At 37.0% G+C, this 72,089-nt stretch overlaps 2 protein-coding genes across 4 annotated transcripts; one reads left to right on the forward strand and one right to left on the reverse strand.

Annotated features, from left to right (window-relative positions):
• Nucleotides 1-27,679: 27,679 nt before the first annotated feature.
• Nucleotides 27,680-31,083, reverse strand: LOC117327181. 2 transcript variants are annotated; one of them, XM_033884033.1, is made up of 6 exons: nucleotides 30,825-31,072; nucleotides 30,287-30,422; nucleotides 29,732-29,982; nucleotides 29,279-29,501; nucleotides 28,516-28,846; nucleotides 27,680-28,254 (listed from the first exon to the last, which is right to left on the reverse strand). In XM_033884033.1, the coding sequence occupies exons 1-6, from the start codon at nucleotides 30,947-30,949 to the stop codon at nucleotides 28,013-28,015; spliced, it is 1,308 nt and encodes a 435-aa protein (XP_033739924.1). In that variant the 5' UTR covers nucleotides 30,950-31,072; the 3' UTR covers nucleotides 27,680-28,012. The 2 variants fall into 2 exon arrangements, with proteins under 2 accessions (XP_033739924.1, XP_033739923.1); XM_033884032.1 differs by having other exon boundaries at nucleotides 27,681-28,254; nucleotides 30,817-31,083.
• Nucleotides 31,084-38,087: 7,004 nt separating this feature from the next.
• Nucleotides 38,088-53,812, forward strand: LOC117327182. Of its 2 annotated transcripts, XM_033884034.1 has the most exons (11): nucleotides 38,088-40,253; nucleotides 42,661-42,706; nucleotides 43,094-43,146; nucleotides 45,306-45,351; nucleotides 45,739-45,791; nucleotides 47,815-47,860; nucleotides 48,248-48,300; nucleotides 50,381-50,426; nucleotides 50,813-50,865; nucleotides 51,099-51,150; nucleotides 51,378-53,812. In XM_033884034.1, the coding sequence occupies exons 1-11, from the start codon at nucleotides 39,528-39,530 to the stop codon at nucleotides 51,518-51,520; spliced, it is 1,317 nt and encodes a 438-aa protein (XP_033739925.1). In that variant the 5' UTR covers nucleotides 38,088-39,527; the 3' UTR covers nucleotides 51,521-53,812. The 2 variants fall into 2 exon arrangements, with proteins under 2 accessions (XP_033739925.1, XP_033739926.1); XM_033884035.1 differs by lacking the exons at nucleotides 48,248-48,300; nucleotides 50,381-50,426.
• The last annotated feature ends 18,277 nt before the right edge of the window (nucleotides 53,813-72,089 follow it).

Here is a 72,089-nt window from a genome sequence, read left to right on the forward strand (position 1 = left end):
CTGGGATGAAGGGCTCCCAAGTTTGTTCAAATGGATGACCTTGACTTTCATTCAAGGTCACAGGGGTTTAATATGCTAAAATCTCAAAAAGACTTCAAGAAACAAGAGGTCCAGAGACCTGATATTGACCCTGTTGCATACTGGGATGAAGAGGTACAAAGTTTTTATAGATGGATGACTTTGGCCTTCATTCAAGGTAACGGTGGTTTAATATGCTAAAATCAGGGACCTCAGGTGAACGTTAAGGCTCATGGGCCTTTGTTCCTTTCAACAACTTCTTCTCAATAACCATGATGCACAGAGACCTGATATAGGTCTTGCGACATACTGGTGTAAACGGCTGGCAATTTCGCTCAAATGAATGACCTTGACCTACATTCTAGCTGAAATCTTCGCAATAAACAAGAGCAAAGGTTAAGGGAGTTGATATTAGGTCTTTGGCATGCTGGGGTATAGAGCTACCAAGTTTGTTCAAACTTACATTCAAGCTCATATGGGTCAAATAGGCTAAACTTCTCAATTACCAAGAGGCACAGGGCCTTGATATTGGGCTGTAGCTTGCTGGGATGAATGACCTTGGCAAACATTACAGGTCGCATAGGTAAAAAAGACTTAAACCTTTAAACATCTTTTTCAATAATCAGGGTCCAGGGAGTTGAAATTTGGTCTTTAGCACGTGTGGGTGAAGGGCACCGAACTGCATCCGATCTAGTATGAAGATGTTTTCGCTTAAAACTAAAAGTTGATTTCGGCATTTGGTGTTCGAATTGCTGAACTCCTGAGCAATCTAAACATCAGCTTTCCTAACTTCCCACCAAGCGAAATATCTGCCATACGATGTAATCCGATGGAAAATCATAACTCCAAACATTATTTTCACTCTGCATAATCAGGAAGAGACCTCTACTCTTCCTGAAGAATACAAAATATTTACTTTCGGAACTCCTAATGCACTTCGCCACACACTCCATTCTGTTCACTGACGGATTGAAGGATGGTAAACGAGTCGGACCAGCCTGATTATCTCCCACCTCAACCACCTCCATTCGACTCCAGGACGGTGCTTCAATTTTCTCTAAGAGGCGTCTATAGTTCATTTAGCTCTTAACCAACTTGACAAGAAGAACAGCTCTATGCTTAGCCCGAGTTTCCTCTGGCCCCGACACCATGTCTGGTGAAGGCTAGAGGAAACTCGGGCTACCATATACCCTGATTGAATGTCTCTTCTTCAAAGTCTGAAATCCCTTGATGTCAAAAATGTATTTATCCTAAACCTTATCCTCTTGATCTACAAAATGTCAAACAAATGTCAATTACTTGCTCTCCTCTTGATTCCAGGGACATGACGATATACGAAAATGAGAGCTGACACTGCAGCCAAGAATGGTTTAACCAAGCATCTCACAACAATGCCATTGTCACATACAGACATCAATTCAATCTGCCATATATATTCAAACAGGACCATCGACAGCAGAGATGACCTCTTGAAACAAACAATAAACTATTCGAAATCAAATCAAATAATGGTGCACGCCCTCTAAAGCGAAAATATCGCAAGGAAGAAGTGGTCATCACTCGACTTCCCACTGGACACCCTTATCGTTCTCATTCATACATTTTAAAACGAGAAGACCCACTGTTATGCTATAAATGTTATGATAAACTTTATTATGTTTTAAGTATATGATAAATCTTTGACTATGATAAACTATATATGGCAAGTACGTGATGAATATTTGATTATGATAAACTTCATATCATCGATCAGTATATAAGGAGATGATATAATAGATAAAACAATACAGAGTTATGAATGTAGTATAGTTGTTTCGTCCTTCTAATCTCGCCAGTGATATCAAGGATATGGAAATCCTCGAGGAAACGAAAAATGATTATCCGACCCAAAATTTATTCAATATAAGTAATCTTATTAATTCTAACGAAAAGGAAGCCGAAAACGAAGTACATAAACCTAATCTAATTTATTGAATTTAATGATACCCAAGTCCAAGTTGACAAAATAAAAAGTAATGCATTTTTTTTTTTAATTTAGTTTTAAAACTAAAATGTATGATACGCCTGATTGTTTCAATCATTCACTTGTTTATTTTCCCTTTCTAGATACTGTAAACGTGGAAATTTACGCGAGGGAGGAATTTTATGCTATTTACGCGGAGTCCTTTTGATCGCGAAAATTTACCCACGCGTATTATTTCGATATCAATTTACCTAATCTCGAAATACAAATGGGTGGATCGATCGCGAAAATTACCCTCACGACTACAGTTTACATATCGAAATCGGGAACTTAACCCCCGGGTAATTTAACCAAGTTTACAGTAGCCAACATTCCTGCTTGTATGTCACAGTTGATCCAGTATGTAAGAACTTGTTCACATTATAACGGGTTTCTTGACAGATTTGACTAACTACGAAAGATGCAGGTTGAAGAAGACAATTGAATAACATTTTGGTCGACATTGTGATCTCATTCAGACTTATTTCTAATTCCTTGTACGATATTACGTACGACGTGTTATATACTTGTTGATACACCAAATTATGCCATTGTCACCACACTAGCCCGGATTTGGCCTCGATTCGCAAGGTTGGTGTCGTCAAAGAAGCAGAAGACGGTGTTTTTTTTCTTCTTTCCAGAGCACCTACTGTTATTCGACCTCCTTATGTTCTAATTCACCAGTTCAAACGAACATAACTTATTTATCAAATAAAACTCAACACTCTGTGTTCAGAATACCGCTTACTGCAGCTGACGCTATTTACTGGGCACTCATTTTCACAACAAAAACCAGAACAATGTCCGGAAAGCACACACGATACCTTCATAATAGTCCTTGATAATCCCGACCTCATTACCGCATCCTTGTCCGGCTTACAGACCTGTAACACAGAAAACAAAACAAGAACAACTTCTCTTTTCAACATAAATTTAGTGGGTGGGGAGGGGGTATCACTATAGCGTCTGTCGAGGTGCGCTGCAAAAGCTCCAATGACCCACGTAACTAGTACACCTGTAGAACTCACCTGGATCACAGGTAAAGCACGTGCACCTCGCGCCACGTTACCCGATACACTTGATGCCCTAGAGTCATCCCAAGGGTGCCCCTCACTGTAAACATAGAGTAGAACGTAACATTGATAAAATCAATTATAATCTTTTAAAGGTCTCCGTACAAATCTATATGATTTAGAGTTACCACCTGTTACTATGTCGGTATTCTCCGATTTGTTTCTCACCAGTTTACATTCAATCATCTATCTAGTATAACAGGAATTTGATATTTGATTTCAAAACACATGCACAAAGCCATATCAGTCTTCTTAGCTAAAGATGTTTTTAAAAGCATGAATCCGGAAAATGAACTACTTTATATAATCTAGATTTATGTATTGGAAATGAAAATACATAGTTCTTTTTTCATAATAATATAATTTATTAGTTGTTAAAAGCAATGTGACCAATGGAATAGAATAACTTATTTTAAACTTACGACATTTCCTCACACAACTATATAACGTGATATGAAAAAAAGGCGTACGAGACTTTCTTTTACCAGGAACATTGAGAGGAATGCTAGTTGTGTATGTTGATAATCGATAGGTAAATACTATCTGAACGATAATAATGAGTTGGTGGAAATAAATCCCTAATATCTCCTAAATTACGATTATAAGAGTGAAAATAAAACAATGCATAATATCCTAATTTACTCAATATAAGAATTGTTTCTCTAAAAATTGGCATGTATTTTTTCACGAGATTGTCGTAGATCTATATTATGACTTTAAAGTATTTATATTTACGAGTATCATGCTGGATATGGCACCGTTGGAATAACAAAATGCTGGAAGCCGGGATCCATCCATTAGTGGCTTGGGTATCCCTACTGAAACACACAGTGGAGGATGTTGTGATTCGGAGTTGTCACCTGATGGCGAAGGAACCGGCAATCGAACACCGAGGGCAGAAGCAACCAGGCATACATAGAGGATACCGGGAGAATAGGTAGGATTAGATCGGCTGTAAGTTAACATTGGACGTTTCATCTGAAAGTGTGATTAGCATCCTCTCAAAAACATTAATATAATTTGTAAATTGAATTTCTAATTGATTTACAAACAGCAGGGAAAACTGGCCAAGCTAAATAAATGACCCTTAGTTGCAATAATATTTCACGCGTCTAACGCAGATATAACTGATCACAAAGGCTATATAGCGCCCAATCATATCCTCCTAAATTATAGTAAAATATTAGAAACAGCATATCAAAATTGTTGGTGAAATTGAAATACGGAGTTTTTGGTTTTTGGTCACTGGTTTGGGATGGGGCCTTTTTGGGAAGAAATATGGTGAATTGGGAAATATTATTTCATGTGTAAGCTTGTAATTTGGCTTAGTTATGATTAATGAGCAAATACACTAATACACAGAAAACATTAGATACAAATTTCTTTATTTCAATTATATGGGCTGAGGGATTATAAACAACTGTGGCACTTGACTAGACTTCAGTTAGACCAGGTTAAATTGGTATTTACATAAATAAATAAGCTTGGCAGTTGAAGATGTTGGCCAAGTCCATGAGACTGAAGGGAACGCTTGATAACATAAATCTTATGAGACTTACAAATTATGTAAAGCAGTAAGATGTTCAAATTGAAACCGAACTACAGCTGAAATACCCCAAGAATGTATAGTACTAATTCAGTAGAAGTTCACGTGTCTCAGCAGTAACCTGTGAATGATCATTAAGATTGGTAACTGTAAACCTAGCCATATCAGTTTTGATGGCAATAGCAATGACTCAATCTGTTAAAATGTGCTGAATGGTAACAACGGTTATATATCTGTGTTTGATTAGTGATGTACTGGTAACAGCGAGTAATCTGTGCTTGTTGAGTGATGTAACGGATAATTATCTACCAGTCTGTCTCCCATATCTCGACTGTATATGACATTTTGTCATACAAGCGTAAGGACAAAGAAATTTCGTTTTTCTGAATACTTAAAAAAAACAGTGCACGTAGTCTCTAACATAAGGTCTAGGAATTCTTCGAAGAAACATTTTCTCCAGAAGGCTACCAAGAATTTCAACTGTGAATGGAAGTCCAGTTTCGTCGTACTGTCTTGTAGTCTTTTAACACCATTTAATACAGATTTTAACCAGGAAAAACAACACTTGAATTACACACCGGTCGCTCACTGTACAGTAAACACATATCTTTGATTCCATAGATATATAACTTGATTGTAGACAGGCTATGTTTTAAGTTCTGAAAACAATTGGTTACAAACAAAACAAGCAATTCCACAGTTACTGGAGAAGCCTGGAGAGACAGAACTATATATAGACAGAAACTCCTGCATGAGCAGAAAGTGATTATGTTCTGAGGTCACTTTCATATGTAGTTTTTGTTCTCTATGTTACTGATCAATCCCAGAGGCCATGAGCTACTTCCTCGAGTTTTAAGATACTTCTTCCACTGGTGGGGCCGCATGTGGATCCAAGTCAGCTTTGGAAGCCAGCTTCCAAAAGTTTGATAACTTTTACAGACATGAAGTCTGTGTATTTAGGCCGTTTAGCATTAATCATCCGCTTGGTAAGCATTCACCCATCCTCTTCAAAGTTTGGCACACTGATAGTCTGGTTACAGCACAGGGATTAACATCAGCAAAGATCACAGGGCTGTGTATGACTTGCCATTTTCTTCCTTGGGAGCACGTCTTTCAAACCCAGAGCAAACACGTTGCTATGTTAGTTGGTGCACACTATGTGGGTTACACGGTAGGCTTGATCTACCTGTCCTCCATGCTGGCCAATCACATTCTCCCAACTGTCAATCTGATCTAGTCCCATCATCTCTAGTAGTCTGTTATGTAGAAAATTCATCCCAGCAAGCACATGTCAGCAGCCACATTTTCAGCAAGGTTAGTCTGATGTGTAGAAAATACATCCTAGCAAGCACATGTTGGCAGGCACATTGTCGGTAGGGTTATGACCCCAATAGGTAGGCGTCTGTGGGGACTGTGATGTGTGTTGACCCTTCTATGACCATGTGGCAGATCCGTATCGTTGAGCAGGATGGTGATGGGGCACATTCAAGTTCAAGTCAGGAATCTGATGAATCTTGTTTGTGTTTGGGCGTGGTCGAGAAGAGTTAGTTTCTTAATGTCCGCTCAGGTTGATTCCCTAGTTGTTTTAAAGCAATTTACATTGGGAATTGGGCCTATTAACCGTCCAAATGACATCAGAAAAAGTCCTGAAGTAGATATATTTTTAACCGATATATCAAATTATACACCACGTTCCAATAAAATGGCATATTCTGAAAATGTTGTAACGACGATCACAAAGTGTGCAACCAAGAAATCATTTTATTTAGTGATGAAGACAAAGTTAACTGTAGAGCAATTTGTTGACCTCAACAATGTATACACTTATAAACTTCTTTATATATTCTACATTGGTATTATATCGAACCAATATGAGATTAAGAGACAGAACAAGACGAATCCACCCGTGGTTAGTTATATTATTTTTTTATGAATTTGCACACTTAATAAAAATAAGTATTTGCTACTTACCACAGAAATCGTTTTATTTATTACTGAACACTTAAACGTATTGAACAGAAGTATAAACCCAATTTCGCCAATAACAAAACTTTACAGACTCAAGATATCAAATTTCCGTTCTCTACATATAAACTGAAAGCGTTTACATGCTATTGCACAATAACATGTCCTCTGTATGCGGGACTGTTTTATTTGGCAAATATTTCCAGACATTTAAGAATTATTTACAAAATTACAGTAAAAATACTTACCGTAATTATATGAGTTGAGTATGTAAACAATTAAGATTGATTTTGATGCCATGATTAAATGTACAGTAAACTTCACATTTCACGAAGTCGGATTTAACGATATACCGCATTTCACGAAGTCTTTAAAAATCCCCTACTGAGCCTCTATATAAACCTTTGTAAATTAATCCTGTATTCACGAAGTCGCTATGTACGAACTATCGCTTTGTGCGATATGGTCTGGGGGTCCCCACGGGATAATTTACCTGTATGTACGAACTGTGAAAACAACTCATTAACCCTACCCGATATAAATCGCTGTAAAAACAAGTCACTGTTCATTTGTTTGTCACTTTCTACACGAAGGAAGGTGTCAAAATAGCTACTCCGAAAAAGAGAAAGATATTGGATCTTCAAACGAAACACCAAATTTTGATTGATGTCGACAAAGGAATTCAATAAAAAAAAACATAGCGGAGGCTTATGGCATACCGCAAAACTCGTTGAGTACGTTGTTGAAAAATCGGGCACAAATATAGCTGGGCCCAATGACGTCATTATCTAAAATTCGGACTACTTCCTTCATTCATTCGAAATTTGGTTGACAGTGAAAATATATAGTGCTGTAGGAATACATGTCACCACTTCTCCAGTTATTTCCACATATTCAGGAAGTTGAAACTATGATTACAGGTAAAGAAATATTACATTCATATTTCATTTAAATGTAACAGAGGAGTTTAACATGTCATATATCGTACGGGATTTTAACGAGATTGAAAACAAAATGTCAGTAATGCCTGGGAGAATTAACTTTGTTTGATGTCATTCATACACCGACGGATGAAATTGTAATCATATTGCAAGAAATGTTTTCCTGATAAAACAATGTCAAGTATCTTCTTTGTAAACACAGCTTTCTGTCCCAATGTTATGACGGGCTTCCTAAAATAGAATCGGAAGCACTTCCAGGAAAAGTGCAACGAGTGTAAACATTATTTAGCAAGTACATACATCAGCAAGTATTTAGGTCAGTGCACGTATGTATTCAAGTTACTCTAGATTAGTGTATTGGCTGACAATTACTATACAAGTAATAGACAGTACCGGTAGCTACCCGTTGGTTTTTGTATCTGCCTTACCTGTGTATTACCTGCCAGTACAATTTGTATCGACTGTATACTGTTGTCACCTCAAAGGAATAAGATGGATACGTAAAGCTTTAACAAACCTTTTGGTAGATTTGTTTAAAAAGGATGGTATACATTACAAAATATTCTATAAAATAGAATATGCTTTGATTCTACAATATTCAAAGTCTTGGTTATGTTCCATGTAAAACACAACTTTTTGATTTTAGATGTTTTGTTCAAATTTGTGCATGTATTGTCTAGTTGCTCAGTTGTATCTAGTTATGAGTATTACATTGTGGGGTCATAGTGTATTTGATATCTTAAACACACTCGTATTTTATTTAGATCAAGCCACAAGCAAATACACATAAGGCAACCCACAAAAATGTGCGGTTGCTCATGATAACATCTTGATTTTACACATGTGTACACTTAAAAAGAGTTGTTTCGCTCTAGTTAATAGACAGGTGCAATATCATATTATTTTCATATCCTGCCTATTTTGTTAAGGATACAATTGTAGCAGCAACTGATATTTAAAGTTTAATCAAACTTGTTTGTTAATGAAGAGACTGTAATTTAATAAAATTGATATCTTCAATTAAATCGTTAAATTTAATTGATATTAAGCGATATAAATTCAATAAAGAAACTGTTGGGGTAGAAGACAGTGTAGAATCTGAATAATATAAACTGCTAATTATTGAGAATGTCAGTGTGAAAACACTGTATTGATAACAAATCTGACACATTTTTCTTCAACAAGTGTCTTCCTTTACAGCCCTGTTTATATCAACCCTTCAACCAGCACTAATAATCAATAACAACTTTATTCCAATTTCGTTTTTGCCAAAATGATTAGTTAGGTAAAAATACATTAAAAGAAATTAGAGAACACCGAAAATGTAAACAGTCCTCAATTCTCTTGTGTATGTTCCTTAGTAAGAAGCCGTCATGTAGGGCGTAATCATTGTACCTGCTTCCCCCATTGCATGATTCGTCAGAGACGACTTAATTTTGAATTTGATTTTTTCATCTAAACAACATTTGGTTTTCCTATTTTATGATTTGACACTGTTTCCCTGTTGGCCTTAAGTGAACGTTCGCCCTTATGAAGACATGTTTGGTTCTGTCCAGTGGCCGAGGCATTCATTTTAAAGTCAATGGATAGGTACATGCTGCTGTCTTCTCCACGTCCTTGAATGTATTTCGTTCTAGTTAAAAGAAAGATAATGTTGGCGACTTTGTCAGTATACCGAAATGTCAGTATTCGAACACTTTTATATATGATGCTTTGCTCAATTGATGCCAGTGTAGCCTGTGTAACACTTTCAGAGTATTTTTTGAGTTGTAAAGTATTGATGGTTTGGAAAAGGTGTTGACCTTTTTTTTTTTTTTTTTTTTTTTATTAGTTCCAGACAAACATATACATCAATACTCTCTTAATTATGTACATGTAATCAATTTTTATGAATACTCCTACATTTTTGGTGTATTTTAAATCTATTATAATCTACTACAGTGGAACCTCTATAAACCGAACATGCATGGGACATGACTATTTGTTCGGTTTATAGAGGGTTCGGTTTGGAGAAGTTGATCGAAAAATGACCGGTCAAATTCCGGATATAATTGGTTGGACGATGTTTTATTAGAATGCACCCGATTACAAAACGGCACGTACATACTTAGACAATTTGGATTGTCTGAATAATATGCATATTGTGAAAGTTAATCAATGTATATATTGCAGAATATATAAGAAAGGCAAATGACTATAACAATAGTTTTAAACAGTATTTTCACATGTACAACTACACTTTACGATCAGCCTACATTTTGTTACATCCGGTGAATCGTCATGTGGATGGGGCCAATAGTCCGATACAGATTATTTTACACATCAAATAATATTAAAGGGTGTGAAGATGTTTTGTGTCAATATCAATTACAATTGATCAGATGATTCTGGCCGTATTTCCGACATCGCTTTGTCTAAAAAAAACATCACGGGCTTCTTTACGAAAACAACCCCTTTTGGGCCTCATTTACATTAAATGCGAAACTCAGGCTTCTAGCTCTACTTGCATTGAGAAGATAAACGAACCGACGCGCTTCATTGAAGTGTGGCATTGTTTCATAATTGTCGTGTTGATTATACACTAGGCCTTCCGTCATAATGCCCCCTTGGGGTATATATTGGATACCTGTACAAATCACCTACGTAGGTCCCGAGACAATAAGGCTTCACACAATACCCGTCACAGTTGTTGTTTCACGGTTGACTGGCCTGACCTCGTGTCATAATCGCCCAGGTAAGGCCGGTTTTCAGAAGTAATTTTTGGTATATTTTAACAGGAACCGGACACAAAATCAGTCCGGTGTTCGGAATTCAGAGGGATCGGTATTTGGAAGTATTTTAATACTATAATAAAGAAGGACCAATTCTGTACAATGACAATTCGTTCGGTATTCAGAGGTGTTCGGTTTTTAGAAGGTTCGGTTTTCGGAAGTTGCACTGTATTACATTCTTAATTATTGGGCAGTATAGTGTATGTAGAATTGAAAACAATCAACCAATGAATATATTGCCTGGAGCTAATTGAAAAATGGGATTGGGGGATAGTTTGGATAAAAAGTAGAAGCTGATTTTGAAAAGGAAATACAAAGATAAGAGAGAAAGGAAACATAAAAGGAAGAAGAGAAGAGGGAACGAGATTTCCGACGAAAGCAAAGGCAATTTCTGAAAGGGTGACAAAAAAATAACTGACTATTGCTAATAAAAACATTTAATGGAAAAGAAACTAGTCCAACAAAAACACAAGCAAATTGAAAAAATATAAAAATTAATTACGTTGGTAAATTGAAATCTATTTCATAATGAAAGACACTACCTTAATGTAATGGTTATATTTATTTTCTAAAAGCTGAATGGTAAGCACTGAAATCCTCAATAAAAGTAGCTTCCTTGTCACATTTTTTTGCTAAGTATCTCTCGATGTTATATGAAGTTTTAAGGTTACTAATTAGAGTGGGTAAGTACAGAGCTTTACCTAAACACTTTTGACAATAAATATAGTGCTTCATATTTAGTATTATAATATTTTCTGCTCTGTTATTTTGGTGTGGGTTTTGTGCTATTTTACCAACAAGGGCCCAATGGGCCCAAATCGCTCACCTGCAATGCAGTGATCTTTTCATATATGGATCCTGCAGTTATTTGAAAGCATGCTACAGGACCAATATAATAATGTCTCTCTGCACTTTGGCTTTTCACTAAAAGTCATTTAAAGATTTAAGCATACTTGATCGACGTGACCTTGAATGCGAGTCAGGGTCATTCATTTGAACAAACTTGGTAGCCCTTTACCCCAGCATGCTACAGACCCAATATTAATTCCATGGGACTCTTGGTTATTGAGAAGAAGTCATTTCAAGATTTTAGCCTTTTTGACTCCTGTGACCTTGAATGAAGGTCAAGGTCATTCATTTCAACAAACTTGGTAGCCCTTTACCCAAGCATGCTACAGACCTAATATCAACTCCCTGGGACTCTTGGTTATTGAGAAGAAGTCGTTTAAAGATTTTAGCCTTTTTGATTCCTGTGACCTTGAATGAAGATCAAGGTCATTCATTTGAACAAACTTGCGAGCCCTTCACCCCAGCATGCTACAGGCCAAATATTAGGTCTCTGGGACTGTTGGTAATTGAGAAGAAGTTGTTAAAATGTTTAGCCTTTTTGACCGCTGTGACCTTGAATGAAGGTCAAGGTCATTCAATTGAACAAACTTGGTAACCCTTTACCGCAGCATGCTACAGACCCAATATCAACTCCCTGGGACTCTTGGTTATTGAGAAGAAGTCGTTTTAAAATGTTAGCCTTTTTGACTCCAGTGACCTTGAATGAAGGTCAAGGTCATTCATTTGAACAAACTTGGTAGCCCTTTACCCCAGCATGCTACAGGCCAAATATTAGGTCTCTGGGACTGTTGGTTATTGAGAAGAAGTCGTTTAAAGATTTTAGCCTTTTTGACTCCTGTGACCTTGAATGAAGGTCAAGGTCATTTATTTGAACAAATTTGGTAGCCCTTTACCGCAGCATGCTACAAACCCAATATCAACTCCCTGGGACTCTTGGTTATTGAGAAGAAGTCGTTTAAAGATTTTAGCCTGTTTGGTCCCTGTGACATTGAATGAAGGGCAAGGTCATTCATTTGAACAAACTAGGTAGCCCTTCACCCCAGCATGCTACAGGCCAAATATTAGGTCTCTGGGACTCTTGGTTATTGAGAAGAAGTTGTTTAAAGATTTTAGCCTTTTTGACTCCTGTGACCTTGAATGAAGGTCAAGGTCATTTATTTCAACAAACTTGGTAGCCCTTTACCCCAGCATGCTACAGACCTAATATCAACTCCCTGGGCCTCTTGGTTATTGAGAAGAAGTCATTTAAAGATTTTAGCCTTTTTGACTCCTGTGACCTTGAATGAAGGTCAAGGTCATTCATTTGAACAAACTTGGGAGCCCTTCACCCTAGCATGCTGCAGGCCAAATATTAGGTCTCTGGATCTGTTGGTTATTGAGAAGAAGTCGTTTAAAGATTTTAGCCTTTTTGACTCCTGTGACCTTGAATGAAGGTCAAGGTCATTCATTTGAACAAACTTGGTAGCCCTTCACCCCAGCATGCTACAGACCCAATATCAACTCCCTGGGCCTCTTGGTTATTGAGAAGAAGTCGTTTAAAGATTTTAGCCTTTTTGACTCCTGTGACCTTGAATGAAGGTCAAGGTCATTCATTTGAACAAACTTGGTAGCCCTTCACCCCAGCATGCTACAGACCCAATATCAAGTCCCTGGGTCTTTTGGCTATTTAGAAGAAGTCGTTTAATTTTTTTTTAGCATATTTGACCCCTGTGACCTTGAATGAAAGTCAAGGTCATTCATTTGAACAAACTTGGTAGCCCTTCACCCCAGCATGCTACAGACCTAATATCAACTCCCTGGGACTCTTGGTTATTGAGAAGAAGTCGTTTAAAGATTTTAGCCTTTTTGACCCCTGTGACCTTGAATGAAGGTCAACGTTATTCATTTGAACAAACTTGGTAGCCCTTCACCCCAGCATGCTACAGGCCCAATATTAGGTCTCTGGGCCTTTTGGTTATTGAGAAGAAGTTGCTTGAATGGAAAAGTTGACGCCGGACGGACGGCCGGACGGCCGGACGGACGGACGACGGACGCCGCGCCACGGCATAAGCTCACTTGCCCTTCGGGCAGGTGAGCTAAAAATGAAATCTTTTTTACATACATTAAATGTCTCATTACAAGTAGCTTGCAACCAAATTTGGAAAGCCATAATTAAATTTTGGACTTTATTACATTCCCAAAGTACATGCTGTATTGTTTCTTTTTCTATGAAGCAGAAATTACACAAATCAGACTGAACAAAATGAATCTTTTTCAAATAAGTGTTTGTAGCTAAGACATGATGATTAATTCTAAATTGCATCCATTGTAGTTTTGAATTTTTATTTGTGTCAAAAGGCAATCTGTATATTTTTTTCCATTCTTCAATAGGTATATTTCCAAATATGGTGTCCCACTTTGCTTGGCCTGTAGGCAATACATTATTTTTATTCAATACATTATACATATCTCTTGTACCTTTTTTACTTTTAATAACAATATCAATATACAGTGGTATCAATGGTAATGTAAGTTTTTTTTCAAAATTCCATCCTAATCGTTTGACTGCCAATATAATACCATTATAATCAAGGAAGTTAGTATTTAAATTAAAAGCTTCATTAAATTCATTCTGTTGAAGATAGCTGCCATCTTCTTTAAGTAAATCATTTATAAAAATCACACCTTTATCAAACCATTGCTTATAATATACAGTATTATTACCTATTTTTATTAAATCATTATACCAAATTGGTAGAGATAATATTTGTTCTGGCATAAATATTTCAATTTTCCCTCTTAATATATTCCACGCATTAAAAACATCAATCCAAAATTTGTTATGAAGTACATTTTTGATATTATATTCAATATATCTATTTCCTAACGTTAAAAACTTATTTCTATTAATTTTTGTAAAAAGAAGTGTCTGCCAATTTGAACTTTTAAGACAAATATTTCTAATCCATGTTGATTTTAAGGCCATTTCAAAATGTTGGATATTAACCATTTTCAAGCCACCTTCTTCATAACATTTCACAATAATATCTCCTTTGACCTTTGCTATTGGACTTCCCCAAAGGTATTCATTGAACATATTTTGAATCTCTTTCATAGTAGATTGGTTAGGTGATGGTAATCCTATAAATAAGTGTGTAAGTATTGGTAGTAGCAGTGTTTTTATTACGGTTACTCTACCTATCGGAGTTATATATCGTCTATTCCACTGTTTAATTAGTGCCTTTAATTTAGCAATTTTTTCTTTGAAGTTAGACTGAACTATTTTACTGAGGTCAACATTGAAGTTAATTCCTAAAAGATTAAAATGTGTTAAACCCCATGATAGAGCAAGATTATTGACTAATTTCTCTGAACTGTATTTTTTACTTCCTATCCATATAACTTGTGTTTTTGTGTAGTTTAATTTGAGTCCCGATATTTCCCAGAAGTAATTAAGTTCTTTTAAAGCATACCTAAGTGATGTTTCAGTACCATCTAGAATAAGAGAAGTGTCATCAGCGAATTGTGATATAAGATGTTCTGTTGTGTCAATTTTTATGCCTTTTATGTGTGTATTTGCTCTTAATTTAATTGCTAATATTTCTGCACAGAGAAGAAAAATATAGGGTGATAATGGATCTCCTTGTCTACAGCCTCTTTCTAGTTTAATGGGTTTAGATAAATTTCCACCTTGGTTTACAAAAGAAGAAATATTATTTGTAAAAGTTTTTATCCAATGTTTAATTGAGTCCCCAAAGTTAAAAAATTCTAAAACTTGATTTATAAATGTCCATGAAACAGAATCAAAAGCTTTTTCGAAGTCTATTAAAAGAAGCATGCCTGGTATATGTTGTTCTTCTGTATAATCCATTACATCATAAATTAATCTAGTATTATCAGCTATATATCTGCCCGGAATGAAACCTGTTTGATCACTATGTATAAGTTTATCTAGAACTGATTTAAGTCTGTTTGCGATGCATCCTGAAGCTATTTTATATATAACATTTAAAAGAGAAATGGGTCTCCAATTATTTAAAAACTGACGGGGTTTATCTCCCTTTGGTATACAAATAATGATTCCCTGTTTTTGAGTTACAGATAATTCACCTGTTTCATATCCCCGATTTACTGATCGAATAATAAATGAATTAAGATTTTTCCAAAAAAATTTAAAAAATTGAACAGTGAAACCATCTGACCCAGGACTTTTATCATTTTTCATACTTTTTAATACATCTGTTGCTTCCTTATAATTAATATTACCTTCTAAATTATTTTTTTCATCGACTGTTAATTTAGGGATATCAGTAAGTGAGAGATCATTAATCCATGAGTAATTAGAGGGTTTATCATTATTTCTATAGAGTCTATCATAGTACTTTCTGGTTTCTTCTAAAATTTCCTCCTGCTTTGTAATAATTCCCATCTCTGTTTCTATCCTTGGTATTATTTTTTCTGTGAAATTTCTTTTTTCCAAACTACAAAAATATTTTGATGGTTTTTCCCCTTCTTCTATCCATTTTACCTTTGATCTAAACATATTTCCCTTCAATTTTTTATCTCTAATCTCTTCTAACTCTTTTTTACATTGATAAATATCATCATTATTTGTAATTCCCTCCCTTTCTTCTAAGTTCTGAATTTTGGTAATCAACTCTGTTTCTATTTTCGAAGATTGTTTTTTTTTAAAAGAGGCATAAGAAATTGTTTTTCCCCTGATTTCCATCAATAAAGTTTCCAAAAATAACTGGTCATCAATAATAAATTGTATTTCATTTTCATTTATGTTATCCAAGTTATTTATATCATAGATTGGCACTGCATACTGTTTCTTTACATCTTTTATTACTTTCTTGACTGTTTGTACATACTCAATATCGTTTAATAAAGTATTGTTGAAATTCCATAGACTTTTACCCCTTTTGAATTCTTGAAATTTTATTTTTAATGTAATCATGGAGTGGTCGGACTTATAACTTGATTCAACAGTACAATTTAATATATTTGATAGGACATTCCTTGAGGTTAGAAAAAACTCTAGTCTAGCTTGTTTTGTAGGATTTTTTCGTCTCCATGTAAATCTTTTTGTATCTGGGTGAAATTCTCTATACGAATCAACTAAATCACATTCATTTATAATATCAAGTAATTTATCTCTTGCATTTGGATTATTAATATGTTTGTAATTATAAGTGTCTATTAATGGATTTAAAACCAAATTAAAGTCTCCACAAAGAATATTCTTTTCATTGTTATAATTTAATAATATTTCATCTATTTCTGAATAAAAACTTGGATTATCAGTATTTGGACCATAACAAGTTATTAAAGTAAGTCTGTTCTCTTGTATCGTTAAGTCCAAAACAATAAAATTACCATTTGGATCACATGTAGTATGATGAATAGTGTAAGAAAAATTGTTATTAAATAATATTGCTACCCCTCTGGAGTTTGAGTTATTGTTACTAAATTTACATTCATATCCCCATTCAGTTCTAATCCTATTTTCTAGTTTTGATGTAAAGTGTGTATCCTGCAGACAATATATATTATATTTTTTCTCTCTAATATACATAAAAACATCCTTTCTTTTTTTAAAGTCTCCAAGGCCCTGGCAATTAACTGAAGCAATTGTTAAGTGTTCAGACATTTAAAGATTATTCTGCTATTCTTTATATATATTAAGATATCTACCTAAGTATTGTCAAATAATTTCAAGATTTTACCAGGGTAGCTTGTTAATTGTATTAATACCGATCGCGATACTTTGTCTGAAGAGAAATCTCGAGAGAAATGACGAAGGAATAGAGTACAGATCAAGGAGAAAGGTAAAAAGAGATAGAAAGAAAAGCAGAGAGAGAAGGAAATGTTTTCCATACTGACTGAAAAAAAAGGGAAAAAAGTGAAAGGAAACTAAACAAAATATGAAATATGCCATTGTTCAGCATTCTATGGGATTTGGCTATTAAACAGTGAACACTGAAACAATTAAATTTATTATGCTTGAAAAAAAAAAAAAAATTTAAAAATTCCTGAATTCTGTTTATGTATAAACCAAAGAATATCTAACAGTATATATATATATACTAAGCCTTACAGTAAAGCTATACATGCTACAGTATTTATATTATTTAAGTATATGTGCAATCCTTATACTCTTGTGTTATGCACTGTATGTTAGGCTTATATTAATTCAACTGTATACTCGGAAAAAAATTGATGTAAACAAATTAAAAAATCTGAACTAATAGTCATATCTATATATATACAGAAAAGACAAATGAAAAGTCATAAGGGACTTTTACAAAATAGTATATACAATCCAGTTTTTATAGGTATATCATGTTTGAAAACAAATATCCTTAGCTACGTTTGTTACTTTGAAGTGGAAGTGTCTTCTTTTAGTTTTTATTATCAAAAATGAATTTAAATGTAGAATATAATAACATAGAGGAAGTACCCTTTTATACCACTATTCAAATTCACATCTTATAAGGTATGTTAAGAATTGGTGATAACAAAGTGTTTTTCCAGAGTTGTGGACCTACGACTGTTTTCTAAATAATGTATAAATTAATGTAGCATCCACAAATTTATGAAAGGAAGGAAAAAAGGATGAAGAGAGTTAACTCAGTCTTATTTATTTGAACGATATTAATACATGCCATACAAAAAAGTATGGTAAAGAAAAAAAAAGCAATATACCTGCATATATACCAGTAGTTACATGGTATGCAGAGTTGAAGACATACAATAAGTTTAGAGGAGAATTTTTATGCTTTCAATGAAACTACCTTATGCAGTAATTAAAGGGATTTGTCTTTATAACAAGCTATACTATCATACATGTATGATTACAATGTAAAATTAATAGTTACCAGTTTCTATCACTCATGATCAAGAAGAGTTAGAATAAGCTGTTAAGTATAAAACCTGTACCTATATATATGTATTAATACTTAAAGTCGACAAATCAATGATACAATTTCAACATCTTTCTTGTGTTGTTATTCAGACATGTATAGAAATGAATGTATATATATATATACATGTAAATTTATGTACCTTTACATATTTTAAAACTAATACTGCCCGTTTTTTTCTCAGGAATGTACACTAATTATAAGCTGATTTACTTAAAGACTGGAATATGTATTTAGTATATGTTTCTGTTAGTGCAGAATGTATTTCATTGTGAATTATAAAAGAAGATAGCTATGTACATTATGTACATGTGTACAGGGGCACCATATGAGAAAGGCTATATACTAAAACAACTCCAACATCTCTAGATCTCTAAAAGCTGTTTAAGTGATGCTTACATGAATACATGCAGTCAAATATGGGAATTGATCTGTGTCACTAAAAGTCCCAAATCATGACTTTTTCACAATTATTACGTATATACTTCTACATGAGTTTATGGCTCCTACACATACAATGTATATAAGGTTTATAATTTCACATAAAAACGTGGAAAGCTACAAAAGATGGAGAAAGTACACCATTTTAAATGCATATATATACAGTCAAACCTCGATGATTCGAACTTCGATGATTCGAATTTCTCGCTGTATCGAACTTTTTGTTTGGTCCCGAATTTTCTCACTATATAACACTACTAACGAAACTATGTATGATTCGAATTTTTATGAATCGAAGTTTTCGATGTATCGAACTTTTTGCATGACCCGTTAGCTATGATATTATAGGTAATTGACCTCTCATGATTCGAACAAAAAATTTACCTGTACTGACCACTGGACAGGTGTTTGTCGTGACCCCTGCGGCAAGATTTCACACCTCTCCCCCAAATGCCCTGACTGACAATAGGGATAACGATATCGTGTGTTGTCACTCCCGGTCATGGGGTTTATTAATAATCAGACCAAATTGATAGATAAAAAGTGTATTTAGAAGCCATGACATTTAATCGCTCCGGTAAAACATTTCGGTAGTCGTCTCTGATAATCTCCGCCGCCATTGAAATCAGCGGTCGGTGAGTAAATTTTACGGAACTATAAAACAACCGGACCAATTTTAAACACAAACAATTAGCGATGGCTTCACTCATATTCAAAGTGTCACGTTTCAAACTTATACATAAATATCCAAGTAAATCGATTATTTGTCATTCAATCATGCATTCTCCAACCGATCGGCATTCCGTATTTTATATGCACATAACGTAAACGCACGTGTCTTTAGCAGAAAAGCCTAACGACTTACGTAAGTGTGCATTGTACTTTTGTTTTATCTGTTAAACGCGATATAAGTGTTTTGTAACCGATACATATTTTGTTTAATTAATAAAATGCTTAGGTATAATTAATGAAAAGAATTTTTATTTTGTTGTGTTTGAGGTATAAATTAACTAAACTTTTCGATGTGAGCCTGACAGGCGACGATCAACACGAAGACACTGAGGACATGTAACGTTAACAGATATGGTCATTATCAAGAAAACATCGATCTATTGTCAACCATGAATAATTCGAAGTCCCGCTGTATCGAAGTTTTTCTGTTAGTCCCTTGAACTTCGAAACATCGAAGTTTGACTGTACATGTATATATATATACATGCATTGGTTTTTTTTTCATTATGTTACTTGTATTTATATATATGGTGAATTTCAACAGTAAGAATGATAGCTGGGAGACACTTTTTTTTTGTATTGTCAATTTGTCATGCATATAAACAATTGAACATCGACAGAAAATGGGAGGAAAAAAAACATGGAAAAGGAATATATACAGATATATACATGTATACAGTTATTTACACAATCAGGGGTACATTTTCAACATCCACAGTTATGTTCAAGAAGGATGAAATTAGAAATATTTACTTTAAATGTATCGCAAAACACTTAGCGATACCGTTCTTATTTATTTGTGCTGCGTGCGTTCTAGTACTAGGCCTATATAACATGTCTTTTTTTTTTTTAAACACCGTCATTTACCAGTCAAGCTTAAACCATATAACGTTAAACGTTACCTGAATATATATATAGACTCTAATGTCCGATTCTGTCTTAAAGAAATGGGGATAAAAATAATTCCCCTAGATATATAATTTGAGACTGGTCATTGCTACAACTTGTATTATCTGAGTGGAATTTTGACCTACTTTGAGTGTCTAATCTTTCAAGTTACAAGATTGGGCCTAACAGGGGAGATAATAGCAATTAATATTGATAGGGGAGATAACTTGTACATGTCAGTACGTCTACATTGCAATTCACAAGTACCATGCTATTTCGATTGCAGTTTAACAATTTGTATGTACTACAAACACTATTTCAAGAAAAATTAAACCCATACCAGCATCGCATTCCTTTTACACTCTGTCCATGCGAGAAAAAGCTTTGCGAAACATACAGCCACAAGGTCCAGTGAAACATACCGGAAGTACATTAGCCTTGTATAATAAACAGACTCAGAGACTGATAAAAATAGAAGTTCCGGACTGCAAAATTTCCAGGGCTTCCGCTTTATGATTTTTTTTTTTTTTTTATAAATCAGTTTGATTTTTTTCAGTTAAGTAATGGAAATTTCTCTTAATATTAGTATGACAATAAGATATTCATATAACGAAACTTACAGAAAATGGGTCGACATCATCTAAATAATCTTAGTTCATTTAACATTTATGATAAAAATAGTTGCCGGTGATAAGCTGAATTTCCGGATTGTATTAATATGATTTCATTGATGAAGGTTCCACAACTTTTCAGAAAAAGATAAAATATTCCTCTAACAATATTATCACTTTACACAAAAAACATCAATAAAGTCATGACCATGTAAAAGCCATGAATAGGACCACACATGCGTCACTGAATAGTTTCATAGTCACTGTGAACACAGAATTCGATCTAAGTCCGTGCTGTGAACTGTGAATTTTTATGCCGATTTCTTGTATTTTTTCTTGCTTTCATTTGTCAGATTTTCGAAGACAGTATAGTGGTCGATTCGCACAATTTTGTCATTTGAAAGCATCGCGAAAAGTTTACCGTCCGAACACCATGTATTTTTGACTCCTTCGACCTGTTTCACTTCATTCAACAATGTACGGTTCATTTGGGTCATGTCCTCAACAATCACGATACCACTTCCTTTCAGAGCACGTCGTTTTGTGACAACTTCGGACTTTTTCCTCCTTTGCACAAATTTGCAAATCACACTACGAGTTTTCCCTGAAATATGTTTACCGAGTCTGTGGGCTACATCTATTTCAGCCTCGTTAAAAGTGGGGAGTTTAAGTTTGTCTTTTATCAGACTGACAACTTTGTCTGTACATTCTTGTGTGGTTTCCTTGGTCCTATCGTCTTGAAGTCCGTAAATTCGTATGCTATTTTTTCTGCCTTGCTGCTCGAGGTCATTATATTTTATTTCTAAGTCTCTATTGGTTTCAGGCTCTGTTTCCGGACTTTGCTCGATTTCATCGACTTTCTCCTCTAGTTCTCCAACTCTGTTTTTCAATATGCGATTTTCACGTTCTAGGGAATTTATCCTGTTTTCTAGTTCATGAAAAATTTCTTTGTTCTGACACATGATTTCTTCTTTGATGATATCAAGTTTATTGTCCAACATCTCAGCTGTAACGATATCTTTCAAAAAAGCGCACACACGGTCTAGCTTTTCACCCAACTCTTGTGTAGGTCCCGACAAGGATGATCTTTTACTTGTTTGTGAAAAGTCAATTACTGGTTGTTTTGATTTTCTTGTGCTTGGAGCTCTAGTTGTCCCTGAAGCCTTTTTGTTTTTCGGGTTAACCTCCTGAAAGCCATCGTCAAGACTAGCACTGTTTTCGGCACTCATATTTACTTCGTAAATTATACAAAGTCTATACGTAAGAGTCTATACCAAGTACGCCGTACAATTAGTCTTTCAATATGTAGAAGATATACGCGAATAAGTAAGACGTATATATCTGTATGCAATACATGTAATGTCACTGGGTGAAAAGTACTCACGGTTTTGAACAATGGCACATTCCTTAGCGTTTACATGTCGTATTTCCGTAAAAGACACATTTTCCTTTCAAGTGAGGTTTCCTTTACAAATCTGAAAATCTTGGTCTTGCAGAATAAGAAGCCCGATATATATATAAAAGTATATCGATGAGCCTAACCGGAGCGGTGGAAAACACGTCCGCTCACCTGTACATCCGGGTCCTTCCTCCTATGTGTGTTGACATTTTAAGTACGATACTATATAATAGGCGATAATTACCAACTGATGTTAAGTATTTTATTTAAGCAAGTTTATGGTATATTTTAAACAAACTGAGAAATTTTAGATTGAAAAATTACCTAGAACAACTGTAATCTTTGCTATTTTAGAAAATGTACAAACGGAGAAGCTTAATCTCGTTAAAAATCACGCATCAGTTTGCTGCATTTCCTGCTAGGCATCTAATTAGCATTATTATGATTTTGTATATAAAAGGTAAACAAATTATGTCTGCTTTTTTCAAGAAAGGTTTTTGCACGACCATCTTCAAATATTGATGTTTAATCGGTAGGATCCAGAAAGCTTTTATCAAGATTCTGTAATCTGATAACAGGTTTCAAGAAAGCTATGATATCTATCCAAACGTCAAAAGAAAAAGTGCAGCTAAGATTTCATTAACTAATGTAACAGTCGCACAGTCATTTATGATTGCGGGATAAGCTCTTCAGGTGATTTTAAACTCCCAGTAGGTTGAGATTTTCCTGAAAGTTTGACTTATGGCAGAATGCATTCATAACACATTTTGGTTTTACATTCTGATTCTTATTAGTATTTCAGGTTTCTGTCACAAGGATATGAGCTCCCCTTCTGTTTGTGGTTTTAAACATCATCGTTTCTGTTGTTATGGTAATAATTTTGTCCAGTTTTCAACAATATTTTGGTTCTTATTTGTCTCGTTCTTTTCTTGGTGATTGTTAAACTTTATCTATTTAACAACAATTGTCCCAGATTGAAGCGCACGAGATGTCTTACCGTGGGACGAAACAGTCCAGGTGAAAGGCAATTGTGTTACTACAGTGCCATCCAACCAAACCTTAGTAATTTAGTTGCTTCATTTGGGGTTTTCATTTGACACCATAGGTAGTGGAGTTATACAATACAAATTTAACAGACAGCTGGTTCTATGTATATTAATTGTTTCTACAGTGTTCTGGTTTACCTTTTTAGAAGCCTGGTTATAAGCCTCTAACAAAATCATGCGTGTTTCTGCTTCATTTACGCAAAGGGCCTTAACAATAATAGCCTAGTATTCTAATTAGATATATATGGTGTCAACAAAATACCACGGGTTCATGTCCCCGGGTTACGTAAGCTCGTTTGGCAAGTTCCTGTGCTAATTCAGTGGTACATTTATGATCTTTCGACAAAACCTAAGGCTCATTCAGTGGTTTCACTAATGCGTCAAACTCGTTGTTTGAATGAAAAATTGGTCGTGCTGTTAATAAAAAATTCAGATTCCTTTCCAATGTTATTTTCCCTAATTTATGATTCTAATCTGCGTTCCTTTTCAAACCCATAGTTGTAAAGTAAAACATCAAAATCTCTGACTCGGTTAACAAGCCGGTGTGTTTACATTTGGTTCAAATTTGGTTAAAAATAAAGACGAGCTTGTCATATTCAACCGAGGCTATGTCATTGCTATTATGTTGTGCTAAATGGGTATGGGTTCGTCTAGTACATTCTGATACACCTCACTTCCCGTAGTTGTGGTGAAATCTTTGGAGGTCTTCGTAGCTGGGTACCTGTAAGAGCGTTTAAGGTATGTTCGCTTCAAACAATATGATAGGAATATTGATGATACTATGGGGTGGCATTTTCATCGCGTGTTTAGCAATCTTACTGTAGCTTTTTACGTATATTTGTACGTGTAAACAAAAGGGGCATATACTTCCTGGTCTTGACTTGCTGTAAGTAAGCTTTAAATATACTATGGTATATAGTGTGTATACAAAGATATTGATATTGATATATTGTTGGTTAATATTTCGTCCGATTTTGCTGCTCATTAGTGTATTTATGTAAAATATACATTGTTGTACATTGTTGCAACTTGCACATTCCGATGACGTCACATTGTTTACAGATCCCGCGTTGTGTCTGCACTGTGATTTATTTTTAGTTTTTTTGTTAGTCGTCTTATATTTAAATTGATCAATTATGGTAAAACAACCTTAATCAGTCTGGGGTGTGAATATAGTTTTACGAGAAAAAAACGGCATGTTGCGCATTTGACTTCAACTTTCACTTTGTCAGTGCATTCGTGATCGCAGGTTTGGATCGACTGTCCTGGCAACGACGAGGACGGTGGTTTTACCACAGTGTTGAATCTAAAAAAAAATGCATCTGTAAATAATTAATTAAATTAATAACGATCCATTGCATTCGTCTATTGATGCTTGTTCGTTTCGTTATGCCGATTTCGATACTGAAAACAATGAAGAGTTCCAATATATATATATTGAAGCATAACATTAACACTTGCTCTATAAATCGTCCTAGAGCACCCTACTACCCAAAATAAATACTTATAAAACAGATAAGAGCGTGCAGGTATTTGTACGAAAACAACGAAAAGTGCTGTGCATTCTTAAGAAAATGACAAACATCTTCAAAAATTATTTAAAAAGTAGTTAGTTATTGGCACTTCTTCAATTAATATCAGTTTATAACACCGTTATATAAGTGTACGTGAATAAATAGAAGAATGTACAAGGGGCGTAGAGTCCATTAGAAAAAAAAAGCCCGGGCGTGTACATAAAAAATCCTGCCTTTATGTTATGGTCCAACATTTCAAGGAACCTCCGAAAAAAGTAATGATTACGACTTTAAAGTTTTGATTTAAAATAATAGCCAAATTATTGATAATACCAGAAAATGTATCACTGCGTGTTGTATATTATAAAATATATATGTCTAGTGCATTTCGGAATAGCTATCACACCATATTTGTCTATTACTGTCATGTCCCCGGTTGTATAATGTTGATAAGTGTATCTAATCAAAATGAAGAAGGCTTCAAAATGTGCCCAGGATCAATGCATTCTTCAAGGAAGAAGAACCAGTGACTAAAAAGTTAAACCAGTCTGCTGATAGCGCATGTCCTGGCCCAAGTAACGCACCACATACACATGGCAAAGTCTTGTATTCTTTTATCTAAACTATAGAAACAAATGAAAATTAATTTTATGTTTGTACCGTAAAGCTTGTAGTTCAGTATGATTTAGAATTATACATATTTTGAAATTACTATCTCGGAAATCAATTTCAAACCCTCATAAAATCTTTAAATTCATTTTTCGGACAGACCCCTCGCCTGGGCTTACACATTTTTGTTTGTCTAGCTACGCCCCTGTGTAACACTTTTCTTGGTAGAAATGAACAAGTGTATCACGTTTATTGTACGAAATATTACGTGAATCGGGTGCTCTAGCCATATTTACCGATGAAGTGTTAATGTAGTCCTTCGTGCCGGTCACGCGATCACGCGAGAATACAAGACAGACGAAAACATCCTGATAAGGACATTTGACACATAACAGTAAATTCTGGTCGAGAAAACAATCTGATCTGACGGTAAAATTATCAAATAATTAATTTATTTAAAAACATAATGATTTTTGTTTTGTTTGATTATAAATGCAACAGTAACCCACATGCGTGAGACTCGATATTATATAATGTAGGTACGTTCGTGAAACCATACCGATATATATTATGTACCAATTGATCTACATAGCTGAATGATTTTTGATACAAAAAGAATTGGCGCTATACATATTTGTGATTTTATTCATCATATGATTAAAAAAATTAAAAATATGCATGTACAACAATGTTATTATCATTTTAATGTATATTTTACACACCGAAATAATGTACAGTCGACAACTCATTCGGTTTGTCGGTAAGCATTGCATTCATGGGGCATTTCAATATTTTCTGTTTAAAAAAACAATCAAGGATTTTTACTTGTTTACACTGCACTTCGATTTCAATGCCCAAGATTCAGCAATAACCCGTCAGCGCAAGATACTAGGGACTGCCCGATGTAGTAGTTCCTCGATTGATTTCATGAACGCGATACTTTTATCGGCATAGCCGTATAATTTTATATTTTTTTTTTGGCCCGGGATATGACGCGACAGGTGGCGTTACTGGTCAAGATGAAGTATGTGATTGATCAATGTAGCGGTAAATGCAAAATGCAGATATGCAGTTAAAAACGAAACAAAATTAGGATTGACTGCAAGCTGAATAAGTAGATTATCTTTTTAAATGACGCATTAATAAAATCATATTCCTGTTTTAAATGCAGTCTTGTTATTTTCAAAAATGATTCAAACTGATATAATTTTGTTATTCGTACTAAAACGCATTAGTTCGTTAATTTATTTCACCATCAGTTTTACATTATAACCACCAGCATTAAAACTTTTACATACATTATAACCATCAGCATTAAAACTTTTAGATTATAACCACCAGCATTAAAACTATGCAGTTTATCTTTTTTTAAAGATATTTCTTCTTTTGGAAACAGATGGATTCGTCTAGAAATATACTTATGTGTAGATTCATCAAAATGATAAGGTGTTGTGGTATTATTAGGGTTGGATCTAAGTTCTGAACCTAGCCCTAACCCTTTTCTATTTTATTGTTTCATTTGTTTGATTCTTTTTAATTTCAGCTCAACAGTAATGCCGACGAGAGGTCTTATAAAGTAACCAAAGGCTCATCACTTTCAAAAAGACATGGCGCTGGCAAACGTTGAATGGGTATTCGATTCAGTTTTGATATTAGTGCTTATAGTCCTTTCTACATTGTTTGAATTAATTCAATTATATATGAGCCGCCGGCTGGCATTTAGGTCCTTAAGGCATAAAAAATCAAAATTGAGTTTTTGGTATTTTCATAATCTAGAGATTATGGCGGTTAAATTGGTGTAAAAATAGCTTTGGTGTGTCAATAACTGACGATTTGACGCTACATTGAATATATGTCGCATTTGGTATGCTAGATGACGTTGGCGTTAATAACGACGTCATTTTACCAGTGCCATTTTTGACGTCATTTTTTGCAACATCATTTATCACAGACAGTTGCATAATGCTTTGCTGTTACAGGTCTTGAATTGAAGACTGTTATTTTGTAATTGTTATTATATCTATAGTCATTTAAAAAGAAAAAAGTCCTTTTCAGTTGTCATGATTCATTTATTTACAAGGATAAAATTTGTGATTCACATATCAACTTGAACACAAACATGTATCTTGCAATAAACAGGTAACATCCCTTGTAATTACACACAAAAACAATCAGTCACATCCCTTACACACAAAAACAATCAGTCACATCCCTTACACACAAAAACAATCAGTCACATCCCTTACATACAAAAACAATCAGTCACATCCCTTACATACAAAAACAATCAGTCACATCCCTTACATACAAAAACAATCAGTCACATCCCTTACATACAAAAACAATCAGTCACATCCCTTACCTAATACAAAAACAATCAGTCACATCCCTTACCTAATACAAAAACAATCAGTCACATCCCTTACCTAATACAAAAACAATCAGTCACATCCCTTACCTAATACAAATAACAATCATTTTATATTTTATTTGGTAGAAACAGATTGCAAAGTGAACTCCAGGACTCCATCAGGATTATATTGTTACAATTAATTACATGTAGTGTAAGAAGATAAAACATTTATTTTGAAATTGTATTTAACTGTATCCTAACAAGCAATGCTCATTTCATAATATAAAATAAAAGCATGAGTACAGTTTTTAAGTTTTCATCAATAACAATTTCGATCTCAACTTTCAGTTCATTCTTCTGTGTGGGTGGGTCTAGAGGTGGGCTGTGGGACAGTGGGCAGGGGACATAGAAGGTCCTTAGAGGGATCCTTTACAAAAGGCCTGATATTTTTGTACAGGTACCATGCACGTTCTGCGGAAAAACCTTTTGCCTCCAGTCTCACTGGCAAACCCTGTGGAATAATCTTTCCCCTCTTCACAAGCCTCACTGGCGTTGTCTCCCCGTCAACACCTTTTTTAACAGTAACCATTCCTGAAAGAAAGAAACAGGAATGGCATGTTGTAATTGAACTAAGTTTTGAAAGGGATACACATAAAAATCAAAAAGAACCTGTACAAAACCATTTTATTTTTAAATCGGATAAAAATTCTGCATGCCCCACATACCAAATACATCATTAGAATCAGACTCATAAATCTAGCGGAATTACCCATGGAGGTAATTGATAATGAAAGCGCAGTACATTATATAAATTAAATGGATTGAAATATGTAAATATAGCAGTACATGTACCTGAAGTGGTGGAAGCAAAGTGAAAGTGATGGTATTTCCCAATACCAGGAACCGCTCTAAATACAGGCTTGAAGAATTGTTTCCAGTCTCTCCAGATCCACGAATTTGGTGACATCTCACTGTATAAATCTGCCTGGTTATGTGTGGATGAAGCATGAATTGTCATCTTCAGGTCAGACAAACTATCCACATCATTGCGTCTGATTTTCCTTCGGGCAATACCAAACATCCCATCCACAAGACAACGGGCATGATATGGCTTCATGAAATGTAGATGGATGTCATCATGATATCCATTTGCCACTCTCCAAGCCAGATAGCTTGTGACAACCTGAATCATAAAAAAATAAAATTAGGTTCATTGTATAAAGCAGTGTAAGAACCTGTATTATTAAGTTTATTATATTACTGGCCTGCTTTCTACTAGCATGTCAAAAATAAGACACCTGTATAATAACACTATTGTGACTTCACAATTACAAAATTTTGGAGAAATCGGAGATGAGTGGGTATCAACATTCAACAGCTTCAAAAATATGTAACTTATAATGTCATAATGATTATGTAATGCTGAATAATTGTTTCAGTACAAAGAAACATACAGCCTGCTCCTTATATTTGCATAACTACCAGTTTTGTGATAAACAGAAACTTACACTGCTGACTTTTTTGAATGAATTCAGTTCAACTTGGCAAATGATCTTAACTGATGTGCCACACTCCTTTAAGGTGTTTTCTTAACTCAACAACAAATATTCCATACCTGATTCTTATTTTGGCCACCACAATTGTCTGCATTCAAGTACACAGTTTTTTCTCCTTCCCCATGGTATTCGAAGAAGTGGTGCAACATAGATACAACAGCATTGGCCGAGTGGCTCTGGGCACCATCCAGACCAATGGACTGATCCTCGCCAAACAAATAATTTGTTTGCAGGGACCGACCATCATTGCAAATACCAAATAGATTAGCTTTATATGGTGACCTGAAAGAAAAAGCTGTACAATATCAGAGAAGCATAGTGTTCAAGATCATTTCTTTTAATTTCAATCTGATATTTTTTTATTCTGATATTCAAGATTGAAACTTTACATCTTTAATACATGAATTACATTTTATGAAATATGATCCAATACTACAGAGATTTAATGGTTTTAAATGTAACCTGTTTTACCTACTGCTTCTCCCTTTTAACAGACTTAAATTGTTTTTTACCTGAAGTACAAAGCTCCTTCCTGTCTGCAATGACTGGGCAGAAGTACACTTTGAGCATAATCAAATGTGTAGTGGACATCATTTAGGTCCATGGAAGTTGGAGGAACAGGAACAGTAGACTTTGGATGACCCTGAAGACCTGCAATAGCAGCATGACATTTTTGTCGATAATGGTCTCTCTCCTTTTGGGCTGATGAAATGTGTTCTGCAAAGTCTGTGCTAGCCTCCATTTTATCTGCCTCAGTGATGGCCTAGATACAATATATGTACAAAAATCTTATCTTAACATGTCATCAAAATGTTCTATATACACTGTACATACAAAATGTATATAATGAACCTATAAAAATGTATAACAAGATGTTTAAAGCAATAAAAGTTTTCTTTGTAATTTTACTAATAAATTCATACCATTATTGTTATGAATGAATATGAATGTAGAATTATTACAATATCACTATCTGTTTATCTAAAATTAGAACTCAAATATATTAAGATATTTTGGTTTTAATGTCCATGGATATTAAATTAGACTTGTTTTGATTAGGTTCTTACCTTCTGTATCCGATTCCTAAAGGATTCACATTTGTGACATACATCTGTCTTGCAGGACATGAACTGGATGTGTGGGAGACACTGGTGCCATATTCTTCTGAAAGTGGTCTCAGATAGGCATCGGTTTTCTGTTTCACTGTTGAAAATAGATATGTCACTAGATCATAAAATTGGAGGGTGACGATTATAAACAATACTAAAACCAAATAATTCAATGTCATTTCCAAAGTTTGAAATATATTATTTTCATTTTAACAAATAATTTGGACAAATTCTAAGATATCTAGTGATGGAAGATAATTTATTAGCAGCTTGTTTGTGTTTATAATTAAAGCATACATAGTTAAAAAAAATATTCTTATAGCTAAACCAATTTATAAAGGCATTATTTCAAATGTTTTATGATTATAAATTAAATGTATCTGTAGACAATATTTAATTCATAACAGTGAAAATTGACACTGGTTTATCATGGATTGCTGTATGAATTGATTACCAAGTACTTTTTTCATTATGAGGATAATACTTACATACATACTTGGCTGTATTTCTTATGGACAGATAGATAGGTTTCACTTCCAGGTAAATATATTGGTGGAAAGCTGTCCCGTCCACGTGGTGCAGCAGGTTGGGGCAATCCCATCTCATCTGCATACCTAACATATAAATGTAACTGCATTAAAAAATAATTAACATCAAAATTCATTTCCAAATATCTCATTGTGCTGATAGTAAAATATGTATAATGGAAATTTCGAAACAGACAAGGTCTGTATCAAACTGTGACCTATTACAATTGAATGTATGTTTCGTCTTTTTGGAAGGATAAGAACTTATATACTTCCAAAAAGACGAAACTTGATAATTGCGATTTTGAGTTTGAGCACGACTCCCAACTAATTATGAACACCAAAGACCATTGTGAATATTTGAACAAAACTGGCGTGTCAAAAACATCGATCTGCGAGGTACAGAATCAGAAATCAGAAAGTACTTTCTTGAGACAAGTGCTGCTAAACCGCAGAGAAATCAGTAAATCAATTTCGCCAGTCAGCCATCTCATACCTCAAGTGTATCCAGTGCATGGTAGTACAACCGAAGGCAAAGACGAAAAATGTCACCAGGACTCCGAAACGAAATCGACGCCATCATCAGAGATGAACACATCAACTGAAGATTCAATGGGAGAGAACCAATATCGTAAGGTAGATACAGACAAAGGATACGGACAAAACGAGGTGACGGGTCAGACCAGAGACCAGCCGACAAGTGAGACAAGAGACGATAATGAGGGAAAGACTGAAAGTACTACAACAATAGCTGAGGAGTCGCTTATCGCTGCGGATGCTACCAAAGAGGGTTCTGAAGGACTGCTACACGAAGGCGTTAAGCCTACAATAGTACGAACTGGACTTCCAGCTCGGACACGCTATTCTCTACCAACATGTGCAGCAGGAAATGATAACTCGTATGTACTTTTCATACTAGAAAATAATTGAATTATGAACTGTTACATCCATCTGGTGATAAGATAACGATAACGTGTGTACGAACTCGTCGTCAGTTGAATGAATCCTTTCGATTAGAAAGCCTTGGGCAATTAGCTTTAAATTAAGTGTCTTATCTATTATCGGTTGTCTTTACCTGTTTTTGACAGTATCATATTATATGATGATTATACCTTTTAATAGCTTAATGCATTAAAAGATAATATATTTATCTTAGGTCCTAATTTTAAAGCATCCCATATCGCCTAAATAGCAAAAGATATTCTTTCAACGATGATCGAGATTTTCAAATCAATATTCAATATATCAAACCATCCCCATTGCATTTCAGGAAAAGATTACTTGTGGCTCCGGACAAAGATGCAAAACAATTGTATGAAACCAACAGGTAAACGAAACAAGATACTTAGTAGTATGACTTGGTGTAGATGCATTATGTTTAGATGTAACTGTATTACAGTGATGCGTTTCTATGGTGTCTTCCTAAGAATTTAATAATGAATAACGAGAACAATAACGGAATAATATAATCTAACATGGGTCTGTTCCGTGGACAGTGATATCTCAACCCGAGTGTTAGAGTTTGGCCAACCAGCACGAGGCTTGCCGAGTGCTGGCCAGCCAAACGCTGACACAAGGGTTAAGATATCCTTGTTCGCGAAATAGACCCATGTTTGATTATTTTTCTCATAAACTTGCAAGCAAATGTAAGCTTTTATGAAAGTTTTTCTTCGCGCAATTTGCAATGCTCTTTGGAATGTGCGTTAAAATTAATGACGTCATCATTTAAGACATGGTTACTCGTAAAATGTTGACATTACGTTTTTGTGATCAGCGTCATATAAGCGCATGTCAGCTGTCTTTACTCCCTTGTGTGAGATCGATTGATCTTTTTCCTAGCAATCGGGGGGCAACCTTGTGAAGTATGTGATATATATGAACATTAACACTGTTTGTGCTTTTTGGTAATGACGATAAGCCTCCAGGATCACTTGCAGTCCAGAACGCCCCTGATGAACATACAATTTATCTATCACAACAATTGAGCAGATCATCTTTAGAAAATGCACTACAGCTTGATGCCCATTATTACGAATACCAACGTAAGAAGCGAGAGACAAAATCATTTGTTCAAGAGTCAAAACTACGATGGCGAAATATCAATGATCATCTAGAAAGACCAAGTCAGCATCATGTCGCTGAAGACAATCAGCTTCGAGGTCTTAAGCTACAACATGGCGGGGACTCCCACGATGATCACCCTGCTGGTTTAGCTTTTAATAATGAAGTAAATTATTCAGATCAAGAGAACGTTCCCAGTAGTGCAGATAAACTGACGACCAAGGAAGTCGCTGATGTTCGCAAGGATCAAAATACTGGCCCACAGTTACACCAGGACAGTTATGTAGGCAATAATCAGAATGGATGCCTACGGTCAAAACTGGAAGATGTTGATTGCGATTATCAACAGGATCTAAATGCGTGTTTCCAGTCTAAACATGATCATAATCATAACTCTCGCCCACAACCACACCGGAAAGATTCTGGTCACATGGATCGAATTGCGAGCTCCCAACGGTACCAGAAGGTTGCTGGTTGCAATCATGAAATGGATAGAAACAATCCAAACACAGGTACACATTCATGTAAGGACGTCCCTGAAAATAAGAACATCGAATCTATACCAAAGCAAGAAAATTCAGCAGCGGGTCGTAAGGATCAACTTGCTTACCTACAAACACAACATAAAAATGCTGGCCAAAAACATCAAAATACTAACAAACAAGCGCTGACGGAAAGTGCTGCTCGCGAGGGTCAAAATGCCTGCCCACAGTCAAATCAAAAAGTATCTTGTAGAAAGGATCACAACGCTTACCCACAGTCTGACCAGGACGTAGCTGGGGAACGGGATACAACTTCTGCTCCAAAGCCAGAAATTGATCAAAATGCTGGGCCTCAGTCAAACCAAGTAGCTACTGGTAACAAGAATCAGGAAATTACTGGGGAAATGGATCAACATCCTTACAAAGAGCCACACAAGGTAGCTGCAGATGACAATGGCCATTACTCTCTCCCACAGTTACATCAGAGATATTCTGGTCGTATGGATCAAATCGCTAGTTCACAGTCACATCAGAATGGTGTCGGAAAAGAGAATAAATCGTTAAGCCCAAAGTCACACAAGGAAGGTACTAATCATAATGATCATATTTTAGACCCACAAGCGGAAGGGGAAAGTGTCGGTCGCAATAATCAAAATGACTCTTCAGATTCATGCCAGGAAGATAATGATCACATGTATCAAACCCCTAGCTCACAGTCCCGCACTGACGTAGCTTTTCGCAAGAATCAGATTGACGACCGAAAGGCAAAAAAGGAAAATGTTGGTTGCAAGGATCAAAATGCTTGGCCACAGTCAAACCAAGTAACTACTGGTAACAAGAATCAAAGCCCTGGTTCGCCGTCAAATAAGGAAGTCATTGGAAAAACTGCAGATGGCAAATGCCATTACACTCCCCTACGGTCAAAGCAGGAAGTTGCTGGTGTCAAGGATCGAAACACCTCTTCAGAGTCACATAAGAAATCAGCTGGAAAAATGGATACAAATTCTGGTTTAAAGCCAGACATGGAAGCTGCTCATTGCATGAATTATTATTCTGGAACACAGTCAAACCAAGAATATTATGGCTGCACTGATTTCAATGTGACCTCACAGTCATATGAGAGCGTGGCTGGTCACAAGAAAGGATCTAATCCAATCCATCAAAATACTTTTTCAAAATTTCACACTGACTTGTATTGCCTTAAGGATCAAAACGTCGACGGACAGTCAAACAAGGAAGATGTTTGTTGCAAGCATGAAAAGGATAGAACTTTTGGTCAAAACTATCCAAAAACAGGTTCACATTCATGTAAGGATGTCCCTGAAAATAAGAACATCGAATCTATACCAAAGCAAGAAAATTCAGCAGCTGGTCGTAAGGATCAAACTGCTTACCTACAAACACAACAGACAAATGCTGGCCAAAAACATCAAAATACTAACAAACAAGCGCTGACGGAAAGTGCCTGCCCACAGTCAAATCAAAAAGTTGCTTGTAGAAAGGATCCCAACGCTTACCCACAGTCTGACCAGGACGTAGCTGGGGAACGGGATACAACTTCTGCTCCAAAGCCAGAAATTGATCAAAATGCTGAGCCTCAGTCAAACCAAGTAGCTGCTGGTAACAAGAATCAGGAAATTACTGGGGAAATGGATCAACATCCTTACAAAGAGCCACACAAGGTAGCTGCAGATGACAATGGCCATTACTCTCTTCCACAGTTACATCAGAGATATTCTGGTCGTATGGATCAAATCGCTGGTTCACAGTCACATCAGAATGGTGTCGGAAAGGAGAATAAATCGTCAAGCCCAAAGTCACACAAGGAAGGTACTAATCATAATGATCATATTTTAGACTCACAAGCGGAAGGGGAAAGTGTCGGTCGCAATAATCAAAATGACTCTTCAGATTCATGCCAGGAAGATTATGATCACATGTATCAAACCCCTAGCTCACAGTCCCGCACTGACGTAGCTTTTTGCAAGAATCAGATTGACGACCGAAAGGCAAAAAAGGAAAATGTTGGTTGCAAGGATCAAAATGCTTGGCCACAGTCAAACCAAGTAGCTACTGGTAACAAGAATCAAAGCCCTGGTTCGCCGTCAAATAAGGAAGTCACTGGAAAAACTGCAGATGACAAATGCCATTACACTCCCCTACGGTCAAAGCAGGAAGTTGCTGGTGTCAAGGATCGAAACACCTCTTCGGAGTCACATCAGAAATCAGCTGGAAAAATGGATACAAATTCTGGTTTAAAGCCAGACATGGAAGCTGCTCATTGCATGAATTATTACTCTGGAACACAGTCAAACCAAGAATATTATGGCTGCACTGATTTCAATGTGACCTCACAGTCATATGAGAGCGTGGCTGGTCACAAGAAAGGATCTAATCCAATCCATCAAAATACTTTTTCAAAATTTCACACTGACTTGTATTGCCTTAAGGATCAAAACGTCGACGGACAGTCAAACAAGGAAGATGTTTGTTGCAAGCATGAAAAGGATAGAACTTTTGGTCAAAACTATCCAAAAACAGGTTCACATTCATGTAAGGATGTCCCTGAAAATAAGAACATCGAATCTATACCAAAGCAAGAAAATTCAGCAGCTGGTCGTAAGGATCAAACTGCTTACCTACAAACACAACAGACAAATGCTGGCCAAAAACATCAAAATACTAACAAACAAGCGCTGACGGAAAGTGCTGCTCGCGAGGGTCAAAATGCCTGCCCACAGTCAAATCAAAAAGTTGCTTGTAGAAAGGATCACAACGCTTACCCACAGTCTGACCAGGACGTAGCTGGGGAACGGGATACAACTTCTGCTCCAAAGCCAGAAATTGATCAAAATGCTGGGCCTCAGTCAAACCAAGTAGCTGCTGGTAACAAGAATCAGGAAATTACTGGGGAAATGGATCAACATCCTTACAAAGAGCCACACAAGGTAGCTGCAGATGACAATGGCCATTACTCTCTTCCACAGTTACATCAGAGATATTCTGGTCGTATGGATCAAATCGCTGGTTCACAGTCACATCAGAATGGTGTCGGAAAAGAGAATAAATCGTCAAGCCCAAAGTCACACAAGGAAAGTACTAATCATAATGATCATATTTTAGACTCACAAGCGGAAGGGGAAAGTGTCGGTCGCAATAATCAAAATGACTCTTCAGATTCATGCCAGGAAGATTATGATCACATGTATCAAACCCCTAGCTCACAGTCCCGCACTGACGTAGCTTTTTGCAAGAATCAGATTGACGACCAAAAGGCAAAAAAGGAAAATGTTGGTTGCAAGGATCAAAATGCTTGGCCACAGTCAAACCAAGTAGCTACTGGTAACAAGAATCAAAGCCCTGGTTCGCCGTCAAATAAGGAAGTCACTGGAAAAACTGCAGATGACAAATGCCATTACACTCCCCTACGGTCAAAGCAGGAAGTTGCTGGTGTCAAGGATCGAAACACCTCTTCAGAGTCACATCAGAAATCAGCTGGAAAAATGGATACAAATTCTGGTTTAAAGCCAGACATGGAAGCTGCTCATTGCATGAATTATTATTCTGGAACACAGTCAAACCAAGAATATTATGGCTGCACTGATTTCAATATGACCTCACAGTCATATGAGAGCGTGGCTGGTCACAAGAAAGGATCTAATCCAATCCATCAAAATACTTTTTCAAAATTTCACACTGACTTGTATTGCCTTAAGGATCAAAACGTCGACGGACAGTCAAACAAGGAAGATGTTTGTTGCAAGCATGAAAAGGATAGAACTTTTGGTCAAAACTATCCAAAAACAGGTTCACATTCATGTAAGGATGTCCCTGAAAATAAGAACATCGAATCTATACCAAAGCAAGAAAATTCAGCAGCTGGTCGTAAGGATCAAACTGCTTACCTACAAACACAACAGACAAATGCTGGCCAAAAACATCAAAATACTAACAAACAAGCGCTGACGGAAAGTGCTGCTCGCGAGGGTCAAAATGCCTGCCCACAGTCAAATCAAAAAGTTGCTTGTAGAAAGGATCCCAACGCTTACCCACAGTCTGACCAGGACGTAGCTGGGGAACGGGATACAACTTCTGCTCCAAAGCCAGAAATTGATCAAAATGCTGAGCCTCAGTCAAACCAAGTAGCTGCTGGTAACAAGAATCAGGAAATTACTGGGGAAATGGATCAACATCCTTACAAAGAGCCACACAAGGTAGCTGCAGATGACAATGGCCATTACTCTCTTCCACAGTTACATCAGAGATATTCTGGTCGTATGGATCAAATCGCTGGTTCACAGTCACATCAGAATGGTGTCGGAAAGGAGAATAAATCGTCAAGCCCAAAGTCAGACAAGGAAGGTACTGGTCACAATGATCATATTTTAGAATCACAAGCAGAATGGAAAAGTGTCGGTCGCAATAATCAAAATGACTCTTCAGATTCATGCCAGGAGGATTCTTATCACATGTATCAAAACTCTAGCTCACAGTCCCGCACTGACGTAGCATGTCGCAAGAATCAGATTGACGACCGAAAGGCAAATAAGAACAATGTTGGTTGCAAGGGTCAAAATACTTGGCATCAGTCAAAACAAGTAGCTACTAGTAGCAAGAATCAAAATACTGGCTTGCCGTCACATCAGGAAGTCACTGGAAAAACTGCAGATGACAAATGCCATTACACTCCCCTACGGTCAAAGCAGGAAGTTGCTGGTGTCAAGGATCGAAACACCTCTTCGGAGTCACATCAGAAATCAGCTGGAAAAATGGATACAAATTCTGGTTTAAAGCCAGACATGGAAGCTGCTCATTGCATGAATTATTACTCTGGAACACAGTCAAACCAAGAATATTATGGCTGCACTGATTTCAATGTGACCTCACAGTCATATGAGAGCGTGGCTGGTCACAAGAAAGGATCTAATCCAATCCATCAAAATACTTTTTCAAAATTTCACACTGACTTGTATTGCCTTAAGGATCAAAACGTCGACGGACAGTCAAACAAGGAAGATGTTGGTTGCAAGCATGAAAAGGATAGAACTTTTGGTCAAAACAATCCAAAAACAGGTTCACATTCATGTAAGGATGTCCCTGAAAATAAGAACATCGAATCTATACCAAAGCAAGAAAATTCAGCAGCTGGTCGTAATGATCAAACTGCTAACCTACAAACACAACAGACAAATGCTGGCCAAAAACATCAAAATACTAGCAAACAAGCGCTGACGGAAAGTGCTGCTCGCGAGGGTCAAAATGCCTGCCCACAGTCAAATCAAAAATTTTCTTGTAGAAAGGATCACAACGCTTACCCACAGTCTGACCAGGACGTAGCTGGGGAACGGGATACAACTTCTGCTCCAAAGCCAGAAATTGATCAAAATGCTGGGCCTCAGTCAAACCAAGTAGCTGCTGGTAACAAGAATCAGGAAATTACTGGGGAAATGGATCAACATCCTTACAAAGAGCCACACAAGGTAGCTGCAGATGACAATGGCCATTACTCTCTTCCACAGTTACATCAGAGATATTCTGGTCGTATGGATCAAATCGCTGGTTCACAGTCACATCAGAATGGTGTCGGAAAAGAGAATAAATCGTCAAGCCCAAAGTCACACAAGGAAGGTACTAATCATAATGATCATATTTTAGACTCACAAGCGGAAGGGGAAAGTGTTGGTCGCAATAATCAAAATAACTCTTCAGATTCATGCCAGGAAGATTATGATCACATGTATCAAAACCCTATCCCACAGTCCTGCACTGACGTAGCATGTCACAAGAATCAGATTGACAAAAACAAGGAAAATATTGGTTGCAAGGTTCAATATACTGGGTCTCAGTCAAACCAAGACGATGCTGACCCACAGTCACATCCGGAATTAGCTGGGGAAAGGGTTACAAGATCTTGTCCAAAGCCAGATAAGGATACTGTTGGTTGCGAAAATCATAACTCGAGCTCACACTCTGGTCGTACTGATCAAAATGCTACCTCACAGTTACATCAGACTGTTGCAGCCTACAGAGATGATTTTTACCTCGAGGATCTTAACCCTAGCACACACTCACACACTGACATAGCTTGTCGCAGGGATCAAACTGGCGACCGACAGTCACACACAGAAGATGCTGGTTCCAAGGATAAAAGTCTTGGCCCGCAATTCCAATCAAGAAGTTGCTTGTCACAATGCTCAAAACGCTAGCTCACACTCAAACATGAGTGGTCAGCGGGATCGAAATGATGGCCGACAGTCAAAGCAAGCAGATAGCTGTTGCAATGTTCAAAATGCTGGCGAAGAGTCACATCAGGAAGTGACTGGTCTTATGGATCACATCAATAGGTCAAATTTACACCATGACGTAGCCTGTCAAAGAGATCAAAATGTTGGCCAAGAGGCACACCATGCTGTCGTTATTGAGCAAACTGAACAATCACGTTGGCCACAAACACAACAGGATGTTGTCAGATACAATGCTCAACCTCCAGGTTTCCGTTTACATAATGATCGAGACGATCGCCATGGCGACTATCGCCGTTCATCTATGGTTTCTCCATTTATAGAATATTTACATGACGATCATCCTAGGATAGCAGCTGAAAGGCGGAATGATAATCTGCGAATTCCAGATATAATATTGGAAAATGACTTCTTATCTGGAGAGTTCATTGCAATACATTATCAGATCCTACAAGATAATAATCCGTACATGGGATACGGAATGCCGCCTAATTTCGTACGACTCGATGGACATCCTAGACTCGATGCTACCAATCTGATACCACATCCAAATCAGCAGATGCTTCAACAGGATAGACGGAACTTTGTCCTACAACAGCGGGGCACTGAAGAGGTAGGTAGATGTTTCCATTCCCATGCATTAGTTGTGAGTATAACTCTTTCAATAAAGGTAGTGTTATTTACGCTGTGAGCCCCGTTTTGAATGAGGTACTCAAGAATGTTCTTTTTAAGTCCTACTATTATCTGACTATATAGGGCTAGTACCCAAGGACTGGTCTCATTCGGTTAGTTTATATTAACGAGGTAGCATTCTAAAGTAATCAAGACAAGCAGCTTTTGCGAAATGGACAAAATCAGTGAAAGAGCAGTGATCAATTATTTGTATAAATAGTTTAACACCTAAGGATATACATAATTATACGATAGCAACACTAGGGAAAGATGCCCCTTCATATGCTGGAGTGAATAGGTGAATAGTGGAATTTAAGTGCGACCAATAGAGCCCTGTGATGACCCCCGTTCTAGAAGACCTGTCAATATTGCAACCCCAGAAATGGTCAATAAAGTTCATGAAATTGTTATGACTGACAGCCGAGTCACAAACAGATATATAGCCAGTAGAGAAATGAGAAAGCTTACGGTCCGAAGGGTACAAAGACTTCTGAAGGTTGATCAGAAGCACACCAGATGCACATCATTATCGCGTGCTAATCTTAACCTTTTTGTGGAAGATCCTGCCAAATACCTTCAGGATTTGTCACTATTGATGAAACATGAGTCTATCAATTTACCCCAGTGGCCAAACAACAATCGACACAATGGAAACAACCTGGCTCTCTCTCTCTCTCTCCCCCCCCCCCCCCCCCCCCCCCCCCCCCCCCCCCCCCCGTCAAAGAAGGCAAAGACTTAATGGTTATGACATAGGTTTTTGGGATGCAGATGACATTCTGCTGATCGATTATCTCAAGAATTGACAAACAATCCATGGCACATACTATTCTCCACTTCTGTGGCAGTTACGGGGAAATATTAAACTGAAGCGCCGCGGAAAGCTCGCTCAAGGTGTGTTTTTCCATTAGGACAATGCTCCTCTTCAGAAGTCTGCCATTGCCATGGCTGCCATTCACGATTGTGGCTTTTAATTGATTGTACATCTATTTCCAAAACTGCTATTTAAGGCAGCCACATTCAGTCCGATAATGACGTCATACATGCAACGGATGACTTTCTTATCAGCCAAGAAAAGGAGTTCTATAAAAGTGACATTGAGGCCCTTAAACACCTATGGAAAAAATGTATAGATACTGAAGGGGATTATGTGGAAAATAATACAATATGTCTGGCAAAATTCAAGTTCTTCACTATGAGGCTCACAACATATCAATCGGCCCTCGTACATTTATTATGAAAATGATATTGTTTACAATCCGATTGGCGGCTGAAATAGTGTTACATGATTTCCGATAAAAAGTCATATAGACTGGCCGTGTAAAAACACAAAAGCTGTTAAAAAGTGCTGGTTGACGGTGTGTTTCTAAAAAGAGATTGGTTATGAATAACCTCTCCTTAGTATAGTCCAACAGTGTGAAATATTTTGCCCGATTTTGAAACATGACAAACATTATCTGAATGTAAGAATATTAGATAATCGTAAGAATTATTGTATTTAATGATGCAGTTTAATGGAACTATTTTCTTTTGATTGTGTCGTGTTTAAAAAGATAAAATGAAATTTTCTCAATCAATTCACAAATAAGTTTTTATCATTCCTTGTACAAGTGTTCGTATTAATTGTGTGATTATTAAACACCCAAACAGTCATTTTATAATAAAACTAGTATAGCCTTTTGATTTCGGTCAATACATGTCTTAATCAAACTCATAAAAAAGCTATAATTGTATAGTGTATATATATACATTTGTATGTGAAAGCTGCTAGTAAGGTGGTCATCGATTATTTTTATCCCCCCCCCCCCCCCCCCCCCCATCCCCACCCATAAAAATATATATTATATATATATAATATATAATATAATGTTGTGCGTTGCTGTGTGTACTGTGATGTACGGAAAATGAGTCATTGTGTGTCTGTCTATATCTGGGATTAAGGTTGTATCTGTGCCGTGTTCGCGCGGACTGCAGGGATGGATATATTCTATCGCTGTTGCTGATGTATATTTTTGTACAAGAGTATTATATTTGTTCTTCTTCAGCGTGTCTGGAGTGTTCGCCGTTCGGAATGGGCATACAGGCTAAATACACTATAGCACATTCATGAGGGTTATAACGGATTATGTTGTTTATTAAATATCATTGACTCGTTTCTATATTCTACGTAATATAATGGCGCCGATCCGAACAATTACATCCATCATAAACTATTAATATGTACATGAATGTATCTAATGTGGCGATCTGATAATACCATATCTTCAAATATTACAAATTATGAACCCTTGGATAAAACAGGGTGACATCACGACATAACTAGGTTTTAGTATATGTTTTCTTGGTTACAGTGGAGAGAGGGCCATGTTCTTTCACCAAGAAACGGAGGGTTCAGTGGTACGTATAATACTAAATATTACAGCATGATTTCAATTACTAAGATTTTATGTTTGCAAAGAATGCGAATGTAATAATAAAACGAAAAACAAGTATGGACTTAATAAGCCTGATATGATTAGAATTATTCTTCGAATGTGGTTATTTACGAGGAGGTTTAATTTCGCGAATCTCATATAGTATTACGTTTTCTGAATAAACCATATCAACAAATGATTGTATAACATGTGCGCAATTGAATGAAACCTTCGAAAATGAACACAAGGATTGTTATGAGTGTATCCTAATTAAATTTTGCTCCAGTGATAATATTTTCAAATGTCTTTTTTTCTTATATTATAGAAATCTGTACACGAACACAAATACAATTTGAACATTTTATTACAGAGAGGGCGCAGATGAGACCTGTAATCAGTGTCAGGAATTCAAGGGGGTATATGGTGAGCATGGTAATATAATTGTTTTATAACTCCGAGGGACAAATAACTAGGCATGTCATATGAAATAATAAATTTCGGTGAAAGAGCAGTGATCAATTATTTGCATAAATAGTTTAACACCTAGGAATATCCATAATTATATGGTAGCAACATTAGGGAAAGATGCCCCTTCATATGCTGAAGTGAAAAGGTGAGTAGCGGAATTTAAGTGCGACCAATAGAGCCCTGTAATGACCACCGTTCAAGAAGACCTGTCAATATTGCAACCCCAGAAATGGTCAATAAAGTTCATGATATTGTTATGACTGACAGACGAGTTACAAACAGATATATAGCCAGTAGAGTTCGCATTTAACAGGAAAGAGTACATTCCATTCTAACCGAGGCAATGAGAAAGCTTACGACCCGAAGGGTACAAAGACTTCTGAAGGTTGATCAGAAGCACACCAGATGCACATCATTATCGCGTGCTAATCTTAACCTTTTTGAGGAAGATCCTGCCAAATGTCTTCAGAGATTTGTCACTATTGATGAAACATGAGTCTATCAATTTACCCCAGTGGCCAAACAACAATCGACACAATGGAACCCCCCCCACCCCCCGGTCAAAGAAGGCAAACACCTGTTCCATCTTCCAACTTCTGTGGCAGTTACGGGGAAATATTAAACTGAAGCGCCGCGGAAAGCTCACTCAATGTGTGTTTTTACATTAGGACAATGCTCCTCTTCAGAAGTCTGCCATTGCCATGGCTGCCATTCACGATTGTGGCTTTTAGTTGATTGTACATCTATTTCCAAAACTGCTATTTAAGGCACCCACATTCAGTCCGATAATGACGTCATACATGCAACGGATGACTTTCTTATCAGCCAAGAAAAGGAGTTCTATAAAAGTGACATTGAGGCCCTTAAACACCTATGGAAAAAATGTATAGATACTGAAGGGCATTATGTGGAAAATAATACAATATGTCTGGCAAAATTCAAGTTCTTCACTATGAGGCTCACAACATATCAATCGGCCCTCGTACATTTATTATGAAAATGATATTGTTTACAATCTGATTGGCGGCTGAAATAGTGTTACATGATTCCCGATAAAAAGTCATATAGACTGGCCGTGTAAAAAAGCAAAAGCTGTTAAAAAGTGCTGGTTGACGGTGTGTTTCTAAAAAGAGATTGGTTATGAATAACCTCTCCTTAGTATAGTCCAACAGTGTGAAATATTTTGCCCGATTTTGAAACATGACAAACATTATCTGAATGTAAGAATATTAGATAATCGTAAGAATTATTGTATTTAATGATGCAGTTTAATGGAACTATTTTCTTTTGATTGTGTCGTGTTTAAAAAGATAAAATGAAATTTTCTCAATCAATTCACAAATAAGTTTTTATCATTCCTTGTACAAGTGTTCGTATTAATTGTGTGATTATTAAACACCCAAACAGTCATTTTATAATAAAACTATTATAGCCTTTTGATTTCGGTCAATACATGTCTTAATCAAACTCATAAAAAAGCTATAATTGTATAGTGTATATATATACATTTGTATGTGAAAGCTGCTAGTAAGGTGGTCATCGATTATTTTTATCCCCCCCCCCCCCCCCCCCCCCCCCCCCATCCCCACCCATAAAAACATATATTATATATATATAATATATAATATAATGTTGTGCGTTGCTGTGTGTACTGTGATGTACGGAAAATGAGTCATTGTGTGTCTGTCTATATCTGGGATTAAGGTTGTATCTGTGCCGTGTTCGCGCGGACTGCAGGGATGGATATATTCTATCGGTGTTGCTGATGTATATTTTTGTACAAGAGTATTATATTTGTTCTTCTTCAGCGTGTCTGGAGTGTTCGCCGTTCGGAATGGGCATACAGGCTAAATACACTATAGCACATTCATGAGGGTTATAACGGATTATGTTGTTTATTAAATATCATTGACTCGTTTCTATATTCTACGTAATATAATGGCGCCGATCCGAACAATTACATCTATCATAAACTATTAATATGTACATTAATGTATCTAATATGGCGATCTGATAATACCATATCTTCAAATATTACAAATTATGAACCCTTGGATAAAACAGGGTGACATCACGACATAACTAGGTTTTAGTATATATTTTCTTGGTTACAGTGGAGAGAGGGCCATGTTCTTTCACCAAGAAACGGAGGGTTCAGTGGTACGTATAATACTAAATATTACAGCATGATTTCAATTACTAAGATTTTATGTTTGCAAAGAATGCGAATGTAATTATAAAACGAAAAACAAGTATGGACTTAATAAGCCTGATATGATTAGAATTATTCTTCGAATGTGGTTATTTACGAGGAGGTTTAATTTAGCGAATCTCATATAGTATTACGTTTTCTGAATAAACCATATCAACAAATGATTGTATAACATGTGCGCAATTGAATGAAACCTTCGAAAATGAACACAAGGATTGTTATGAGTGTATCCTAATTAAATTTTGCTCCAGTGATAATATTTTCAAATGTCTTTTTTTCTTATATTATAGAAATCTGTACACGAACACAAATACAATTTGAACATTTTATTACAGAGAGGGCGCAGATGAGACCTGTAATCAGTGTCAGGAATTCAAGGGGGTATATGGTGAGCATGGTAATATAATGTTTTATAACACCGAGGGACAAATAACTAGGCGTGTCATATGAAATAATAAATTTTGGTGAAAGAGCAGTGATCAATTATTTGCATAAATAGTTTAACACCTAGGAATATCCATAATTATATGGTAGCAACATTAGGGAAAGATGCCCCTTCATATGCTGAAGTGAAAAGGTGAGTAGCGGAATTTAAGTGCGACCAATAGAGCCCTGTAATGACCGCCGTTCTAGAAGACCTATCAATATTGCAACCCCAGAAATGATCAATAAAGTTCATGATATTGTTATGACTGACAGACGAGTCACAAACAGATATATAGCCAGTAGAGTTAGCATTTAACAGGAAAGAGTACATTCCATTCTAACCGAGGCAATGAGAAAGCTTACGACCCGAAGGGTACAAAGACTTCTGAAGGTTGATCAGAAGCACACCAGATGCACATCATTATCGCGTGCTAATCTTAACCTTTTTGAGGAAGATCCTGCCAAATGTCTTCAGAGATTTGTCACTATTGATGAAACATGAGTCTATCAATTTACCCAAGTGGCCAAACAACAATCGACACAATGGAACCCCCACCCCCCGGTCAAAGAAGGCAAACACCTGTTCCATCTTCCAACTTCTGTGGCAGTTACGGGGAAATATTAAACTGAAGCGCCGCGGAAAGCTCACTCAATGTGTGTTTTTACATTAGGACAATGCTCCTCTTCACAAGTCTGCTATTGCCATGGCTGCCATTCACGATTGTGGCTTTAAATTGATTGTACATCTATTTCCAAAACTGCTATTTAAGGCACCCACTTTCAGTCCGATAATGACGTCATACATGCAACGGATGACTTTCTTATCAGCCAAGAAAAGGAGTTCTATAAAAGTGACATTGAGGCCCTTAAACACCTATGGAAAAAATGTATAGATACTGAAGGGCATTATGTGGAAAATAATACAATATGTCTGGCAAAATTCAAGTTCTTCACTATGAGGCTCACAACATATCAATCGGCCCTCGTACATTTATTATGAAAATGATATTGTTTACAATCTGATTGGCGGCTGAAATAGTGTTACATGATTTCCGATAAAAAGTCATATAGACTGGCCGTGTAAAAAAGCAAAAGCTGTTAAAAAGTGCTGGTTGACGGTGTGTTTCTAAAAAGAGATTGGTTATGAATAACCTCTCCTTAGTATAGTCCCACAGTGTGAAATATTTTGCCCGCTTTTGGAACATGACAAACATTATCTGAATGTAAGAATATTAGATAATCGTCAGAATTATTGTATTTAATGATGCAGTTTAATGGAACTATTTTCTTTTGACTGTGTCGTGTTTAAAAAGATAAAATGAAATTTTCTGAATTTATTCACAAATAAGTTTTTATCATTTCTTGTTCAAGTGTTCGCATTTATTGTGTGATTATTAAACACCCAAACAGTGTATATATATATATATAGGTGACAGCTGCTAGTAAGGTGGTCATCGAATATTTTTATCCCCCCCCCCCCCCCCCCCCCACCCCCACCCATATAAACATATATTATATATATATAATATATAATATAATGGTGTGCGTTGCTAAATCCTTGAGGTTCTGTTGTACTGTGATGTACGGAAAATGAGTCATTGTGTGTCTGTCTATATCTGGGATTAAGGTCGTATCTGTGCCGTGTTTTGTACAAGAGTATTATATTTGTTCTTCCTCAGCGTGTCTGGAGTGTTCGCCGTTCGGAATGGGCATACAGGCTAAATACACTATAGCACATTCATGAGGGTTATAGCAGATTACGTTGTTTATTAAATATCATTGACTCGTTTCTATATTCTACGTAATATAATGGCGCCGATCCGAACAATTACATCTATCATAAACTATTAATATGTACATTAATGTATCTAATGTGGCGATCTGATAATACCATATCTTCAAATATTACAAATTATGAACCCTTGGATAAAACAGGGTGACATCACGACATAACTAGGTTTTAGTATATGTTTTCTTGGTTACAGTGGAGAGAGGGCCATGTTCTTTCACCAAGAAACGGAGGGTTCAGTGGTACGTATAATACTAAATATTACAGCATGATTTCAATTACTAAGATTTTATGTTTGCAAAGAATGCGAATGTTATTATAAAACGAAAAACAAGTATGGACTTAATAAGCCTGATATGATTAGAATTATTCTTCGAATGTGGTTATTTACGAGGAGGTTTAATTTAGCGAATCTCATATAGTATTACGTTTTCTGAATAAACCATATCAACAAATGATTGTATAACATGTGCGCAATTGAATGAAACCTTCGAAAATGAACACAAGGATTGTTATGAGTGTATCCTAATTAAATTTTGCTCCAGTGATAATATTTTCAAATGTCTTCTTTTCTTATATTATAGAAATCTGTACACGAACACAAATACAATTTGAACATTTTATTACAGAGAGGGCGCAGATGAGACCTGTAATCAGTGTCAGGAATTCAAGGGGGTATATGGTGAGCATGGTAATATAATGTTTTATAACACCGAGGGACAAATAACTAGGCGTGTCATATGAAATAATAAATTTCGGTGAAAGAGCAGTGATCAATTATTTGCATAAATAGTTTAACACCTAGGAATATCCATAATTATATGGTAGCAACATTAGGGAAAGATGCCCCTTCATATGCTGAAGTGAAAAGGTGAGTAGCGGAATTTAAGTGGGACCAATAGAGCCCTGTAATGACCACCGTTCAAGAAGACCTGTCAATATTGCAACCCCAGAAATGGTCAATAAAGTTCATGATATTGTTATGACTGACAGACGAGTCACAAACAGATATATAGCCAGTAGAGTTAGCATTTAACAGGAAAGTGTACATTCCATTCTAACCGAGGCAATGAGAAAGCTTACGACCCGAAGGGTACAAAGACTTCTGAAGGTTGATCAGAAGCACACCAGATGCACATCATTATCGCGTGCTAATCTTAACCTTTTTGAGGAAGATCCTGCCAAATGTCTTCAGAGATTTGTCACTATTGATGAAACATGAGTCTATCAATTTACCCCAGTGGCCAAACAACAATCGACACAATGGAACCCCCCCCCCCCCCCCCCCCCCCCCCCCGGTCAAAGAAGGCAAACACCTGTTCCATCAGCTGTTCTGCTGATAGCTTATCTCCAGAATGGGCAAACAATCAATGGCACATACTATGCTCCACTTCTGTGGCAGTTACGGGGAAATATTAAACTGAAGCGCCGCGGAAAGCTCACTCAATGTGTGTTTTTACATTAGGACAATGCTCCTCTTCACAAGTCTGCTATTGCCATGGCTGCCATTTACGATTGTGGCTTTAAATTGATTGTACATCTATTTCCAAAACTGCTATTTAAGGCACCCACTTTCAGTCCGATAATGACGTCATACATGCAACGGATGACTTTCTTATCAGCTAAGAAAAGGAGTTCTATAAAATTGACATTGAGGCCCTTAAACGCCAAAGGAAAAAATGTATAGATACTGAAGGGGATTATGTGGAAAATAATACAATATGTCTGGCAAAATTCAAGTTCTTCACTATGAGGCTCACAACATATCAATCGGCCCTCGTACATTTATTATGAAAATGATATTGTTTACAATCTGATTGGCGGCTGAAATAGTGTTACATGATTCCCGATAAAAAGTCATATAGACTGGCCGTGTAAAAAAGCAAAAGCTGTTAAAAAGTGCTGGTTGACGGTGTGTTTCTAAAAAGAGATTGGTTATGAATAACCTCTCCTTAGTATAGTCCCACAGTGTGAAATATTTTGCCCGCTTTTGAAACATGACAAACATTATCTGAATGTAAGAATATTAGATAATCGTCAGAATTATTGTATTTAATGATGCAGTTTAATGGAACTATTTTCTTTTGATTGTGTCGTGTTTAAAAAGATAAAATGAAATTTTCTGAATTTATTCACAAATAAGTTTTTATCATTTCTTGTTCAAGTGTTCGCATTTATTGTGTGATTATTAAACACCCAAACAGTGTATATATATATATATATAGGTGAAAGCTGCTAGTAAGGTGGTCATCGAATATTTTTATCCCCCCCCCCCCCCCCCCCCCCACCCCCACCCATATAAACATATAATATAATAGTGTGCGTTGCTAAATCCTTGAGGTTCTGTTGTACTGTGATGTACGGAAAATGAGTCATTGTGTGTCTGTCTATATCTGGGATTAAGGTCGTATCTGTGCCGTGTTTTGTACAAGAGTATTATATTTGTTCTTCCTCAGCGTGTCTGGAGTGTTCGCCGTTCGGAATGGGCATACAGGCTAAATACACTATAGCACATTCATGAGGGTTATAGCAGATTACGTTGTTTATTAAATATCATTGACTCGTTTCTATATTCTACGTAATATAATGGCGCCGATCCGAACAATTACATCCATCTTAAACTAGTAATATGTACATTAATGTATCTAATGTGGCGATCTGATAATACCATATCTTCAAACATTACAAATTATGAACCCTTGGATAAAACAGGGTGACATCACGACATAACTAGGTTTTAGTATATGTTTTCTTGGTTACAGTGGAGAGAGAGCCATGTTCTTTCACCAAGAAACGGAGGGTTCAGTCGTACGTATAATACTAAATATTACAGTATGATTTCAATTACTAAGATTTTATGTTTGCAAAGAATGCGAATGTAATTATCAAACGAAAAACAAATATGGACTTAATAAGCCTGATATGATTAGAATTATTCTTCGAATGTGGTTTACGAGGAGGTTTAATTTCGCGAGTCTAATGTAGTATTATGTTTTCTGAATAAACCATATCAACGGATGATTGTATATCATGTACGCAAATGAATGAAACCTTCGAAAATGAACACAAAAATTGTTATGAGTGTATCCTGATTAAATTTGGCTCCAGTGATAATATTTTCAAATGTCTTATTTTCTTATATTATAGAAATCTGTACAGGAAACAAAAATACAATTTGAACATTTTTATTACAGAAAGGGCGCAGATGAGACCTGTAATCAGTGTCAGGAATTCAAGGGAGTATATGGTGAGCATGGTAATATAATGTTTTATAACACCGAGGGACAAATAACTAGACGTGTCATATGAAATACCATATTTTGTATCTCCACAAATGTTCAAACCCATTATAAAAATCGTAGTGATGTGTAATTGGGATGCACACAGTGACATCACATATCAAAGATTAAGATTTTCAGTATGTAGATATTAGTGTAGATATTAGATGTTCAGCCTAAACTATAATGATATCTGTTTTAGACTCATATTGGAAGTCCAGTACTTCGACTTCCTCAAAATGGAATTGACCATGGTAAGCATTTTATTCTGTTCCACAGTTTGATTCTATCGGAAGAGCTACACATATATATATATTTTTTATAATTCTTAACATGGATACGAAACAAATCAAAGCTATGCGATTTCCATTAATCATTAATACTTTAAGATATTTGTGACTATTCAGTTGTAATAAGTATGAGAAGACGAAAAGGATTACTTTCTACATCTAGATATTACACATATTCTTTCGTATTTCAGAAAGAATGTGCCTGGTCTGCAGAAACCGACGTGCAGTTGCACAATTGCAACCGTGTGGGCACGTTGTCTACTGTGACGTGTGTGTTAGCTCACAGCCGTCCTGCCATGAATGCGGTGAACTAGTGGAATATTTCAACTTATAAAATGGCAGTTAGTTTTTCCCTTTCATTGTTTGTTTGATTGAGACAGTCTTTGAGTTGGCAACTTGTGAACACCTGCAATCTTAATTTTATTTTTGATATCATTTTTATAAACTATTTTAGGAAAATCCTTGTTGATATAAACATCGTTCTATTTTTATATTTGTCATCAAATTAAACATGTATGACACGAAAAATATCAATGTAATTATAAAGGCTATAGGCATATGTAGGTCCAATGACCATGTGAATATATAGTCAAAGGGAAGCAACTTTGTCCACCAACATCAAGAGATAAATTAGACGGTTAAAAATGCAATGATAAATCAACAAAATATATTCTTTAATTCCTGTAGAAAAATAATATGTTCATTTATTATACTTGCCTCACCAATCTCAAGTCGAGTTTACCAAAAATGTCATGGAGAATCATATATTCTCTCCCTTGGTACATTCATAGCAGGCATAGGAAATGAGCTTTTACAAATATATGTAAAAGGGTTCCAAAAGTATACAGACATATATACAAAATAGCTAACAATATAATAAAGCTTAAATATCACCATCATTGAATTATCTTCAATCGGGGTATTTGGGTATTTGTTCCGAGGTAGAGGAAGAGGGATTGTATACTTTTTTTGATATGCTTATCCCCTGAATATAACAACAACCATATATTAATATTTTATCAAATGTGGTCATATTGATGTAGGGAGTTTATCAGTGAGTCTATCTTTGTTGATATGCATGTGGTGATCAAAAAATTAATATATATCAGGCAATTGAAACAGAAAACATAAATGTTTTTTTTTCAGTTTCAAATAATGCCCCACATTCATAAGAAAGAAGGTTCTTCATTTAAGTGGTTGTTAAGGAGGTCTAGAGATTTTAGAGAACTTTCAGAATTTCTTGATTGGCATCAATCTGTATTGTATTTGCTGATTCTATAAAATTGGAAAATACTTTTGGCTTCATGTTCACCCTGATTTGAATTATTCATATACAATGTATATCCTTATTCAAATTGAGAGTTTCTTACTGTAATGATTAAAATAATAGAGTATTCTACTGTCTAAAGAAAACTTGTTGAACAACCTCAATTTCTGTACATATATAGGTAGGGATAAAACTGTGTTGGTAACTTGGTACCTATGTATCATAAGTGCTTTTTTTATGTATGACTGAACAATTCTAAATACATATGTATGAGTTTAATCATTAAGTATTTTATACATTAGTAACAATTCCATGTTTCCTTCGCTCTATTAAAGGTCCAAAACTATATTCATTTTAAAGTGTTGTATGTGAGGCTTTTTACGTAAACCAATTACTATCAAGATTTATAGACTCTGAAAAGAATTAATCTGCAGTTATCCTATACGGCATCAGCAGATTCTGGTACTGGTCTAATATCAGAAATAAACAATATACGATACCTCACGTCGATGTTATTTTGTAATACACACACAAAATGTCTCCAGGTCAAATTTAGGTCAGTTTTACATGAAAATGTTCAGGTAATTTTGACCTTCAAAGAGCAGATTAGTCAATTCATGTCAAATTTATGTCAAAAAATTGACATAAATTTGACCTTAAATTGACCTAAATTCAAATTCAGGTCAATATATTTTCAGTTCAAATTTACCTCAAGACATTTTGCCTGTGAAGTCTTAGAATGTTTATTTTTTTGCAGTTAATACAAACACAAATTATCATTGATGTATAATAAATGGGCCTAGAACTGAGCTCTGGGGATCACCAGCTTTTCAAAAATGTTAAAATATTGAATGAAATCTTCATTTCTTTCCCGAAATATAATCATAAAAACCTTTTAAGAACATTTCCTCCTTTTACATCATAAAGCTCTAATCTATGCAATGCTCCTTCTTGTAGGACCCTGTCAAATGCCTTGTTATATCATAGAAATTTAATCTTAGTTCCTTGTTTGCATCTACGCTTCTTATCATAATTGTGTAATAAATGGAAGATAGTGTATTTACTGTTTAATCTTTTGGCAAACAAATCGATATCAGAGTTAATATAATTGTTGTGTGTTACGTGATGAAGTTGAGGAGAGACAGCATGTGTATCATTCATACCTTTGAAAGATTAACACATCTTACAAATGATTCGTGTTCATTGGTCGATATGTTAAATGGCGTAATAGTATATCATCAAATGTATCCGGAATTTTTGGGATGTTTATTCACTTTAACCTATTCCTGTACTGTTTCTTCCTGCTTACATTATTTGATTTGCTTAATGATTGTGTATGATTAAAATACATTCACTGAATCATGGTTGTCTGTTTTATATCATTAACGACCAGAACAGCTGATACAATATACAATATGGATATGAAGCACATGACGTAGTCCTTATTATCATTATTATTATTTTGATTATTCTAATTTCTTTGATAATATGATTGAGAGCGCCATCGTCTACAACCAAATGACTTTTCTATATTATAGCGGTATTGCTGACATTGTCATTTAAAACTGTTTTGTATTTTAACATAAGACCATTTATAGTGATGAAATAAGCAAATTAGAATTAAAAATAAAAAAATCATTGATACCTAATAGCTCAGGCTATACCAACTGACGTCTGACTTCTTCTTGATAAGAGATATATACAAAGATTTGGTGTTGGCACAAAATGGTCAATTAATGTCGTCTTTTGTTTGAAAAATAAAAATATTGCCCTAATTCATGGTATTTCTGATAGTGATCTTTGAAAATTCTGGAATTATATGAACAGCTGATGAAATATATATCTTGGTATACAATCAATTAATGTTTCTACTAGAAAAAGACGTTCAATTCATAAACACGCAATTGCTACAATCTTGTGCGCGTATTAACCTTATTTAAAGATACAACCATGCTGTGTTTACCAGCATATGAAGTTATTCAGAGGGAGATCTCAAAAGAACATTTAAAACTATATTGAAGATTCTAGAACTATAAGGGAGATAACTGTGTTAATCATTGGGTAAATGCAGATATCAGGAGAGCAAATAACACAATATCAGCAGTAACGCATGTGCCGGAATGACGAATTCTTAATGTTGATAAATCTGTATTGCATCAATAAATGATTAACGATTTCTGCATGTGTATTTAGTGTAAAACGTATCCTGTAATGTTCTTTGGCAGATTCTTCAATAGTTCACTTGTTGTATGTATTCAACAGTTTGTTACGATTTGTTAATGATTTCTGAATGTAAGAAGAAATAAGTATCATTTCATTAAGGACATGAAAATTACGGAATTATTTTAGATAAGAGAGGGCAGCGAATAGGACAAAAATAGAGCTCAAATAGAAACAAAGAAAAATAAAATTATTTGTTACTTTATTGCATTGTTTATAAACTTGCATGTATAAGGCATTTGTATTCAAATGTGATATAAGATTATTTGAATATCAAGTTTTCAAAATTGCATGCGTGGATAACAAAAACTGTCTGACTAAAAAGTTTGTTCAATTGTTACTACCATCAAGGTCACAGGGATGACATGTGCTATTTTTTAAATTTAACATCAACAACATCAACTATCTGTGTGTATTTCACAACTCAGGCAACTGAAAATAGCCAACATCAATAAAGTGATAGAAGCCGAAGGTTCATAATGAAAATATCACTGATATCAAGAATAACCAAGAATTCACAGAGCATTTTACTTACAACAACATAGTACACTTTACCACTAAAATGTATGATAAGCCCGAATGTTTCAATCATCCACTTGTTTATTTTCCATTTCTTGATACCAACATTCCTGCTTGCATGTCACTATTGATTCAATATTTAAGAACCTGTTCACATTATAACGACTAACGACGAAAGATGCTGGTTGAGCAAGACAATGGAACACATTTATAGTGGAATTATGTTTGTTTCCTTGTGCGAGATGAAGTACGACGTGTACTATGCTTGTTAATATACCTAATGTGCCATTGTCACCATACTAGCCCAGATTTGACCTTTTGAAAGGTCGGTGTCGTCGATGAAGTAGATGAGGTTTTTCCTTTCGAGAACACCCAGTGTTATTCGACCTCCTTTTGCTCATTTAAAGGTCTCCGTACAAATCTATATATGAGTTTGAACTACGATCTGGTATTGTGTCTGCATTCTCTGATATTTTACAATATTTATGATATTTACATTCAATCCTCTAGTACAACAGTAATTTGACATTACAAAATATACACAATATGCCAAATCCGAATTCCTAACGAAAAGATATTTGAAAGCATTCGGAGCTTGATTCGGAGCTTGAACCTATTAACATAACCTTGTTTTATCTATTGAAAATGAAAATACATCAATTATTTTTTTCAAGATAATACACTTTGATAACGGCACATTGACTAATGAAACAGAATAACTTATTTTAAGCTGATGACATTTCCTCACAATGTGAAATAAAAATAACGTACGAAATTTTCTTTTACTTTGAACATTACGAGAAATGCCAGTTTCGTACATGTATGTTGATAATCAATAGGCAAACACTTTCGGTATGATAAAAATTAGTTGGCGAAAATAAATCCCTATATACTATCCCCTAAACTACGAGTATCAGAGTGAAAAAAATAATGTATAATACTCTTACTTTATTCAACAGAAGAATCGTTTCCCTGAAAATTTGGATATATTTTGTTTAATGTATTTATATTTACGAACATCATTCTTGATATGACACCGTCGTAATGACAAATGCCGGAAGCCAGTATCCATCGGGTAGTAGCTTAACCACCCCTACTGACCCACCAACTATGTTGTGGTTCCGGGTTTAAACATCCTAATCAAGTTGGCAACCACTTGATGACAAAGGAACCGGCAATTGAACACCGAGGGCAGAAGCAACCAGGCATATACAGAGGATACCAGGAGAATACGTAGCAGTAGATCGGCTGTAACTTAACATTGGACATTTAAACTCTGAAAGTGTGATTATCACCCTCTGAAACACATTGCTATGATTGGTACGTTAACTTTCTTTTGAATTGATTTACAAACGGTATGGACAACTGGCCAAGCCAAATAGATGTGTGTTCCTAATTAGTTGCATAAATATTACACGCGTCTGATGCAAACATCACGGATAAGGGCTATATATCGCCCAATCATATCCTCGTAAATTATGGGAAAATATTAAAAACAGCATATGGAAACATGTTAATTATTGATGAAATTATAAGTAGATGTCTTTTAAAACGATAAATCAAATTAATACGCTACGATCCAATAGAACAACATATTCTAAGGATATTATTGAAAAAGATGTAACAATAATAACAAAGTATGCCAACCAGAAATGATTTTATTTAGTGAGCAAGACAAAGCTAATTATGGAAATGTTTGTTTACCTAATTAAGTAGATACGCTTTATATATACTAAGAAGGCATTGTATCGAACCGATGTGTTTTGTCGTCCATTAAAGTCTTATACCCACTGAGGAATTAAGAGACAGAACAAGAATAATCCACCCATGCTTAGTTCTAGTATGTTTTATGAAATTACACCCATGAATCACATTACTATTTTCAAAGAACGAAATAACAATTATAAGCTTTTGCTATATACTACAGAAATAGTTTAATGAACTGACGCGTATAAAATGTATAAATACAATTTGGCCGAGGTCAAAACTTTACAGACTCAATATATCAAATTTCCCTTCTCTACATACATATATCTGATGAGCTGAAAGTACATGCTATATTGCACAATAACATCACCGGGTGATACCGGAAGCTACGAATCCGACGGGGAGTATATAAAAATCCGACGGGGAGTATCTCCCGGAAGGGCGTAAGGACATAGCTGGGTATGTTTTATAGTGATACATGGCATTTTAACATACTGTTCGAAATATGATGAAAGAAGCTCAATGCTCAAGTATCACATAGTCGCGACTTTGTGTACTGATATTCCCCGTCGGATTCAGATATTGGAGAGAGATTTTCCCCATCGGAATTTTTCGTGCCATTATAATTAGCCAAGTAAGGTACTTTATAGCTGTAATCCAATCAAATTGTTGATTACTAATAGTTCATTGTAGTCAATGTTTAATGCCAAAACTCTGTCCATCGTGTTTTGATCGCGATTATTGGGTATTTTTGACAAAAATCATAGCAAATTCGTCGTTTGACAGTAGGGCAGCCGGATAATATTGAGCATCAATCGAACACGGCAAGTTTATGAGATTAACGAATTACTGATATGTATAAAGGAAATAGCGTAGAATTCCGTGGGTATCATCATATTTCCGATAGTTTGTTAAAATGTCATGTATCACTATAAAACATACCCCAGCCATGTTATTACGCCCTTCGGGTAGATACTCCCCGTCGGATTTGTATATACTCCCCGTCGGATTCGTAACTTCCGGTATCACCTGGTGAACATGCTCTTTATGCGGAGCTGTGTTTGAAATTATTCACAAAATTACAGTAAAAAGCTTTAGCTTACATAAGTCGAACATGTAAAAAAAAAAAAAAAAATAGAACGAAAATTGATTTTTGTTTGTTATACTTATCTCTGATTTAGGCATAATGACGTCACATATTTACTTCTGGCCAGTTCGAGGGGAAATATCATGGCCGAAGGTGTAAACAGTGTAGTGTAGTCACCAGTTCTCAAGATATTTCCATGTATTCAGGAAGTTGAAACTACGAATAGAGGTAAAGCTTTATATTACATTCATATTTCATTTCAATGCCAAAACCTGATACGTCCTTAAATGACCCTGGCTGTTAATAGGACGTTAAACAAAAACAAACCAAACAAACCAAACATTTTAATGTGACATAGGAGTATCATCGTGTTTTTAATTGTGGCGAGATTTTATTTGATATCATTCATACACCGACGGATATGATTATACTTATGTTGCAAGACATATTTACTGATAAAGTAATGACAAATTTCACAACGTACGGTCCTAATGTTATGATGGGCTTCTTAGAATGTAGCTAAACCTCGAAGTACTTCCGTGAAACGTGCAACTCAATATCGGTAAACAAAAATACGTAAATAGGTCAGCACATATTTAAGCTTATAAACATAAATAATAGGTTAGCACATATTTTAGGTTATACATAAATAATAGGTCAGTACTTATTTAAGTTTATAAACATAAATAATAGGTTAGCACATATTTTAGGTTATACATAAATAATAGGTCAGTACTTATTTAAGTTTATAAACATAAATAATAGGTTAGCACATATTTTAGGTTATACATAAATAATAGGTCAGTACTTATTTAAGTTTATAAACATAGATATGTAAATAAGACAAGACATATTTAAGTTTATAAAGATAGATACGGTAATAGAGCAGCACGTATTTAAGTAAGGTAATTATGGTTAAGTTTTGACTATAGACCGACAAGCAGAGTACTACACATGCAATATACATTGTCGGTACCTACCTGTGATTTGTATTACCAGTACTGATGTAGTCTACCTTACCTGTCTTTTACCTGCCAGTACTTCATGAACCAAATGTCTTTTATAGTCTCCTGCAGTAAAGACGCTAGATACTCAAGGTAACAAACAGTCTTGATTACATCCCATGTAAAACACAAGTTTCTAATTTTAAATGATTTGTTCAAATTTGTGCACTGTCTACTGGCTTAGCGGTATCTAGTTACGAGTAGTTACTATGTGCGCCTCAAAACGCACATAAGGCAGCCCACAAAAATGTGTGGTGTTAAAAGATAACACTGTGGTTTTACAAAAACAAAAACACACTATGGTTTTAGTGTGTTTCGTTCGAGTAAAAAGGCAGATAACCGTGTAAATAAAAGACATTTTGATATTTTTGTCCTGCCTCTTTTACTTCAATCTTACAATCTTTACAACTTTAAATTTAATTAAATAAAGAAAACGATATACTTCCTATGTTCAATTCAATCCTCAAATCTAATTGATTTATAGCGATATAAATGCAAAAAAGGAACCATAAAGGTAGACGAATCTAAAAATAGAACCTGAATTCTGTCTTCGGGCAGAGACAGACGTACCAAAGTCAGTAAATAAGTACTTGTTGCTGTCTTCTACGCACCAGTGATATAAATTCCATGGCTTTGCCAGTATTTAGAAAAGTGAGTATTCGAACATGTTATATATAATGATACGCTTAATTGATATAGGTGTTGTCTCACTTTTCAGAACATTTCTTGATTGTTCAAAATAATGATGGCGGAATGGTTTATTTCATTTGAAAGTACGATAATATATATGATAATTACCAAATGATATGAAATATTCTATCAAATCGCGTAGATAGTATATCTTAAAAGAAAAGATGTATTTTCGATCAACATTTTCCCTTGACCAAATGTAATCTTTTTACTTTTAAAGGAGAAAATCAATCTTGTTAAAAATCACACATTAATCGTTTTACTGCATTACCTATTAGACATTTAAGTAGCATGATTATTATTTTGTATATAAAAGGTAAAACAATATGTTCTTTTTTCAAGAAAAGTATGCATGACCATCTTTAGATATTGTTGCTAAAGTGAAAAGATCTAGAAGGCTTTTATTTTGTATGTTTTTAAACAGATTTGACAAATTTCTCTTGATTGCCTTGAATACAGCTGTATTATGAATTTATTAGGTCTCAGTCGTGTGTCGTACGTCGCAAACAATTTTCATTTTCAACTTCTCCTTAATTACCAAAAGGCCCAGAGATCAAATATTAGGTATGTAGCATGCTTGGATGAAGTGTTACCAAGTTGTTCAAATGGATGTCCTTGACCTTCATCCAAGGTCACAGGGGTTAAATGTGCTTAAATCTTTCAACGACTTCTTCTTGCTAACCAAAAGGCCAAGCGACCCAATATCAGGTATGTAGCATGCAGATATGAAGGGCTACCAATTTTGTTCAAATGGATGACATTGATCCTCATTCAAGGTCACAGGGGTCAAATATGCTAAAGTCATTAAACGACTTCTTCTTGATAACCAAAAAGCCCGGAGACCCAATATTAGGTCTGTAACATGCAGGGATGTAGGGCTACAAAGTTTATTTAAATGTTGATTTTTACTTTCATTCAATGTCACAGGGGCTAATATGCTTAAATATATCAAAACGCAGGTGATCGTTAAGAGCATGGGTCACTTGTTCATTAGTTTTTATCTAGTACTGAGTTCATTCAACCTCCCACTAGATTTAGATATTTCTGAAAGTTTGACTTTTAGCAGCCTGGTTATGAGCCTCTAACCAAATTATGCGTGTTTCTGCCTTATTTATGCTTTGGACTTACACACTCTTAGCCTAGTATTCTATTTATATACTTTGTCAACAAAATACCCCTGATAAGGTAAGCCTGTCTGGTTAGTTCCTGTGCTAAAACAAATTCCTTCATTCATTATATCCTTGTTTAAGATTTCAGTGTCACTCTGAACATTTCTGATCGTACCTAAGTTTCATTAAGTGGTTTCACTAATGTATCAAACTCACCTTTGTGTTTTCGTTGTTTGAATGAACAATAGGTGGTGCTGCTAATAAAACAAATAGTTTACAGATTCATTTCCAATTTTACTTACTCTTAGTTATAATTTGCACCCTTTTTCATCCATTGATGTAAAGTACCGGTAAAACATCAAAATCTTAGACATGGTTTACAAGCCGGCATGTTTCTGTCGGTCGTACGTGTCACACAGACAATTCATTAGTTGTTTATGATATAAATACATTTCATCTGTTCCAAGAAAAGAGTAAAGACGAGTTGTCACATGTCATAGAGGCTATGTCATTACTATTATAGGTTGATCTAAATATGGGTAAGGGAGTTTCCAAAAGTTTTAGTAAAATATATGGATCTAGCGGGTCTCCTAAATGTGTGTACAAGGTAAGTGCGCGTCATGTCATATTATATGAATATTTACATAACTATAGGAGTGGTATTTTTACTGTGGTTTTAGCAATTTTACTGTAACGTCATATAATATGTATATTTGTACGTGTACACAAAAGAGATATATACTTCCTGGTCTTGACTTGCACTAAAATGAGCTATATATATATTACTATTTAGTGTATATAATTAAAAGCTATAGTGAAATAGATAAAAATGATGTACATCTACATGATTAATTCTATTATAGGTATTTTCGTTAAAACATGAAGGTGTATATTATGTACCAATTGATCTAAATAGCTAAATATATTCTGATTCAAGCATATTTGGAGCATACATTTTATGAGTGTATGCATTATATGTAAACAATAAAATATACAAAAGTTGTACTTATATAAACATTCAGGTGTTGTCGATTGTATAGCAATATTTTCGGAGAAATGTATACACTGGTTAGAAAAAAATGATCTTGTCGTTCTTAAAGTAAGTAGGCGTTGTTTTTAATTATCAAGATGTTGATGAAAGTTTATCACATATGTTGCTTTGGAAAAGTAAAAAAAACGTGACATTAAATGGCACTTTGCGCTAATCAGTTATAGCATGAGTGGATAATATATTTTAATGCGAATTAAATGATGGATATGTTTAAGCATTGAACGGCTTTCAGTTGGCATTCATATTGACTATGAATGCCAACTGAAAGCCGTTCAATGCTTATATTTACAATCTGCGATTTTTTATTTGTCGTGCGATTTTTTTTGAAATTTTCAAATTCAAATTTCAGTTGGCAGTTCATAAGCTGGTGAACTCGCAACTGAATTGGTAGGGTTATATAGTGGCAGTGCCATACAATGGTAAATATAGAATAATGAATATCAAACTGCATCCTACAGTTATCAGTTATAAAGTGCTATGTTCATATCTAGAGGGGAAGTCAGTGGTTGTATCAATGTGTTATATTCTGGAGAGTCAGGGAAATGACAATTGGCCAAAACAATATTGTGCATTAAATGCTAATTTGATCCCGTTTTAATGTATTGGAAGAGGGAGGTTATAATTGAATTAGCCAGAAACCTGCATCCATTAGGCTTATATATTAAATTTAACATTTATGGATACATGTGCAGATATCAACAACGTTATTATTCTTTCGTTTACAAAAAAATCATGAACAAAAGGCAATTGATTTGGTATGGCGGTGGGCATTTCCCTTATACAATACCTCCACTGGTACTCATTTTCATTTAAATTGAAAGCGAACACAATGTTTTTTGTCCTTCGACAAGTATTCCTACTTTACAATGTCAATATGTATATTCCCTTTTTTAAAACAAGCAAGGATTTCTCCCACACTTTTCTCCCGGTAAACAAGCTTGATTATTAATATAATTTTGCATAACTTGTTTCGCAATTGTTCTAAAGTAAGTTAAGTTTACATAATCCAACAGCAGAAAATTCTTGTATTGTCCGATGAAGTATTTTTGCGAATTCTGTCCTGAACAACCTTAAAATCTCTACTTATTGTATATGATTTGTAGATTTTTTTGTTTTTTTAGGCAGAAGACGATTGATTTCATGAAAGAAAGGCTTGTTTTGAAAACAGATGCATTCCTCTAGAGACATACTGATCTGTAGATTGCGTTAGCGTAAGGGTTGGCTCTAAATTATAATCCTAACCCTTTCACTAATGTAAACTTACCGAAACTGTGCCTGTTTTCCGTTTCATTATGTGTTTCTGTTTTGTGTGATTTCAGATCAACAGTGGTGCTAACGAGAAGTATTATAAGGTAACCCAACGCTCAACACTTTCCGGAAGACATGGTGCCCGTGTTGTTGAGTATATTAGTGTATGCAACCCTTTGTGCATTGTATGGGTTCATCCTAGTGCATATTATTGAATATGAATCCAGAAAAAGGAAACGGGATGATTGTGAGCTTTCGTTTGAGCAAGGCCCTAAAGGACATGATATGAATATATGCAATGACTCACAGCCAATCGACTTTCACCCAACCATCCATAATCAACCTGTTTGTAACCTCACGCTCTGGAAAACCAAAAACCTGTTTCATGAATATTTCAAAGAAAACGACTTCTTGGAAAAAATGAATCAGGAAAACGTCTTCAATAATGACAAAGAAATCATATTTGAAAATTACAATGAAAAGATAAGTAAGGTACTGCTAAACCTTTCAAATATCGGTAGATTAATTGTACATATCGGTCCTTTCTCACGTCACGTATATCCAGTATACCCTAATACAACAGAAGAAATAGAGGCGAGTGCAAGCGGTAGTGAGGACTCAACAGAGGTGAAGAAATCTACTGTTCTTGTCCCAGACTTTGTAGTTGCAACGGGAGAGAAACAAGCTCGTCTGGCAGATACAGACAAAGAATACGGACAAAATGAGGTGCAAGGTCAGACCAATGACAAGACGACGTGTGAGGCAGAAGGCGATGATGGAAAGACTGATATTACCGAAACCGATGGTGAGAAATCACCTGGCGCCGATGGACTCATTAATGTTGACGAATCACAGATTATACGAACTGGGATATCTTATCTGACAAGCAATTCAATACAAAGATTGTCATCATACTATGGGAAACTGTACGTATTGTTATCAAAACAAGAGAAATAACCATATTAGGAAATGTTTTATTAAGTTATACCATGCTTTTAATACGACAACTATAGTTTGATGATGTCTTTGATATCAAAATAAACTAAAGCAAATATGTATGGTTTTAAAGCGTGTCAAATTGCCAAAGAAGCCTTAAAAAATGACTTAACCATTACGAGCACTAATGGAATATAACCTTCCAGTCTTTGGATTTGTTAAGAACTCGAACTTTGACCCGAGCTGCAATTATTGTTTTTAACGTCATTAATAATTGAATGACGTCACTAAGGCTAAAACTTAAAAAAAAAAAAAAACAAACAAACAAACTTACTCGTGTGAAATAAATTCCATACCCAAGGATATTTTCCTTTGTAACCTGTATATAACACTTGAGTGGATGCCACCTATTATGCATGTTTCTAAAATACATAAAATCATTTTGCTGTGGAGATATTAACACTACGAAGATATTAAATTAATTGAACACTCTTGTTTTCAGCAAAGACGATGAGTCACCAGGATCACTTGCAGACCAGAATATAAACCATCAAGAATTCAATACTGTATGCAGCATTCAACCTGTAGGACAAGCTCCACGGCTTGATTTCCCTCCTTACGAAGACACACATCGACAGCTAGAGATACAGACATACATTCCCCCATCTAAATATCCAGAGAGACCAAACGATAATCAGTCTGATCAATGTGACCAATCACCACCCTTTTTATCAAATTGGGTAATTCCTGACAACACACATCAACAGTCTGATACATCAGTACAGGGAGTCGTTAGTGATCGCAACGACCAATCACTTGACCTATTACCGCTGCCGGAAATTACTGACCACGCCGGCCAAAAAACTGAGACAACACTGCAGGAAGTCACACATGACAGTAGACACCAACCAGCTGAGCCGTTCCTGCAACAGGTCATTACTGATCCTACCGAACAACAGACTGAGACGTTAGAACAAGGAGTCGTTAGTGATCGCAACGACCAATCATCAGAGCTATTACCGCTGCCGGAAATTACTGACCACGCCGGCCAACGAACAAAGACAACAATACAGGAAGTCAAACCTGACAGCAGAGACCAACCAGCTGGGCCGTTCCCGCAACAGGTCATTACTGATCATACCGAACAACAGTCTGAGACATCAGTACAGGAAGTCGTTAGTGATCGCAACGACCAATCACCTGAGCTATTACCGCTGCCGGAAATTACTGACCACGCTGGTCAAAAAACTGAGACAACACTACAGGAAGTCACACATGACAGCAGAGACAAACCAGCTGAGCCGTTCCTGCAACAGGTCATTACTGATCATACCGAACAACAGTCTGAGACATTAGAACAAGGAGTCGTTAGTGATCGCAACGACCAATCACTTGAGCTATTACCGCTGCCGGAAATTACTGACCACGGCGGCCAACGAACAAAGTCAACACTACAGGAAGTCACACCTGACAGCAGAGACCAACAAGCTGGGCCGTTCCTGCAACAGGTCATTACTGATCATACCGAACAACAGACTGAGACGTTAGAACAAGGAGTCGTTAGTGATCGCAACGACCAATCATCAGAGCTATTACCGCTGCCGGAAATTACTGACCACGCCGGCCAACGAACAAAGACAACAATACAGGAAGTCAAACCTGACAGCAGAGACCAACCAGCTGGGCCGTTCCCGCAACAGGTCATTACTGATCATACCGAACAACAGTCTGAGACATCAGTACAGGAAGTCGTTAGTGATCGCAACGACCAATCACCTGAGCTATTACCGCTGCCGGAAATTACTGACCACGCTGGTCAAAAAACTGAGACAACACTACAGGAAGTCACACATGACAGCAGAGACAAACCAGCTGAGCCGTTCCTGCAACAGGTCATTACTGATCCTACCGAACAACAGTCTGAGACATTAGAACAAGGAGTCGTTAGTGATCGCAACGACCAATCACTTGAGCTATTACCGCTGCCGGAAATTACTGACCACGGCGGCCAACGAACAAAGTCAACACTACAGGAAGTCACACCTGACAGCAGAGACCAACCAGCTGGGCCGTTCCTGCAACAGGTCATTACTGATCATACCGAACACCAGTCTGAGACATCGTTACAGGGAGTCGTTAGTGATCGCAACGACCAATCACCTGAGCTATTACCGCTACCGGAAATTACTGACCACGCCGGCCAACGAACAAAGACAACACTACAAGAAGTCACACCTGACAGCAGAGACCATCCGGCTGAGCCGTTCCTGCAACAGGTCATTACTGATCATACCGAACAACAGTCTGAGACATCGTTACAGGGAGTCGTTAGTGATCGCAACGACCAATCACCTGAGCTATTACCGCTTCCGGAAATTACTGACCACGCCGGCCAACGAACAAAGACAACACTACAGGAAGTCACACCTGACAGCAGAGACCAACCAGCTGGGCCGTTCCTGCAACATGTCATTACTGATCATACCGAACAACAGTCTGAGACATCGTTACAGGGAGTCGTTAGTGATCGCAACGACCAATCATCAGAGCTATTACCGCTGCCGGAAATTACTGACCACACCGGCCAACGAACAAAGACAACACTACACGAAGTCACACCTGACAGCAGAGACCAACCAGCTGAGCCGTTCCTGCAACAGGTCATTACTGATCCTACCGAACAACAGTCTGAGACATTAGAACAAGGAGTCGTTAGTGATCGCAACGACCAATCACTTGAGCTATTACCGCTGCCGGAAATTACTGACCACGGCGGCCAACGAACAAAGTCAACACTACAGGAAGTCACACCTGACAGCAGAGACCAACCAGCTGGGCCGTTCCTGCAACAGGTCATTACTGATCATACCGAACAACAGACTGAGACGTTAGAACAAGGAGTCGTTAGTGATCGCAACGACCAATCATCAGAGCTATTACCGCTGCCGGAAATTACTGACCACGCCGGCCAACGAACAAAGACAACAATACAGGAAGTCAAACCTGACAGCAGAGACCAACCAGCTGGGCCGTTCCCGCAACAGGTCATTACTGATCATACCGAACAACAGTCTGAGACATCAGTACAGGAAGTCGTTAGTGATCGCAACGACCAATCACCTGAGCTATTACCGCTGCCGGAAATTACTGACCACGCTGGTCAAAAAACTGAGACAACACTACAGGAAGTCACACATGACAGCAGAGACAAACCAGCTGAGCCGTTCCTGCAACAGGTCATTACTGATCATACCGAACAACAGTCTGAGACATCAGTACAGGAAGTCGTTAGTGATCGCAACGACCAATCACCTGAGCTATTACCGCTGCCGGAAATTACTGACCACGGCGGCCAACGAACAAAGTCAACACTACAGGAAGTCACACCTGACAGCAGAGACCAACCAGCTGGGCCGTTCCTGCAACAGGTCATTACTGATCATACCGAACAACAGTCTGAGACATCGTTACAGGGAGTCGTTAGTGACCGCAACGACCAATCATCAGAGCTATTACCGCTGCCGGAAATTACTGACCACGCCGGCCAACGAACAAAGACAACACTACAGGAAGTCACACCTGACAGCAGAGACCAACCAGCTGGGCCGTTCCTGCAACAGGTCATTACTGATCATACCGAACAACAGTCTGAGACATCGTTACAGGGAGTCGTTAGTGATCGCAACGACCAATCACCTGAGCTATTACCGCTGCCGGAAATTACTGACCACGCCGGCCAACGAACAAAGACAACACTACAGGAAGTCACACCTGACAGCAGAGACCATCCAGCTGAGCCGTTCCTGCAACAGGTCATTACTGATCATACCGAACAACAGTCTGAGACATCGTTACAGGGAGTCGTTAGTGATCGCAACGACCAATCACCTGAGCTATTACCGCTGCTGGAAATTACTGACCACGCCGGCCAACGAACAAAGACAACACTACAGGAAGTCACACCTGACAGCAGAGACCAACCAGCTGGGCCGTTCCTGCAACATGTCATTACTGATCATACCGAACAACAGTCTGAGACATTAGAACAAGGAGTCGTTAGTGATCGCAACGACCAATCACTTGAGCTATTACCGCTGCCGGAAATTACTGACCACGGCGGCCAACGAACAAAGTCAACACTACAGGAAGTCACACCTGACAGCAGAGACCAACCAGCTGGGCCGTTCCTGCAACAGGTCATTACTGATCATACCGAACAACAGACTGAGACGTTAGAACAAGGAGTCGTTAGTGATCGCAACGACCAATCATCAGAGCTATTACCGCTGCCGGAAATTACTGACCACGCCGGCCAACGAACAAAGACAACAATACAGGAAGTCAAACCTGACAGCAGAGACCAACCAGCTGGGCCGTTCCCGCAACAGGTCATTACTGATCATACCGAACAACAGTCTGAGACATCAGTACAGGAAGTCGTTAGTGATCGCAACGACCAATCACCTGAGCTATTACCGCTGCCGGAAATTACTGACCACGCTGGTCAAAAAACTGAGACAACACTACAGGAAGTCACACATGACAGCAGAGACCAACCAGCTGAGCCGTTCCTGCAACAGGTCATTACTGATCCTACCGAACAACAGTCTGAGACATTAGAACAAGGAGTCGTTAGTGATCGCAACGACCAATCACTTGAGCTATTACCGCTGCCGGAAATTACTGACCACGGCGGCCAACGAACAAAGTCAACACTACAGGAAGTCACACCTGACAGCAGAGACCAACCAGCTGGGCCGTTCCTGCAACAGGTCATTACTGATCTTACCGAACAACAGTCTGAGACATCGTTACAGGGAGTCGTTAGTGATCGCAACGACCAATCATCAGAGCTATTACCGCTGCCGGAAATTACTGACCACGCCGGCCAACGAACAAAGACAACACTACAGGAAGTCACACCTGACAGCAGAGACCAACCAGCTGGGCTGTTCCTGCAACAGGTCATTACTGATCATACCGAACAACAGTCTGAGACATCGTTACAGGGAGTCGTTAGTGATCGCAACGACCAATCACCTGAGCTATTACCGCTGCCGGAAATTACTGACCACGCCGGCCAACGAACAAAGACAACACTACAGGAAGTCACACCTGACAGCAGAGACCATCCAGCTGAGCCGTTCCTGCAACAGGTCATTACTGATCATACCGAACAACAGTCTGAGACATCGTTACAGGGAGTCGTTAGTGATCGCAACGACCAATCACCTGAGCTATTACCGCTGCTGGAAATTACTGACCACGCCGGCCAACGAACAAAGACAACACTACAGGGAGTCACACCTGACAGCAGAGACCAACCAGCTGGGCCGTTCCTGCAACATGTCATTACTGATCATACCGAACAACAGACTGAGACGTTAGAACAAGGAGTCGTTAGTGATCGCAACGACCAATCATCAGAGCTATTACCGCTGCCGGAAATTACTGACCACGCTGGTCAAAAAACTGAGACAACACTACAGGAAGTCACACATGACAGCAGAGACAAACCAGCTGAGCCGTTCCTGCAACAGGTCATTACTGATCATACCGAACAACAGTCTGAGACATTAGAACAAGGAGTCGTTAGTGATCGCAACGACCAATCACTTGAGCTATTACCGCTGCCGGAAATTACTGACCACGGCGGCCAACGAACAAAGTCAACACTACCGGAAGTCACACCTGACAGCAGAGACCAACCAGCTGGGCCGTTCCTGCAACAGGTCATTACTGATCATACCGAACACCAGTCTGAGACATCGTTACAGGGAGTCGTTAGTGATCGCAACGACCAATCACCTGAGCTATTACCGCTGCCGGAAATTACTGACCACGCCGGCCAACGAACAAAGACAACACTACAAGAAGTCACACCTGACAGCAGAGACCATCCGGCTGAGCCGTTCCTGCAACAGGTCATTACTGATCATACCGAACAACAGTCTGAGACATCGTTACAGGGAGTCGTTAGTGATCGCAACGACCAATCACCTGAGCTATTATCGCTGCCGGAAATTACTGACCACGCCGGCCAACGAACAAAGACAACACTACAGGAAGTCACACCTGACAGCAGAGACCAACCAGCTGGGCCGTTCCTGCAACATGTCATTACTGATCATACCGAACAACAGACTGAGACGTTAGAACAAGGAGTCGTTAGTGATCGCAACGACCAATCATCAGAGCTATTACCGCTGCCGGAAATTACTGACCACGCCGGCCAACGAACAAAGACAACAATACAGGAAGTCAAAGCTGACAGCAGAGACCAACCAGCTGGGCCGTTCCCGGAACAGGTCATTACTGATCATACCGAACAACAGTCTGAGACATCAGTACAGGAAGTCGTTAGTGATCGCAACGACCAATCACCTGAGCTATTACCGCTGCCGGAAATTACTGACCACGCTGGTCAAAAAACTGAGACAACACTACAGGAAGTCACACATGACAGCAGAGACAAACCAGCTGAGCCGTTCCTGCAACAGGTCATTACTGATCCTACCGAACAACAGTCTGAGACATTAGAACAAGGAGTCGTTAGTGATCGCAACGACCAATCACTTGAGCTATTACCGCTGCCGGAAATTACTGACCACGGCGGCCAACGAACAAAGTCAACACTACAGGAAGTCACACCTGACAGCAGAGACCAACCAGCTGGGCCGTTCCTGCAACAGGTCATTACTGATCATACCGAACACCAGTCTGAGACATCGTTACAGGGAGTCGTTAGTGATCGCAACGACCAATCACCTGAGCTATTACCGCTGCCGGAAATTACTGACCACGCCGGCCAACGAACAAAGACAACACTACAAGAAGTCACACCTGACAGCAGAGACCATCCGGCTGAGCCGTTCCTGCAACAGGTCATTACTGATCATACCGAACAACAGTCTGAGACATCGTTACAGGGAGTCGTTAGTGATCGCAACGACCAATCACCTGAGCTATTATCGCTGCCGGAAATTACTGACCACGCCGGCCAACGAACAAAGACAACACTACAGGAAGTCACACCTGACAGCAGAGACCAACCAGCAGGGCCGTTCCTGCAACATGTCATTACTGATCATACCGAACAACAGTCTGAGACATCGTTACAGGGAGTCGTTAGTGATCGCAACGACCAATCATCAGAGCTATTACCGCTGCCGGAAATTACTGACCACACCGGCCAACGAACAAAGACAACACTACACGAAGTCACACCTGACAGCAGAGACCAACCAGCTGAGCCGTTCCTGCAACAGGTCATTACTGATCCTACCGAACAACAGTCTGAGACATTAGAACAAGGAGTCGTTAGTGATCGCAACGACCAATCACTTGAGCTATTACCGCTGCCGGAAATTACTGACCACGGCGGCCAACGAACAAAGTCAACACTACAGGAAGTCACACCTGACAGCAGAGACCAACCAGCTGGGCCGTTCCTGCAACAGGTCATTACTGATCATACCGAACAACAGACTGAGACGTTAGAACAAGGAGTCGTTAGTGATCGCAACGACCAATCATCAGAGCTATTACCGCTGCCGGAAATTACTGACCACGCCGGCCAACGAACAAAGACAACAATACAGGAAGTCAAACCTGACAGCAGAGACCAACCAGCTGAGCCGTTCCCGCAACAGGTCATTACTGATCATACCGAACAACAGTCTGAGACATCAGTACAGGAAGTCGTTAGTGATCGCAACGACCAATCACCTGAGCTATTACCGCTGCCGGAAATTACTGACCACGCTGGTCAAAAAACTGAGACAACACTACAGGAAGTCACACATGACAGCAGAGACAAACCAGCTGAACCGTTCCTGCAACAGGTCATTACTGATCCTACCGAACAACAGTCTGAGACATTAGAACAAGGAGTCGTTAGTGATCGCAACGACCAATCACTTGAGCTATTACCGCTGCCGGAAATTACTGACCACGGCGGCCAACGAACAAAGTCAACACTACAGGAAGTCACACCTGACAGCAGAGACCAACCAGCTGGGCCGTTCCTGCAACAGGTCATTACTGATCTTACCGAACAACAGTC

Source organism: Pecten maximus, chromosome 5, assembly GCF_902652985.1.
Source record: "Pecten maximus chromosome 5, xPecMax1.1, whole genome shotgun sequence".
In the NCBI taxonomy this organism is placed as follows: Eukaryota; Metazoa; Mollusca; class Bivalvia; order Pectinida; family Pectinidae; genus Pecten; species Pecten maximus.

What these genes read in the sequence shown, in the direction of transcription:
- LOC117327181 (XM_033884032.1), bottom strand. Translation starts at nt 31,007, where the DNA reads ATGAGATATTTGGAAATGAATTTTGATGTTAATTATTTTTTAATGCAG. An exon ending in TTAGGAATCGGATACAGAAG is followed by an intron (nt 29,983 to 30,286) that starts GTAAGAACCTAA and finishes TATTGTATCTAG; the next exon opens with GCCATCACTGAGGCAGATAA. An exon ending in GAAGGAGCTTTGTACTTCAG is followed by an intron (nt 29,502 to 29,731) that starts GTAAAAAACAAT and finishes TTTTTCTTTCAG; the next exon opens with GTCACCATATAAAGCTAATC.
- LOC117327182 (XM_033884034.1), top strand. Translation starts at nt 39,528, where the DNA reads ATGCTGGTTCCAAGGATAAAAGTCTTGGCCCGCAATTCCAATCAAGAA. An exon ending in AAGAAACGGAGGGTTCAGTG is followed by an intron (nt 45,352 to 45,738) that starts GTACGTATAATA and finishes ATTTTATTACAG; the next exon opens with AGAGGGCGCAGATGAGACCT. An exon ending in GGAATTCAAGGGGGTATATG is followed by an intron (nt 48,301 to 50,380) that starts GTGAGCATGGTA and finishes TCTTGGTTACAG; the next exon opens with TGGAGAGAGAGCCATGTTCT.